Here is a 72,089-nt window from a genome sequence, read left to right as displayed (position 1 = left end):
ATATTAATCCCTTATCAGATGGGTATTGGGTAAATATTCTTTCCCATTCTATTGGCTCTTTCTGTATTTTTGTCACTGTTTCTTTTGAAGTGCAGAAGTTTCTTAGTTTGATGTAGTCCCATTTGCTTATGTTTGCTTCCACTTGGCATGGTCAGTGCTGTTTCGTCCTTAAAGATGCTTTTAGTTTCAATGTCATGGAGAGTTCTCCCTACATTTTCTTCTATGAATCTTATAGATTCATATCTGATATTGAGGTATTTAATCCACTTTGATCTGACTTTTGTGCTTGGCATTAGACAGAGGTCAGAGTTCATTTTTTTGGAGGTAGCTATCCAGTTTTCCCAGCACCACTTGTTGAAGAGGCTTTCCTTGTTCCACTTTGCATTTCTTGCTCCTTTGTCAAAGATTAAGTGGCTATATATTTGACATCTGTACCTATATATTCATTGCAGCACTGTTCACAATAGCCAAAATATGGAAACTACCCGAGTGCCTTAAAACAGATGACTGATTAAAGAAACTTTGGTGCATCTACACAATGGAATACTATGCAGCTGTTAGGAGAAATGAAGTCATGAAATTTGCTTATAAATGGATAAACATGGAAAGTATCATACTAAGTGAAATGAGTCAGAATGAGAGAGGGACAGACATAGATGGACTGCACTCATTTGTGGAGTATAAAATAACATCACATGAGGCTGACACCCAAAGACAATAGATACAAGGGCCTGGGGGATTGCCCCATAGCTGGAAGACTGCTTCATGAGCAGAGGGGAGAATGCAGATGGAATAGAGAAGGGATCACTAAGAAAATGATGGCTGGAGGAACCAGTTGGGATGGGAGATGCATGCCGAAAGTAGATAGTGGACCAAACATGATGACCTCTCAGTGTCTGTGTTGCAAACCATAATACTCAAAAGTAGAGAGAGTATGGGGAATATTGTCTGCCATAGAGGCAGGGGGAGGGTGGGAAAGGGGGGGTATACCGGGGATATTGGTGGTGGGGAATGTGCACTGGTGGAGGGATGGGTGTTTGATCATTGTGAGATTGTAACCCAAACATGTAAGCTTGTAACTATCTCACGGTGATTCAATAAAAAAATAAAAATAAATAAAACAATACTAAGTGGTAGGATTGAGAAAACAGGGGTTAAGGTGGTTGCCTTCCACACAGCTTACCCCAGCTGAATTCCCAACACTGCATATGGTCCTCCAAGCAGCGCTCGTGGTGAAACCCTGAGCATAGCCATGTGTCACCCATTTCAGCCCCACACACACAAAATCCACTGCTGAAATAAATTAAAGAACATACAAATAAATGGAAATACATCTTATGTTCATGAATTAGTAGACAATTTAACACATTCAAACTATTCAAAGTGATTTACAACTTTAGTAAATCGCTATCAAAATCTCAGTAGCCAATAGACAAGATATGGAATCAGCACAAATGCCCCCAAAGAGATGAATGAATCAAGAAGTTGTCATATATATATATATGTGTGTGTGTATATATATATACACATATATATATTGTGTGTGTATATATATATATATACACACACACAATGGAACACTATGTAGTTTGAAGAAAGGACAAATTTATGCACTTTGCAGCAACATGGACAGAACTCAGGTATATGATACTGAGTGAAGTCAGTCAGAAAGAAAGGTAGAGAAGAATGATCTCTCTTGCATTTGGAACTTAAAGATACACAGCAATGTAGAAACAAAGGGCAAAGGCAACAGAAAGAGTCAATTCTTACACGAAGTGGAGTTGGTGAGAGGAGGGGGGAAGGAGTGAGGGGTTGTAAGGGAAGGGCACTAAAACCCTTTAGAGAAGAGAGGAAAGTACTCTGGTGATGGGTGTCATGTTGGGACTATGTGCATGAGAAATCATCATGAATAGTATTGCAAATCATAGAATCTCGGGGCTTTTTTAATCAAAAAAAGAAAAAAGAACAAAAAAAAGTTTCAGTAGTATTTTTGGTGGAAATATGAAAAACTTCATTCCAAAATTTATATGGAACCTCAAAAGTCCCCATATAGCCAGAACAATATTATAAAAGAACAAAGCTAAGACAATACATCCTGCCTTCAAAACATACTACAATTATAGTAATAAGAACAGTGTGATACTGGCGTAAAGACAGACAAGATGTTGGAATACATTAGATAGTCTGAAAATGAGCGCTCACATATATGGTCTAAAGATTTTTCCAGGAAAAGACAATCTCTCTTCTACATATGGTGATTGAACCCCAGATAATCACATGGGGGGCAGAATTAAAATAGGACCAAAAAATGGGAGGTTGGCCTTTATCTTATACCTTATACAAAATTGCCTCAAATTGGATAGATCTTCACATAAAAATGTAAAACTCATTAGACAAAAATATAGGAGGAAAACCATGAATTAAGATTTTGCAATGTTTCTTGGCACAAAAAGCACTGGCAACAAAGCAAACTAGACAAATGCAATTACATCACACTTAAATTCATCCTGCATCAGCAAAGTAAACAGGCAACTTACTGGATGGGATAAACACTTATTAACTATATATCTGAGAAAGGATTGAAATTCAGAATACGGTCATATTGCTTAACTACCTTTTTTTCAATGGTGGACTACACTCACAATTCATAATTATACCATCATATAATGTTCATATGAAGAAATCTCCTAGTATACCCTAGGAACATATATCTACCATTAAGTGGTGTTTAACTGCACATCCAAGAAAATATTATTCAGTCTTATAAAGAAAATATTAACTATGACACAGATGGACCTTAAGGACATAACGCTAGTACTGTCACCAAAAGTCAAATACTGTATAATTCCACTTGTATTTGACATAATCAAATTCACAGAAATCTTTAAAAATTGTGATGGGAGCCAGAGAGATGGTACAATGGGTAGTGCACTTGCAATGCTTTTTCAATCCAGGGTGACCCATATGGTCCCCAGAACATCACTAGGAATAATTACTGAGCACAAAGCCAAGAGTAAGCCCTTAGTACCATCAGATGTGACCCTAAAAGAAAACAAAAAATGGGATGAGGTTCAGGATAAGGAGGAAATAAGGAGTTATATAACAAGCATACGTTTCAAGACAGTTTCAGACTTGTAAGCTGAAGAAAGGTCTGAAGGCATTTCAAATATGAATGTGTTTAACAGTACTGAGCTGTAATCTTAAAAAGTAGTTAAAACAGTCAATTTTATGCTATGTGTATTATTTTTAACCACAACAACCTCAACCCATTACATCTTATGATAACACAAAAGTCAATTCTATACAATTCATGTTCTTACCAGTGAATATAATTCCTAGTATTCAAAAAGTTTTATATACAGTAATTACATAATCTGTGAAGTATATTTTTAGACCATTGATTTTAGGAAATGTGAGAAGAGTGAATGACTCACCCTCAATGTGTACAGTAGAACCACAACAGTCGTGATTGACTATCAGTACCAGCAAAGTAACATTCAAGTTCATTTTCCACATTATTTCAACATCCTTAGAGATGAAATATTTGAAGTATAACACATATTTCTAAGAAAAGGATTTAAAATTTTCACTTTAGATCAGTGATAGAATGTATTTCCTTCCAGGTGTGAGGCCCTGGATTTGATCCCTGGCACTAAAAAAAGCAAAATCTAAACACTGAAGTCTTCCCCACAGATTGGTTTACTTAACACATGATGACAAAAATAATTAAACTTAAAGGACCATTGGTTTCTAAGTCAAATGACTCTCTAGCCAAACTGTCGGTAAATAAAATACTATTCTCCATGACAGTTATCTATTTCACTTTTTTGCTCTTAAGTCACAAATTAGTGTAACCACTTCTTGAGGGATCAGGGTAATTAATATTTCTTTTCTTTTATTGTAACTGGGGGAATAAAATTAACATAAGAACCAATTGTATTGTTATTAAAATAAATATCACTTAGAATTTCACATAACAAACTATGTTCTCTTCTTTTAAGAATATTGCTTTTAAACATGTATCTCACCATTTACCAATGGTAGAGATGTTGGAATCATCCTTTACATTATTTTCCTCGCCCCCAAAGAAATCACTACAATCTGCTCATTTTATGAAATAATGTTAACAAATCGCATTCTTCTTGACTAACAGCTGGTGTTGTGCATGTCAGGAATGTAGACTCTGGAACAACATATCCTTGATTTGTGTCCAAGCTGATCTACCTAACACTGATCTTCATGAAAACTAGTTTCATGCTAGTTTCCAGAAAATAGATATACGAATTCTTGTTGATAGAGTTTGACTGAGAGAAATATTACATTAAAAACTAATACTCTAGTTTCCACAACTAACCGCTAAATAAGTTTTATTTTTTAAATAGTGCAGATTAATTTTAGAGAAATATGAGGGAGAAAGGGAGAAAGAGATATGCTCAAGAAAACACACAGGCTTCTCCAAGGGGGAAAATGCTAAGTGTACATCTCAGGCTAAGATGCAGATGACCCCAGAGCTAGAGAATGTACTAAGTATGCTTTTATCAGAATTGCCTCTATTCCTGTTATCGTAGTTTGAAGTTCTGTTGTCATATCAGTGGAGAGCTATAACTGAACAATGGAATTGAACTGACCTAGTTCAATTTCATTCTCTGAGTAGCCTGTAGAGTGACTAATCTAAAAATAATAATTTGATCATGTAAATCCTTTGCTCATAATACATCCACAGCTTCCGGCCACTGATAAGACAAGATGTCCTAATATGGCAAACAGAATCTTTCATAACTAAATGCCATATTATCTCTTCAACCCTATCTCATGCTACCCAGTCTCTCGAATTAGACTTCAACAGCTGTCAATTAGTAATGGTTCCCAGGGTATGTCATGTTGTAGTGTTTCTTCATACAAGGTTAAACATTCTGTGTCCGTCTGCATTTCTTTAAGAGATTTCTCTGGCCACCAGTGCCCATTTTCTCACTTGTGTCGCAAGCAACAAATGTTGGAGTAACCCCTTCCAGGAGAAACCCTCAATGAATGATGAACAGAATGAACAGGAGCCTATACACAAAAGCTTGCTCCCTCACATTCTAACAGTTCACTTAGGAAACCCTCTAAAGTGTATTTTCACAGAGTCTCTCAGAATTCCTCAGCAGGACCAAATTCAAGTTACCTATAACTATTTGAAAACAAACTTTCTCTTCAGCATCATCCCTTCACCATCTTACTTCCTCTCCAGCGTGCTCTGGTGTTACCTCCCATGTTACCTCTGAAACACTTGAAAACAAATGTTTACTAGTTCTCAAATCTCAGTGTTGGGATCTGTTCATGGGAGATCCCAAACTTAGAAACTTCTATACTAATCTAGGTATTTGACATTATTTACAGTATCACCAGAACATTTCATTAGTAAACACACTCAATTTTGTGACATCTAATAAACACTGGCCAGTTTTTCTCTAATTTCCATCCATGCTGTCCAAGCATGCAAGGCCACGTCAATAAGTAGAGAAGAATGGAAGAAGCACTGGCACTCAACAGCCTAAGAAGTAAGTGCCTTATGCAATTTTCCATTCATTATCCATTGGTCAGACTCCACCATTCAGTCTAACCTGACTCAAAGCATGTTGTAAAATAGAGATTAAATAACTGGTAAGCACTTTTCCTCTCCTACTTAATCTTTCCTTTTTCTACAAGGTTCACAACAGCGTAATACCTCAATCGCATGCTTCTGGATTAGAGATCTTTCCAACGTGATCTTGCAATGCTTCCTTTGAATCTTTACCTATTGTACTACCATCATGCACATTTTTGTTGGTCAGACTGAACTACCACCTAGTGAGAAATTTGCAATTTTGTCAAGGAACTTATACTACCAGATTTTATAAATCATTCTATTTCTTGGTCATCAAATTTCATGTTTAAAAAATATGAATTCATTGATTGCCATAATGGAAATCAAAAACGAGTGAGAAATTAGGGAAGAGAGTTCAGAGATTATGTTCTCTCTCTTTCTCTCTACCTCTCTCTCTCTCTCTCTCTCTCTCACACACACACACAAAAAATATCTGCCCAATTTCTAGTATATCTGGAGAAAGTGGGAAGTGACATCGCATTAAAATAAATATTAAACTGAGTTGTTTGTTCATCTAGTTTCAGAATACCAATTTTGAAAGTACTTTTCCATATTTTATTAGTATAAAATAATATGGATATTTTTCTGGTTCCTAGTAAACTTGGGTGACAATTTATTTTCCTAAAGTTTCTCTAATTTTAACAGTCACAAATTATCAAGACTAACTCTGTTATCATGGTTCTCTTTCTTCATAATACATAGTCTTTTGGGGAAGGGTGAAAGTTAAAACATATAATTTTTGTTTACATTGACCAAACATGTAAAAGAGAAAAATAACAAAGGGAAGATTAGTGTGTGAAATGGTATTTATCTGAAGAGGTCTGGCAAACATCAAACCTTGAATATTACTTCTATTGAAAGCAACAAAACACTGCACAAAACATAAGTATCTTTTTTTATGTTATCACTGATCTGGCAGGATATTAAAAAAAAACATAAATCACAAAAAATAAAACAAAGAAGTAAAATCCAAGGTGTAAGTGCAGACTTTATCCTCAGGCCATCTGTTAGCCTTGGGGACCTTGAGGAGGGCACTTTACACCACAATGTAAGGCACAGGGACAGTAATAGAGCCTAAGGTTTGCCCAAGGCTGGAATGTAATACAAGTCTCAGGTTAAAATCAGGATCTAGAAGGGCAATACCTCCATGTATTGGTAATGAGAAATAAGCCTAGCACACCAAAGGGGCAACAAGAAAGTTTGTGCCTGTCATAATAGTTACTTTGAATGGCTGCGAGGGGACAAAACCTCTTCTGAGAATATTTTAAGCAAAGTAACTCTCCTATATGTTTACAGTCTAAATTTACAGAACGGGAAATTTCAGGAGGAATACATAAGATAAAGACTCCAGACTCCTGATAACTGGCAGAACCAAACAAACCCTTCTTGGCATACAGTTACAAAGAAGTACTATAGATAACCATCTATGGAACATAAAATCAGATAAGACAACTCAGAAACAATTGAGAAACCAGTTACCATAACAAAGAGACAAAGAGATGGAATCTGATGTGCAAAGAATTCCATTGTTGAACAATGGCCACTCAATGCCTCTAGTGGGAACTACAACACCCAAAAGGAAAGAGAGGACAAAATTCCCTGCCAGGGTGGGGGGTGGGGGGATACTGGGATCATTGGTGGTGGAGAATGGGCACTACTACAGGGATGGGTACTTGATCATTGTATGACTAAAACGCAAGTACAAAAGTTTGTAAGTATGTAACTGTACCCCACGGTGATTCACTAATAGAATTTTTTTTTTAAAAAAAAGAATTCCATTGTTGAAACTTTTAGAACCAGAACATGAAACTAGTTAAGGTTTTTATATATGTATATAAACATATATATGTTTATATATGTATATAAACATATGTATAAATACCTATATATAGATTCCAAAACATGAAATAGAGATTTGAAAATTCACACAAAAAATAAGAAACAAGGGGAAGGAACACAGTGCGCAGGGCTTTTTCCATGGGTTCAATTCCTGACACTGCGTATAGGCCTCCAAGCCTTTCCAGGAGAGATCCCTTAGTGTACGCCATGAATAACAGTAGTTGTGCCCCCCCCCCAAATAAAATAAGAAACAAGAGGCTGGTGTGAGAGTACAGCATGTAGGGAACTTGCCTTGAATGCATATAATTTGGGTTTAATCCCTGGTATCCACAATAGTTCCCTGAGTCTGCCAGTAAAGATCCCTGAACACCACCTGGTATGGGCCCAAAAACAAACAAAAGAAATATCATAAAATAAATATAATATACAAATTCAAATAAAAATAATTAAAGTTTGATGGTGGATTAAACAGTAAAATAGAGTGAGGAGAGAAGTAATAAATGAAAGGTGTGTATATAAACTCCTGAGACAAGTATAAATGTATTTATCCTGACAGAAATATACCTTTTATACTGTATATAAACTAAAGCAAAATCTAGCCACATATCATTTACGTGATACCTACCTAATTTGTTTTTAATCACCATGAGATACAGTTACAAAGTTTTCATGTTTGAGTTTCAGTCATACAATGGTCGAACACCCATCCCTCTACCAGTGCACATTTTCCACCATCAATGTCCCCAGTATCCCCCCCCATACCACCACCTGCCGCACCTCTATGGCAGGCAATTTTCCTCTTACTCTCTCTCCACATTTGGGGAATTATGATTTTCAATACAGGTACTGAGAGGCCATCATGTTTGGTCCTTTATCTTCTTTCACACATACCTCTCATCCCGAACTATCCCTCCAACTGTCATTGACTTAGTGATCTCTTCTCTATTCCAGCTGCCTCCTCCCCCAATTCATGAGGCAGTCTGCCAACCATGGAGCAATATTCCTGGCCCTGTCTCTACTGTCCCTGGGTGTCAGTCTTATATTATTCTGTATTCCACATATGAGTGCAGTCATTTTATCTGTCCTTCTCTTTCTGAAACATTTCACTTAGTATGATACTCTCCATGACCATGCACTAACAATCAAATTTCATGAATTCATCTCTCCTAACAGCTGCATAGTAGTCCGCTGTGTAGGTGTACCAAAGTTTCTTTAACCAGTTGAGTGTTTTCGGGCACTTGGGTTGTTTCCAGTTTCTGGCTATTGTGAACAGTGCTGCAATGAACATACAGGTTCAGATGTCATTTTGCCTGTGCTTTTTTGCACCCTCAGGATATATTCCCAGAAGTGGAATTTCGAGGTCATATGGAAGCTCAATTTCTAGATTTTGAAGGAATGTCCATATTGTTTTCCAAAAAGGCTGAAACAGTCGGCATTCCCACCAACAATGGAAGACAGTCCCTTTCTTCCCACATTTGTGCCAGCACTGGTTGTTCTTGTTCTTTTTGATGTGTGCCAGTCTCTGTGGTATGAGATGATATCTCATTGCTGTTTTGATTTGCATCTCTCTGATAATTAGCAATATAGAGCATTTTTTCATGTGCCTTTAGGTCATTTGTATTTTGTTTTTGAGGACGCTTTTGTTCATGTCTCCTTCCCATTTTTTGATGGGGTTGGAGGTTTTTTCCTTGCACAATTCTACTACTGTCTTGTATCACTTGTATCATTTGTCATACCACTGATCTTCTATTTGCTTGAGCGGGCGCCAATAATGTTTTCATTTGTCCTTGTCCAGGTGTAACCCAGTGGCACCTGCTCGCTCCAGGAACACAAAGACCCTCAAATCACTTGTTCAGGGTTTTGAAGAAAAAGTTTGACCATCTCGTAGGTGGGAGGCCACGCGGTCTTTTGACATCCTGTGGAATCCATTCCGTAACAGCTCTAGTCCAGCAGTCATCTCTAAATCACATTACATGTCCAGCCCATCTGATTTTCGACGCTTTAGCAAATGAGACAGTGTCCCTGATTCTTGAGCATCGATGGAGGTCGGAACTCCAGATTCTTTCTCTCACTTGAGTGAAACGTGACACTCCAAGCATAGCTCTTTGGATTCCTCTTTGGGATACCCGAATAGCGTTCTCATCCTGTTTTCGTAGGGCCTAGGTCTCTGAGGCTTATGCTAGTGCAGGAAGAACAGTGGAGTTGAAAAGATGTACCTGGAACCAGAGATTCTTCATCCTCTTAACCACTTATTCGATGCCCTTGAATGCATTCCAAGCCGCTCTCTTCCTCCTGCGCAGCTCAGGTGCCAGGTCGTTTGTCATGTTGAGTTCTCAACCTAAGTACACATAGCTGCTGCATTCAGAGATATTCGTTCCATTGAAATAGAACATCAGGAACTAGTCTGTTTCTCATGAACGTTGTCTTAGTGAGGTTCAGCTGCAGTCCAACCTTTCCACACTCACAGTCGAAGTTGGCCAGCATTTGTGCCGCTGGCTGATAGTTGGTGTTATGAGAACAATGTCATCAGTAAAGCAGTGGTGGTGTAGTTGCCGACCGTCTAATCTTCACTTACATTCCTTCCCATTCCAGTCGTCACATGACATTCTCGAGGGTGGCACTGAAGAGTTTCGGTGAAATGGTGTCTCCCTGCTGGAACCCTCTCTTTGTCAATGATCACTTTCTAGTAGAATGGTGAGATCCTGGTGGTGAATCTGTAACACAGCTCACGGAGGATCCTGATGTATTGAGTTTGAACACCCTGTTTGGCTAGGGCTTCAATGACTGCTTCAGTCACAACAGAATCAAAGGACTTCTTTAAATCAATGAACGTTAGACAGAGCGGCATCTTGAACTTTCGCGAAACCTCAATGAGCTTGGCCACTGTGTGGATATGGTTGATCGTGCTGAATCCTTTTTCGAAACCTGGCTTGCTCACATGGTTGTCCTTCATCTAGTGTTCTGCCAATCCTATTCAGGATGACTCAAGTGAATAACTTGTAGACGATGGACAACAGGCAGATCAGGCAATAGTTGCCGATGTTGTGGATGTCTCCCTTTTTATACAACAGGATGGTCTTGCTGGTTTTCCATTGGGACAGAACCTTGCATTCAGACAGGTAGCGTGTGAAGAGCCAAGCCAGTGTATTGATGAGTACTGGCAGCAGATTCTTCAGGTGTTCGGGTCTGACCTTGTCTAGATCGGGTGCTGTACGCTTCTTAACCAACGAAATGGCGTGTTGGATTTTGGAAGGGAGAACTGCTGCCATGCTCCAGACCACTTTTCTGGACGCTCGGGCCAAGCTCCATGCACGAGTGAAGTTCCACAGAACCAGTGTCTTGTATATCCTGGACATTAATTCCTTATCAGGTGGGTATTGGGTAAATATTCTTTCCTGTTCCTGGGCTCTCTCTGTATTTTGGTCACTATTTCCTTTGAGGCTCAGAAGCTTCTTAGTTTAATGTAGTCCCATTTGTTTATGCTTATTTCCACTTGCTTAGTCAGTGATGTTTCACCCTTAAAGATGCTTTTAGCTTCAATGTCATGGAGGGTTCTGCCTACATTTTCCTCCATGTACCTTATGGATTCAGAGACCTACCGAAATTACCAATATATAGAAATACTGAAAGTTAAATCATAGTAAGATCCATCAGATAAATGCTACTCAAACCAAAGGTGGTAAGGATATGTTTGAGTTAAAGTAAGTCCACTTTGAAAGTTCGCAATTATTTTTAATTAGGGAGCATTGATTTCCAATAGTGTGTTAATATGTTTTAGAATATAATGTTACCACAGCATACCCACCCACAAATGCCAATATTTCTACATCATAGTACAGTAAGGTTCTGCCTATACCCCATCACTCTGGTGATCTCAGTTCTATGGTGAGAATCTAAGAGTTTGTTTCTGTTGAATCCTCTCCATTTGCTTTGTTTCTCTATGTATCATATGAGAGTGAGATCATCCTATATATATTTTTTCCTTATAATTTATTGTGCTGGCATGTCCCCCTTCATCAAATCGAGTAGATTTTAAGACCAATAGACTATTGTTAACAGTCCTACACACTGATAAAAACATTTCAATTTTCCTAAAGATAATAATAATTCTGAACTCATGAGTAATACAGTCTCAAAATGACAGAACTAAATGCCAAATTTCAAAAACTATCAATCTCATAGACTGCATCCATATCTGTTATAACTTGTGGATCAAGCAGGTAAAAACTGAGCAAGAATATTGAAGATGTAAAAGTCACAATGAATCAGTTTTATCAACTGATTGTATATGTAATAAAGAATACACATTTCCTACAAGCACTTAAGGAACATTATAAAAACTAATAACAGTCCAGCAACATAGTAGTGCTATCACGAATCATCACGTCATGAAACCCCGTTGATCATCAATTTCTTGAGCTGCCTCAGTAAACTCTCCATTTGTCCTATCCCTGAGATTTTAGAAGCCTCTCTCCACTCGGCCTTCCCAACGATGCCACACTGGAGGTAGTAGTGCTATAGCACGTATAAAATATATGACATGAGTTTCAATCCCCAGCACCACCTGGCCTCCCAAGCATCATCAGGTATACCCCTGGGACTAGAGCAGCATCATGTCCTTGTGTACCCACACTGAACTTCCAGTTGTCTGAGTATTGCCTGGGTCTCTGAGCACCAGCACCATTTGGGAGACCTCCTCCCAAATTAAACATATTCCAAGCTACAAAGCAACTGGTTATATGTATTTTCTACTCCCCACTGTGCCCATTTGATTTATTTTCAACTGCACAATCAAAGTGATGCTGGGAATGAGTCCTTACTTCTGCATGTATAGGGACGAGTCCTTACTTCTGGATGTATAGGGATCTGGATGAGTCCTTACTTCTGAATCCCCCAGTGACTTCCCATAGCGGAAAGTGAAAACACAAATCGATTAATAATCAGTGCAGCAATCCATAAGTCTTACTCACCCCAGCAACTGGAACTGGTCTATTCAGTCTTGTATCTCCCCTTCTGCCTCCTTTACTCAGTTCCAGGTACACTGCCTTCAACTACTCCTTAGCACAGTAAGTCTAATGTAGTCTCTGAACTTTTCACTTATTGTTTCTTCTCCCGGAAACTCTCCCCAGATATCTGAACCCTCATCTCCTGTAGGTCATTTTACAAATATTTATGTTGTTGCTGAGGTCTTCAACACACTATCTATAACTCAATCTCAAATCCTCTGTTGATACTTCACGTTTCTCCAAATCATTTCACACCATCTAAAACATTACTTACTAGTATCATCTATCTTCCCTCACTGAAATGTACACTCCTGACACCCATAGCTTTTATTATGGCCTATTTACTGTTATATCACTAGTAACTAGAGCAGTTCTGGAACACTATGCAATAAATATTGGTTGAATGTATAACTAAATTAATACGAAAAAATTTAAGTATATTTTTATATAACTCGAGTCAGAAAAATAGTAATGAATTCATAAAATATTCTTAACTAATGGTGATAATCACACATATCAAAATTGTATTAGTATTTGGATGAACTTGTGTAACCTTCAGTGTGAGCATTTGAAAAGAAAACTCATTTCAAAATAATTAACAAGACATCTGAACCAAGAAGGAAGAATATACCATACCTCTCCACAATATTAGAGTAGATAATTAATATTATAAACTAGAACAAACTATGAGGCCAACAAAACTCATCCCACGAAACAAGATTTGAAAAGACTAACTTTAACAAATCTTTCATCCTATAAATAAAGCAGGTTAAGTAAAACAAAATACAGTAATGATACTGATGTTAAGAGTTAAAAATATAACTACAGATATTACAGATATAATCTACTTAAACTACATAAATTAGTTCAATAAAAAAATTAAAATTTACTAAAATAGTTTAAACCTATCTTACCAAAAAAGGATGAACCATTAGAATCAGAAGGCTTTGTAGGGAAGTTCTGTAAAACATGATAAACAAAAAAATTTCCAATAATAAGCCACATTTATCCAGAGGAATACTTAAACTGATCATTTGACAATGACTTAATACCCTTAGTAGTAAAAGTCCAGAAGAACAGAGAATAAAAACGCTGGGTTCCTTAGAAAAAAGGTTTGATTCTAAGACTAGGGCTGAGGATATATACAATGAGCCTGGAGCATATCATAGTGCCAGAAAGAAGCTCTTTGGGGGGAAACAGTGAAATGGTAAAATGTGGGGTATGTCAAAAGAACACAGGAAACAGCAATAATAAAAGTATCATAGTACTGGATTGTCATCCAACACATAAAATATCCATGAGTTTATTTGTATCATGGATATCTATGATACAAATAAATGATTAAATGAACAAATATTTGAGGAGGAAGGAACAAGTCTCCTTTGCAGAGGAATTATAAATAATTTATGCAAATACTTCTTCCCTCAAGGAAGGGAAGCATAAGTCTCTACTCCTTAGCTATGCATTGTGTATAGTACTTCCTTCCAAAGAGCATAGTAGGGAAAGTTAGAGAAACATTCTAACACTACGGATGAACCATTCATAGACTACCTGAATATAATCTTGTTGAGAAAAAAAGAATCATCATTACCAAATGGATATTATTCCAGAAACTGTGTTAATATTAAGCAAAATACTAGTTTAAATCAATATTTTAAAAGATTATAGGAGAATATAAAATTGCATAATCGTATAAAGAGATCAATAAAACATATATGATCAAATTCAGCATCCTTTCCTGAGAATGAATTTCAGAAAATTAGAAACCAAGGGAGTTATTAGCCTCTATTAGTAACTAAGAAAGACAGAACAACAATTGCTGGGGGAGTAGGGTACTGGAGTGGAGTGGGGTTGCTGCAGAGGAACATGAGAGAACTTATTGGGAGTGGAGGGCATATTTTAGTATTTTACATTAAAATAATGATGGAGATTACAGAATCAAATATAATAGCCACAAGTCATTGAATTACACTCTTAAACTTCAAATTTTTACTACACATATATTTTACTTAAGTAAAACTAAAAATAGTAAAATTAAAATAGCGACTTGGACACCTACCAAAAACACAAAAGACTACACGAATTCTAAAACTCTTATGTATCAATCCTATTTTATCCCTGATGCAGCAAATACTTGCCACGTTGTGTTGAATGAGTCTGTTCCAGTTACCTTCAGGGATTCACTCTCACTAGGCTGCATTCTGCATCCTTCCCTTCCCAGAATCCTGCAGGTAACCATGGTGGTAAAGGTTTCCTGCATGAGTCTCTTGGACTCATGCATCTGAAACCTCCAAGTAGAAGGCAATTAACACCGCTTGAGCCCATACTGACCCACTTCTCCCAGGGAGACAGTTCTGAATTGCCTTTTCTAAGACTCCTCAAAAAACCTAAGTGTTCATGAAGGGATAGAACAACAGAAACTTTATTTCATGTTCTGGTAGTGGAAGTATAAGTTGGAAAACAGTTTATAGTATTGTCCAATAAAAGTAAATAAGACCATATTTGATGATTTGTGTGTCACTAGTTAGTACATAACACTTGTCATGTGCATTAAGCCTTTAAAATGTTCTGAGCAGCACTGCTCTTCAAAGGAAAAAATGGAATAAGCTCAAATGTCCCTCCACAGATGCCTTCACTCATCATCATCATCATCATCATCATCATCATCATCATCATCATCATCATCATCATCATCATCATCATTATCATCATCATCATCATCTGTTGATCATCGATTTTCTCGAACGGTCTCAGTAACATCTTCATTTTTCCTAGCCCTGAGATTTTAGAAGCCTCTCTTTACTCATCCTTCCCAAGGGTGCCACACTGGAGGCTCTTCCACAGTCAGGGGAATAAGACCCATCATTGTTACTGGTTTTGGCATATGAATACACCACGGAGAGTCTGCCAGGCTCTCCCAACTCATACTCACACTCATACTCATGTCTTCACTCATACTTGGTTATTATAATAATAATAATTACTGTCACTGTCATTCTGTTGTTCATCAATTTGCTCAAGCTGGCACCAATAGTAACATCTCCATTGTGAGACTTGTTGTTACTATTTTTGGCATATCGAATATGGGTAACTTGCCAGGCTCTGCCGTGCAGGTGGAATACTCTTGGTAGCTTGCTGGGCTCTCCAAGAGGACGGAGGAATCAAAGCTGGGTGGTCTGGCTGCATGAAAGCAAACGCCCTACCCACTGTGCTATTGCTCCAGCCCAATAATAATAATATATAATAATAATACAAAATTTTTGCACAGAGGTATATTGGTGTTCTTTGAGGCTTTTTTAAAAATAAATGTTGTTGAGTCTGAAAGAGTCAGCCTCAAGGTAATAGAAAAGAATAAAAGTAATGCCAGGGGAAGAGAATGGGTAAAAGGGTTAAGTCTATGTGAAGGAATAAAACAGAATGCAATTAGCAACACTTGTCAACTCTTGTTCCCTCTGTAGAACATAGCTTAAGTACCTCTTTAAAAAGAACTTTACTTGTAATAAATGAAGCATTCTTGATGTTCTATCCATTTAAGACAACTTAAGATACAAATCTCAGCTTTTGTACTTGACCTCCTGTCCTTCGGTAAGTAACTCAAACACCATGCAACATGGTTACCACACTTGAAAAGCATAGTTGGCGTGCCTAACTCTGTTTCATTGTATTCACGTATTAAACTAAAAAACTCAGGTGAACCACCTAGGAAATTTCAGTGGTTGAAATGAGCTCAATAATGTATAGTTAATGATGATATCAATAAAATGATACACCATGAAATCTGACTTAACACTACTTAAGTTTATCAAACACTAGTTCATTGGGGATGAAAAGACAGATGGGGGAAAGGCACTTGCCTTACATGCTGCTAACCCTGTTCAGGTCCCAAGCACCACATATGGCCCCCACCCAGCTCTCAGAACCTCCAAGAGTAATCCATGAGTACAGAACCAGAAATAAACACTGAGCCAGGTGTGGCCCCAAACCCCAACAACTCCCCACCACAACCCACCCCCTGCAAAATACTGGGTCATTAATGGCATTAATTCACAGTTCTGATGACAGTTAAGTCTTTGATGGTTGTCACTTATTTATTTGGGCAGAGGCCTGGGGGATATGAGGGTCTTCCAAGCAGTGCTCAACCAATTATGCAGTGGTTCAATGTTGCTCAGATAGCAAAGCACTAGGCATTACACGGGCCACCTCAGTGCTGCTCAGGATTTTGCAAGGCTGCACTTGACAATGCCTTAGAACCATGTGGTGCCTGGGATTGTAGGAACAAAGGTCAGCTGCATGAGAGACAAGCACCATCATTCATGTACCATCTCTTGGTCTCTAGTCGATGACAGCTCCTGAACATTCCTGGAAGGTACTGCAGCACTGTAGCACTGTCATCCCGTTGTTCATCGATTTGCTCGAGCGGGCACCAGTAGCATCTCCATTGTGAGACCTGTTGTTACTGTTTTTGGCATATTGAATATGCCACGGGTAGCTTGCCAGGCTCTGCTGTGCGGGTGGGATCCTCTCAGTAGCCTACCGGGCTTTTGAGAGGGATGGAAGAATCAAACCTAGGTCGGTTCTGTGAAAGGCAAACACCTTACCCTCTGTGCTATCGCTCCATTCCTGGAAGGGACATGCACAATAATCTCCTTCTCCCCAACCTTCTGCTTAAAACCTGACAGCACATGATAACAGAACTCCTCTTACTTCAGATTCAACAGGCCAGATGCCGGAATGGCAGAGTGCGAGTGAGAGAGAGCCCCTTCCGCCCCTTTACCCATGACTGAATTCACAATCATCACACAGTAAAATCAGCTCTATGGCCCTTGAAGCCCTGAGCCTGGCACAAAAAAACATATGGAGAGTTGAAGCAATGCCTCTCAGGGAAAGAGCTGCTTTATTTATCCCACCTGGATCAAACCTGAGCCACAAAGAACTTTTAATGCTAGACACATTTTGGAGTTTTGATTCATATGTTGCAGCTTGAATTCTAATGGCTGTGTTGAGGTTGCAATTTCAATTTAAAGTGAGAATAGGCATGTTTCCTACTGATTACCAGTTCTCATGTTGTTTTCACTGTCTTTGGGTGGAGGGAAGCATTCAACCAGGAGGAGGAGGTGGTGCTGAAAGGTGGTAAAGTGTTATGTATGAAACCTTATCAGCCAACAGTATTATAAACCACGGAGAAATAAACTTATGTTTTAAAAACAGAAAGAAAGAAAGCACCTCTCATTGAAGCAGACTGGTAGGTAGAAGGTCATGGGGCGGTGGAGGGAACTGGTCATGGGTAAAAGGAGCGGTGCTGAAACAATTTATGCTCGAAATCCAATCACTAATAAATCTGTAATTCTACAGTCACTAAATAAAAAATGAAGTTAAAAAATAAAATAAAGTGGTGATAGAGGGAGTGAAGCTAGAGAACTGCTACAGTGAGCAAAGAGCCTGCCTTGCATGCAAGTGACCTGTTTGACCCCCGGCACCATATGGTTCCCTGAGTACCAACAGCAGTGATTCTTGAGTGCACAGCCAAGAGTAATCCCTGAGTACCTCAGGGTGTGGTCCCCAAAACAGATATAAAAAAAAGTACAGTGAGATTAGGATTCTCTGTTAAAGTGAGCCAATGATCTCTATGACAGGTTTCAGCTAGGCAAGAAAGATTACCGTATACCAAAACTGTTCCAAGAGACCTCAAGGGAATGGGAAAAATATAAGCTGGCTTTTCCCCCTTTTAATTCTTTCACTGTGGTAAAATCCCTCTCAGAGAGCCCGGCAAGCTACCGAGAGTATCGCGCCTGCACGGCAGAGACTGGCAAGCTACCTGTGGAGTATTGGATATGCCAAAAACAGTAAAAAATAAGTCTCACAATGATAGACATTACTGGTGCCCGCTCAAACAAATCGATGAGTAACAGGATAACAGTGACAGTGACAGTGGTAAAATACACAGCTCATAGTTTGCCACCTTAACCATTTTGTTTGTTTGGGGGCCATTCCCAGCGATGTTCAAGGGTTACTTCTGGCTCTACATTCAAGAATTACATGCTCAGGGTATTATATAGAATGCTGGGAATCAAACCTAGGTCAATGGCGTGCAAGACAGGAGCCCTACCCCATCACCATAGCCATCTTTAAGTATACTTTTTGGTGGAATTCAATATATTTACAATATTGTGCTGCCATCATCACTGTATGTCTCCAGAAATATTTTCATCTTATAAAACTGAAACCTTATACCATCAAAAAATACTTTATTATTCTCTTATTCCTTCCCACACCCCTGGCCCCGTCACCCTGCCCAGCTTGGCAATCACTATTCTACTTTCTGTAAGTTACCTTTAGAATCCCCATGAATTTTTTTAATAAAGAACCTAATAATCATAAGTGGCACCCATTTTCAATTCATGATTCCTTAGTATCCACATACATTAGTTGATTCCAAATAGGTTTCGAATTATTTTCTATACAATATTTTCCCTCAATTTTTATTTCTTCTGCACTCCTTTCCAAATGAGTTCTTCAAAGTCTAGTGGACTGGAGCGATAGCACAGCAGATAGGGCGTTTGCCCTCTCGGAGAGCCCAGCAAGCTACAGAGGGTATCCCGCCCACATGGCACAGCCTGGCAAGCTTCCATGGCATATTCGATATGCCAAAAACAGTAACAAGTCTCAATGGAAACATTACTGGTGCCCGCTCGAGCAAATAGAGGAACAACGGTATGACAGTGATGACAGTGATACAGTGATCTCCTTTATTTAAAAATGTTTCAAGGCACAGAGATTTCCAAAGTTATTCATGATTGAGTTTCAAGTAAACAATGCCAAACACCAATCCCACCACTAGTGTCAACTTCCCTTCACCAGTATCCCCAGTTTCCTTCCCAGAAGCCCCTCCATCTCTATAACAGGCATTTTTTGGATTCAGATCCTGTGGTTTACAGTAATATCACTGATAGAGTTTTATTCCTGCCACATTTCAGTTCAACACCTGCCCCCAGAGGGACGACTTCATTCTACTGCTGTCTCAGTGTCCCTCTCCCCATCCTATCTCCCCTTCCCTCCCCTGTGATGTGCATTCTATCTAAGTTCTCTGTTTCTGTTGCTTTGGGGCAATTTTTATTCTTCTATTATGCTTTTGCTATAACTTACATATGAGAGCGATCATTCTGTGTTAGCTCCTCTCCTTCTGACTAATTTTACTCATAATGATATTCTCTAAATCCATAACTTTCCTATTTCTAATCTCTTTCCATTTTAAACATCATTGGTTATTGTGTTCAAAACTATCTTCATTTATACATACAATCCACTTTCTTCTACTGCAACTTCTCAGAATGATGGTAGGGGCAAGAAACACATTGCAAGTCTAATTATTGCTGCTTTATTGAATAGGATGACAAACTCAGGCATGGTTGGCAAACCATTTGGTGCAGTGAAGAGAAAATGGAGTGGTGACAATGCCACCAACGTGGTTGGCTTTGACAGTAAAGAAGTCTGACAGAAAAGAGATCAAGGACAGAGGTACCTTTTGTGCTAAATATCTATGGATTCAGCAGTCCCTTGTCCTAGATTTTGCAGGACGCTCTTGATTTTTACTGTATTTTTTCTACTTGTTCCTTTGGAAAACTTAGTTGATCAGATCTTTGTGTTCTCAACGTGGGTTTGTAGTCATGCTGGTTGGCATGGATCTGGCTTGCTAATGGCAAAACTAGTCACTGGTTAAGTAAAATGGAAATAGAACATTATCTCAAAATATTCAGTTTCTAGATCAGTGAAATTGCCCACATCCAAGAGAAATCTGGCAACAATTCATAAAAAAGATTATACATTTTCTCTGGGGAGACAGAAGGCTTTCACAAGGATTTAAGCCATAAATATAATACAGTATTGGCTGCATAAAAGAGGTGTGTGTATGAGTGTGTGTTTTCTGATCATCTTAATCACTATCTTCTTATTCCAATAGAAAAGTTAGAACTTGCATCATCTGAGAGACTAATATAACATGGCACAAAAAAAGATCAAAAATGTTTGAAGTAGCAAATAGCAAATCGTGTATGCATACTTTACATGTGCTTTGTTGCCTGTTTTTAACCTCTGTGTCTCTTTCTCTAACTGGATTTAAGGACTGGGAATCATCATTGCAAACCACTATGAATTTTAAAGGGTGCAATGAATGAAAGAATAATTAGTAAGCATGCAACAGAACATATTTTATATCAGTTCTATCAAAGTCACATTCTTTAAAATAATTTTAATCGTAATTTCACTGAATTCAAAGCACATCTTTAGTACATTCACTTTTCCCTACAGTATTTAATCCTCAACTCAAAAATTTGAGCAAAAATTGAAAATCAGATTTTCCTTTTTGTCCTAAAATCAACCCTGTTTCTAAAGGAGAAATGTATTCCAAGAAAGATATAAGCACTACATCACACAGCACTTTTACAAACAAAAAAGAATGTGATAATAAAATAAGGGACCGAGGAATTGAACTCAGGTCGACCACATGCAAGGCAAATGCCCTACCTGCTGTGCTCCAGCCCATATTCATACATTTTGAGAAATAAATGTAATAGTGAATAGAAGTCTATATTAAAAACACGTATTTCAAAAAATTTAAATAAAATTATTTTTAAAAATAATAAAAACATGTACTTCTCAGAACATGTTTAGGAATCTGCTTTGTCTGCCTTGTTTTATCAAAATTGGTGAGTCCTTGTCAAGAAATAATAAAGGGTTATCAAAAATCACAGCTTTACTTAATTCACTGTAGGGCAATGGTGTCAAAACATATAATGGTGCTGTCAATCACCATGTTTCTAGGCCAACTACGAAAAATTGGTCAGTGTAAGAATTATGAGGCTGTCCTTCAGTCTCAATTATCAATTCTGGTTTTCATAATTTTATCCAATTTCTTTATTTTCTCCTGACCTGTAAACTATTTTTTCTCTATCACACCAAAAACCCTCTATGGATTCTATAACTCACATTCCCTAAATCAACTTTGTTAAGTGCCTTCTTTATCTTACTTGTGCACCACAGGCATGTTTTGTTCTCACAGAGCCCACAGATCCATCGTTCTGTTTGTCCAATCGTCAATTAAGACTGCATATGAGATTCTAAAATCTAGTAACTGGGTTGGCTAAAGATGATAAGGAATTTGAAGCGAGTTCAGAAAGCAAACAGCACAGTTGGAAGAGTTTGAAACCATAACAAGTCTGCTTTATCCTCTTACTTTACCTAGAGCTATCATTTCCAGGCTTTTGACTCCCAGTATTTGATGATATTTATCAGAAGGGATTAGCTGCCCTTCTGTACTTTGTTCCCTGATGTTCTTTCAGATGACCTGGATAACTGAACTTCTGCCTTTTACTTCTAGATCCCTGGTAGTTTAGTGTTGTGAAGCCACATGAAAGTCTCAAAGTTAAGTCAGAAGAAGTCAGGGGTCATTCTTTGGTCCTCAAACCTAAAAGTTGGCTTTAAGGGGTATAACTAGGCTTTCCCCAACAGGTGCGTGGGATCCCCAGCCCCCTCCTCCCCTGTGGAGCTGTGCCACCCCACCGGCACAGCGGTGCCCTGGCAGCCTCTGAGGACCTGGGTTTCTGCCCTAGCTCCTGGGCTTTTCCCAACAGGTGTCTGGGGGTGTGACCTCTACGCCAGGGGGCGTGGCCTCATCAGAAGGGGCGTGGTCTCCTTGGGGCGCAGTTATTTTCCCCCCTTCCTAGCACTGTGGAATTAGGTTACAACCTGTGTAACCTAATTCCGTGAAGAATACCTTGGCCATCTCAATCACAATGGGCCAATAGTTCATTAGCCTATTCCAATTTCACCAAAACTATCAGTGAACACAAAAAGCTTCACAAGCCCATTATAAAAAGAGCATATCCTCCAAAACTTCACTAGAGGCCTCACATTAACCAGGAGGAGTGCCTGAGAGTAAGGAAGTATTCTAGAAGGGGAAAAGGGAGACCATCATCCACTGAGTTCATCCAAAATCCACTATCGCAGCAAGAGATAATAGGGATAGAGAACTGGAAGGTTTCACCTCCATAATTCCACAACAATATGAAGAAACAGCGAAAATCCCCACCATGAGACGATGAAGGAAAGAATACAGAAGCCCCAACAGGGGTTACCTGTTGGATATCAACCCAAAGTGTTTTAGGCTTCACCAATGAATTGCCTCTTTCCTCCTTCCAGAGAAGTTTACCATGCCCTTGCTAAGATCCCTAATTTGGTTAAAGTCTATCTTCCACCTTTCCTTTGTGTTGGTTATTAACCCTAAGTGCTTTAGGCTTCATCAGTCAAATGCCACCTTTCTTCCTCCTTGATAAGTATAACATGCTAGCATCCCTAACTTAGTTAAAGTTTATCTTTAACCTTTCCCTTGTATTTTACTTCTCATTGTCACAATTCCCCAAGTCAGTCTTGATTACTTGTAAGCCAAAACTTTCTGGTAGTTCTGAATTTATATTTGTACTGCTTTGTATCTGACGTGCTGTATATCTGTACCTGCTTTTCTATTTCCCTATAGCCTTTTTATATTTTACTATAGAGCAATGTTCTTTGGTTAAACATAGAAAGACCATTAATGCTATGCTCCTAATATTTGGAAGTTGATTGACTCTGAAATGTATCTGCTCCTGGGCATAATCATTTGGTCATAATTACTTGACTCAGGCTTCAGTTTCTGTAGTTCCTAACACCGCAAAAAGGAGATCCTGCCGTGGGACTGGGATGGACCCGGGATGAGTGGCAAAGCTACCCGGCATTGAAATGGGACATTCTAGTAAGCATAAATGCATGGTTTTGATGCAAACTGTTACAACTTAAGAGACGGGACCCCCATGGGGAAAGACTACCTGAACTGCTCTGGGATTTACGGGAAAAGCCTTGCTTGCTCTCAGAGCCCAGACAACTAAGCGTTAAAGGCCTTGATTGCTCTTAGTCCAGAGAACTAAGTGTTAGAATCTTTGTCTCTTACTATGTTTCTCCAAACAACTCCAAGTATTGATAACTTATACAGTTAGAGGAACACATAAAAGCAATGTATTTGTCCCTGGGAGACAGAGTGTCTTGTTGAATTGATCTCCCCAAGAGAATTTCCTCTGCCAAATGTTTATCTATGTAAATGACCGATCACACCTGCCCTTACCTCAACGCCCCTTCAGATGTTCTATAAGTATACTAGCAACCCTGCATTAAATGGGTCATTTTAACCAAAAGACTGTGGTTCCCAGCCTCCCCGTCTCCCTGTCTCCCTGTGTCTCTGTCGGGGAGCCCTGGGTAGGTGGGTAGGTGGGGAGGCAGCTCAGGGCCACTGAACACAACTTGCATAGTATCGCAGCAGCAGACCCACGGTTTACTTTGCAAATTTACTGTTACCCACAAGTATGATCTCTCAGATAAAGAATTCAGAGATGAAATGTTGAAGATGTTCAATGAGCTCAAAATAATGTTGGAACAGGCATCAAGTAAATTAATGGAAGACATGAAAGAAACAGTGGAACAGTACACCAAGAAAATACAGGAAGAAATGAGAGCAGAAATTTCAAAACTACAAACAAAACTGACACAAATAAAGGAATCAAAGGAATCGGTAGCTGAAATAAAAAACTCAATAGGTGCCCTCAACAGTAGAATGGCTACAGCCAAAGACAAAATCAGTGAGCTTGAAGATGAGCTGCAGAAAGCTTACAGGCAATAACAAACAATGGAAAAAGACCTCAAAATAGCTCTAGGGCGAATCAGAGTCCTAGGGGATGATCTCAAGAGGAACAATGTAAGAATCTTCTGAATACCAGAAGGACAGAGAGGTAACCCCAGTGAAAAAGCGACAGTTAAAGACATCATTGCTGGGGCCAGAGTGATAGCACAGCGGGTAGGGCGTTTGCCTTGCACGCGGCCGACCTGGGTTCGATCCCGGGCATCTCATATGGTCCCCCAAGCACCTCCAGGAGTAATTCCTGAGTGAAAAGCCAGGAGTAACCCCTGTGCATTGCTGGGTGTGACCCAAAAAGAAAAAAAAAAGACATCATTGCTAAGAAGTTCCCAGAGCTAGAGAACGCGGACGTCTAGATCCAAGGAGCCCGAAGGGTGCCAGCTAAAAGAGACCCCAATAAAAAGACTCCAAGACATATCATAGTCAGAATGATGGACGCCACAGATCGAGGCATGATACTGCAAGCAGCAAGGTCAAAGAAGGAAATCACATAGAGAATAGCACCCCTTAGATTTACAGCAAACCTATGAGAGGAAACTCTCCAAGCCCGAAGACAATGGTGGGATATAGTGAAAAAACTCAATGAAATGAATGCTTCACCAAGAATACTTTACCCAGCTAAACTCATACTCAAACTCGAACGAATGATACACTATTTCATGGATAAACAACAGCTCAGAAACTTCGTAGACTCAAAACCAAACTTAAAAGAAGGACTGAAAGAGCTACTATAAGATAAGAAAACCCACTACAAACACAGTAAACCCCTACGGCACTATGGCACAAAACCCCATGACAATAATCTGTCTAAATGTCAATAGTCTAAATGCACCAATTAAGAGACACAGAGTGGCCAAATGGATTCAGAAACTAAACGCAACATTCTGCTGCGTACAAGAAACACATCTGAACAGTCAGAGCAAACACAGACTCAAAGTCAAAGGATGGAAAACAATCCTGTAAGCAAACAACTCCCTCAGAAAATGCCCTGCCACAGAGGCAGGGTGGGGTGAAGGGGACAGGGAGGGTGGTGGGAGGGGTGCTGGGACCACTGGTGGTGGAAAATGGGCACTGGTGGAGGGATGGGTACTTGATCATTGTATGACTGAAACGCAAGCATGAAAATTTGTAAGTCTATAACTTTATCTCATGGTGATTCACTAATAAAAAAATTTAAAAAACAGGCAGAGAGAAATAAATAAATAAATAAATAAATAAATAAATAAGTAAATAAATAAATAATTAAAAAAAACCCCAAGGGTGGCCATACTAGTATCTGACAACATTGATTTCAGGTTGGAAAAGATTAGAAGGGACATCGAAGGCCGTTTTTTACTAATCAAAGGATATGTTCAGCAGGAAGAAATCACACTCCTTAATGTATAGGCACCCAATGAGGGATCAGCTAAATACTTAAAACAACTGCTAACAGAAGCTTCTTAGTTTGAGATAGTCCCATTCATTTATCTCTGTTTTCACTTGCTTGGCCAGTGGCGTGTCAGCTTTGAAGATACCTTTGGCTTCAATGTCGTGGAGGGTTTTGCCGACCTTGTCTTCAATGTACCTTAGAGATTCTGGTCTGATGTTGAGGTCCTTAATCCATTTTGATCTGACTTTTGTACATGGTGATAGGTGGAGGTCTAAGCCCATTTTTTTGCATGTAGCTGTCCAGTTTTGCCAGCACAATTTGTTAAGCATGCTTTCCTTGCTCCACTTCGCCTCTTTTGCTCCCTTATCAAAGATTAGATGGTCATATATTTGGGGGGATGTGTCAGAGTATTCAACCCTGTTCCATTGGTCTGCGGCTCTGCCTTTGTTCCAGTACCAAGCTGTTTTAATGACTACCGCTTTGTAGTAGAGTTGGAAGTTGGGGAGGTTGATTCCTCCTATGTTCATTGCAGCACTGTTTACAATAGCCAGAATCTGGAAAAAACCAGAGTGCCCCCAAACAAATGACTGGTTAAAGAAACTCTGGTACATCTACACAATGGAATATTATGTAGCTGTCAGAAAACATGAAGTCATGAAATTTGCATATAAATGGATCAACATGGAAAGTATCATGTTGAGTGAAATGAGTCAGAAAGAAAGAGACAGACATAGAAAGATTGCACTCATATGTGGAATATAATGTAACTGAGAAGTACAAGTTGGCAACGATGCAACTTCTGGCAGATATCTCTCTGAACTTAGTTACTAAAATACTAAAATACAGAAACCCAAAACCGAGAGGCCGCTAAATGTGGTCACTCGACCTCATACCTCTTCATCCTCAGCAATGGAAAACAAATTATCTAATGCTTCCTTTTCAGCAGGTCTGACTTTAGGGGAGAGACTCTCCAAACAATAATAGTGAGTTTTGTTGAAATATTGTATGCAATCAAAGTGAAAGTAAAGTGGAATTTATTAGTTACACAGGCGGGGGCGGCTAAGAGTGGGGGGGCTCGGGGCGTGGGGGGGTTAGGGGTGTGGGGGGGCGGGGTGGAGCTATACTGGGATTCTTGGTGGTGGAACATGAGCACTGGTGAAGGGATGGGTATTCGAGCATTGTATAACTGAGATTTAAACCTGAAAACTTTGTAACTTTCCACAGGGTGACTCAATAAAAAATTTTAAAAAAAAACTGCTAACAGATTTTAACAAAGACATTGCTTGCAACACAATAGTAGTTGGAGACTTCAACACTGCCCTATCATGTCTAGATAGATCAACAAGGTTAAAACTCAGCAAGGAAACAATGACTTTGAAGGAAGATATAGAAAAGAGAGGCCTAATAGATCTACGCAGGGCTTTACATTCCCCCCCCAAAAAGAATAAACATTTTTTTCCAGTGCACACAGGACATTTTCCAAAATAGACCACATGCTGGGTCACAAAACAAACCTCAATAGAATCAGGAAGATAGAAATTGTATCAACTATCTTTTTGAACCACAAATGCACTGAAGATAAAAGTTAATCACGCACTGACATGGAGAACCAAATAAAACACCTGGAAATTAAACAACTCAATGTTGAACAATGAGTGGGTTAGGAAGGAAATCAAAGAAGAAATCAAAAGATACCTGGAAATAAATGAGAATGAAGACACGAGTTACCAGAACTTATGGGACACAGCTAAAGCCATATAAAGGGGAAAATTTAGAGCCCTGCAAGCATTCCTCAGGAAGGAAGAAAGGGCCTACATAGATAATTTGACTTCACAAATCAAGACCTTAGAAAAGGACCAACAAAAGGAGCCCAAACCAGGCTGAAGTAAAGAAAGAACAAAACTTAGAGCCTAAATTAATATGGAAACCCAAAAGACAATCCGAAAGATCAATGAAACAATGAGCTGGTTCTTGGATAGAATGAACAAGATTGATAAACCACTAGCAAGACTGACAAAGAAAGAGAGAGAAAGAACCAAATCAGAAATGAAAAAGGGGGCATCAACAGAAACTAAAGAAATTCAAAACATCATCAGAGACTACTTTGAAAGTCTATATGCCACGAAACAAGAGAACCTAGAAGAACTGGATAAATTCCTAGATTCCTATAATCTCCCAAGGCTGAATCAAGAAGATCTGGAATACCTGAATAGATCCATTAATATCAAGGAAATTGAAACTGAAATTGAAAGTCTTCCCAAAAAATAAAAGCCCAGATCGAGATGGATTCACTAGCTAATTTTTTTAACATTTAAACACAACCTATTTCCAGTTCTTCTCAAGCTGTTCCAGAAAACTGAAGAAAAAGAAACTCTCCCCCAAACAGTTTCTATGAAGCTCATATCTCCCTAATACCAAAAGCAAACAAAGACCATAAAAAATAAGAAAACTACAGGCCGATATCCCTGTTGAACACGGATGTGAAGATTCTCAACAAAATATTAGCAAATAGAATTCAACAACCATTAAAAAGATCATACACCACGACCAAGTGGGATTCATCCCAGGGATGCAAGGATAGTTTAACATCTGGAAGTCAACCAAAATAATCCATCATATCAACAAAAGAAAAGACAAAAACCATATAGTCATATCGATAGATGCAGAGAAAGCATTTGACAAGATTCAGCACCCATTTATTATGAAAACTCTCGCCAAAATGGGTATAGAAGGAGCTTTCCTCAGCATAGTCAAAGCCATCTACCACAAGCCTATGGCAAGCATCATCCTCAATGGGGAAAAACGAAGAGCCTTCCCTCTAAGATCAGGGACGAGAAAAGGATGCTCACTCTCACCACTTCTGTTCAACATAGTACTGGAAGTACTTGCAATAGGGATTAAGGCAAAAAAAATACTAAGGGTATTCAGGTAGGAAAGGAAGAAATCAAGCTCTTACTATTCACAGATGATATGATACGATATTTAGAGAACCCTAAAGCTTCTACCAAAAAACTCCTAGAAACAATATATTTCTATAGCAAAGTTGCGGGCTATAAAATCAACACACAAAAGTCCATGGCTTTCCTATAAGCAAATAATGAGAGAGAAGAAAGTGATATGAAAAAAGCAATCCCGTTCACAACCATGCATCAGAAAATCAAGTACCTTGGAATCAGCTTAACTGCGGAAGTAAAGAACCTCTACAAAGAAAACTACAAAACGCTACTTCATGAAATAAAAGAGGACACAAGAAAATGGAAAGATATCCCCTGCTCATGGATTGGGAGAATTAACATTGTTAAAATAGCAATATTCCCCAAAGCATTGTAGAGATTCAATATGATCTCTATAAGGATACCCATGACATTCTTCAAAGCAGTGGATCAAATACTCCTGAAATTCATATGGAACAACAAACCTGCACGAATAGCTAAAGCAATTCTGGGGAAAAAGATGGGAGGCATCCGCTTCCCCAACCTCAAACTTTACTTCAAAGCGGTAATAATTAAAACAGCATGGTACTGGAACAAGGCAGAGCTGCAGACCAATGGAACAGGGTTGAATATCCATATAAAAACCCTCAAATATATTATCACCTAATCTTTGATAAGGGAGCAAGAAATGTGAAGTGCAGCATGGAAAGCCTCTTTAATAAATGGTGCTGGCAAAACTAGACAGCTAAATGCAAAAAAAAAAATGGGCTCAGATCTCTACCTAACACCATGTATGAAAATCAGATCAAAATGGATTAATGATCTCAACATCAGACCAGAATGCACAAAATACATGGAAGACAAGGTTGGCAAAACCCTCCACGACACTGAAGCTAAAGGTATCTTCAAAGAGGACATGCCACTGGCCAAGCAAGTGGAAACAGAGATTAACAAATGGGACTATCTTAAACTAAGAAGCTTCTGCACCTCAAAAGAAACAGTGACCAAAATACAAAGACAGTCAACAGAATGGGAAAGTATATTTACCCAATACCCATTGGATAAGGAGTTGATATCAAGGATATACAATGTACTAGTTGAACTCTACAAAAAGAAGACATGAAAAAATTCTCTTCATCACTAATCATCAGGGAGATGCAGATCAAAACAACAATGAGATATTATCTCACACCACAGAGATTGGCACACATCCAAAACTACAAAAGCAACCTGTGTTGGTGAGGATGTAGGGAGAAAGGGACTCTCCTTCACTGCTGGTGGGAATGCCGACTGGCTCAGCCCTTTTGGAAAACAGTATGGACGATTCTCAAACAATTAGAAATTGAGCTCCCATTTGACCCAGCTATACCATTTTTGGGAATATATCCTGGAGAAGCATAATAAGAGTATAGTAAAAATGACATCTGCATTTGTATGTTCATTGCCGCACTGTTTACAATAGCCAAAATCTGGAAAAAACCCGAGTGCCCAAGAACAGATGACTGGTTAAAGAAACTTTGGTACATCTACGCAATGGAATACTATGCACCTGTTAGAAAAGATATATTCCACTCATCTGTGGAATATAAAGTAACAGAATGGGAGACTAACACCCAAGAATAGTAGAGGTAAGGACCAGGAGGTTTACTTCATGGCTTGGAAGTCGGCCTCAAATGCTGGGGAAAAAGGCAGCTCAGACAGAAAAGGGAACACTAAGTAAAGGGTATTTGGAGGACCAGCTCGGGTTGGGAGATGCGAATCGAATGTTGACTATAGATCGAACACAATGGCCACTCAATGCCTCTACTGCAAACTACAACACCCAAATGGAAAGAGAGAACAAAAGGGAATGCCCTGCATAGAGGTGGGATGGGGTCGGGGGAGGAAGTTAGGTGCTGGCAGGGAAACTGGGTTCACCGGTGGTGGAGAATGGGCACTGTTGGAGGAATGTATGACTGAAACGCAAGAATGAGTTTGTAAATCTATAACTTTACCCCACGGTGATTCACTAATAAAATTTTTTAAAAGGGTATACCTAGAGAGATATCATTTATCTTCATCAGTCAACTCACATACTGTCGGACTGTTGCACTCAGAATGATGGCTCTCAAAGGTAAGAGCAAGACAAAGCCATCCAGAAATAATGAGTCAAGAATAAGAATAAGGTCAATAGATATAGCTAATATAGGCCCTTGATTTGCATGTAGCCAAAACCAGTTGATGCCTGGAACCCCATATGAACAACTGAGCACCACCAGGAGCCAGAAGTCAGTCCTGGTCTTTGCCAGGTATAGCCCAAGAACAAAGCAAACAAAACAAAAATAGAAGATACTGATTCCATTTAAAGTAGATAATGTTGACTTTCCTTTGCCAATGGAGCTCAAATCAGTGACAATTAGAGTCTGTTGAGAAGTGGGCAAACTAGTACAAGGAATCTGTACTTTTAGTAAACTCCCAGGTGAGTTCAGTTCTGTTGGCAGGAAATAAACTTCAGGAAGCAAAGATTCAGTGCACTAAGGATAGAATGAAAAGAGACAGATGAGGGAGTTGGTGAGGCAATCTAAATATGGAAGGCTTCACTTTTCAAACAGAAGTCATGCTCCGCCATCACTTCTTAAGCATGTCTGAAAATTTAGTAAATTCAAATATCACGTGCCTTTTGTTTTGTTTTTCCTGGAAATCGGTGGAGGGACTGATATTTTAACATAGGCTAGTTCAAGGGAAAATAGACAGAAAAGCAGATATAGTGAAGAAATAAGGATTAGTGACAGAACTTAAAAATCAGAAAGATAATTACAGCACTGATTCAAAGTTTAAGTAAGGGACAGACTGATAGTACAACATGCAGGTGTTTGCTTTGCATGTGGCTAACCCAGGTCCAATCCCAAGCACCCCATGTGATCCTCTCAATCCTGCCACGAGTGACTCCTGAGAGCAGAGTCAGGAGTAAGACCTTAGCAATACTGAGTGTGGCCAAAAGAACAAAAACAAAACTAAAAATAGCAAGTATACCTACATCTTCCAGGCACCAGAAAGCCTAGCTGACATCTGAATTATAATAATGCAATAATTATAATTCGTGTTTGTCATGCTAGATATTAGAGACCATATAGATGACCTCATTAATCCTTTTTCTCTTGCATTTTTTTTTGGGGGTGGGAGCACTACGTGGTGCTTGGGGCTTACTCCTGGCTCTGTACTTAGGGATCAGTCATAGAGAAGCTCAGGGGACCATATGATTAGGTGCTAAATATAGAACCCAGGTCAAATGCATGCAAGACAAGCACTGTACCCACTGCACTAATCTCTCCATCCCTACCTTGTAAATTAAAATGAGCTAATAATAAAGCTACCGTCCCATCTTAAAAAGGAGAGAACTGAGGTTAGTGATATGCCCAAACCCATATCATCGTAATTTCTTAAGTAAGTTTCTTAATCAATGAAATTCCCATTCCTCAGCCCTGTTTCCTCAGGACCACTAAGCTAGAAAAAAGAAAGGACAAATATGTGAAATTGGTAGGTGAGCGAAAGCTGAAAAAAAAAAAACAACACAAAAAGTGACAATAACACTGATCTTCATATTGTTCTGATATTTCCACCTATATTTGTTTGGACCTGAATGAGCTGACATTTTGAATTTTTTTTCAGACTGCTGAAAAATCATGTGGCACTACTTACTCACTTTACAGACAAATTTTAAAAGGTGAACTCTAGAGGGGAAAGCTATACTGAAATATAATTCCTAAGAGGATCTTTTTTTCCACTAGCTTCAATCCCCTGGCACTGCTGACATTTAAGACCATCTTTTGGAAATTCCAGAGAGAAATAACTTAGCTGCATTCTTCAACTTGGGAGCATGAATATAAATGGCTTTAGATACCCTTTTTATTTAATTTGTTTTTAAAATTTTTGTCTCTCCTTCAATTAACTTTCAACCATCACTACACTTGGAATTTGGAGCTCATTTTTCCCCCTTGGTAAATGTGAGTTCTTCAGACCTCAAAAAGAAAAAATGGATTCATACTTTCTAATATGTGAACTTTCTTACACAAAAGACAAAATCCATATCTGGAGAACAATGGGAAAGAAAACTCAGCTATAATTTTGAACTTACTGTATTACAAAAACAAAATCATGGGAGATAATACAACAGCATCAATCATCAACATTAATAATTCTTTTTATGATAAAAATACAGTTGCACTCAAATTTAGGATGAGGGGTGTTTCTGGGTAGATATTTCTTAGAATTTTTTTTAACTAATTACAAGTGAATTTATTCAAAAGTCAGAGGGTTACGGCTCCCTACAAATATCTATCAGAAAGCTTACAGAGATGACTTTGGACTAAAATCTAAATATTCAGAGGAAACTTAACTCAAAAGTTCCAAAAAGTATAGTGGAAAGGATGAATGATTTCCCAGGATGATTTCTGATTCCCCCTTCTGTCTCAATTTCAATGTCCTTTGGTCTGTTTACAGCAATCCTTAAACCATGATTCAACACAAATTCTCTTTAAACCCCATCAAGCATAAGCTAAACTTGTTTATCTTACCCAAGTATTAAACTATTCAGAGTAACTATTTCTGAAGTTTCCAGAGTTCCCTGTTCAATTTAGTCCTCAAGCATGAAGTACATCAGAAGAAATACAGGGATGGCATAGCATACTGATGGTGATAAAGGATGACCCAAATTCCAGCACAATAAGAATATGTCGGTAGGGGCTGGAGCAATAGCACAGCGGGTAAGGTGTTTGCCTTTTACGAGGCAGACCCAGGTTCGATTCCCAGCATCCCATATGGTCCCCCGAGCACCGCCAGGAGTAATTCCTGAGTACATGAGCCAGGGGTAACCCCTGTGCATCGCTGGGTGTGACCCCAAAAGCTAAAAACAAAAAAAATTAATAAAAGAATATGTCAGTAATATGTCAATATGTAATTGTAAAAACAAAATAAGAAAGGGATTAAGTACTCAGATGCTCAAGATATGGAGGATCAGGCTCAGTATGAGAGCACCTGCCTTATGTGAGGAGTTCAATCCCAAGCACTACCTCACATTGTCAAGTATGATTCCTGGCACTTCCCTTATGATCCCTGGAGTTACAATAAATATGACATCCATCGTGAAAGCCACTTCCTCACCCTCAATCCCCCAAACATCTAAGCAGTAGCACCAAGAGAGAAGGAAAGGGGTGAAGTGGGGGAATGCAGGCATAAGAAGCTTGAAAGTTTAACACTTCCATTCATTTCTTTAAAAAGCTATATGCGAATACAATCTGGAGTAAAGTCCAATAGGTGATTGTTGTTAAGAAAATGAAAGTTGGGGGATGGAAAAGCCGTTTAGAATTAGTCCCACTGAAAATATTCTAATTTCCAACACACACTCCTACCTGATTCGCCTGTTAATTTTAAAACTAAATATCTTTTCATTCCAGTGGCCTCTTGTGATTTCAGTCCCATGATTTATTTTCTTTCCTGGTAGGAAAAGATATTGTGGCAATAGCTCTTATTACAAAATAACAACCAACCTAAAATTAAAACATCAACACATAATGTAAATAGTAAAGATAGTATTATCTCCATTGTAACGAATTCAACACTAAACTATAATTTCTAATGGCAAAGTCAGAAAATAATGAAATTTCATTTTTAGACGTAAAATTCCTCATATTTTATCAATGTTCTTTCAAAAAAAACAAACGGGCATGACAATGATTAGTCATAATTATTTCTAACTTTAAATCAAGAATTTTGCCACAACTCAACAAGAAATCTCAGTAATGCAACATATAATGTATCAAAACCTTAAACTCTCTTGTAGCTCATTAGATATTATAAATAGCAGGCAGGCCTCATTAAATCATGGCTTCATTTGCTTCAGAATGTGTTCATTACAGAACTTAAGAATGGAATTACAGTTAAGGGAGTAAAAATCTGAAATACCTTCAGTGTTTCTATTTTCTAAAGTATTTTTCAAACATTATTGTAAGTTACACTTGAAAAACAGTTGGTGGATATTTCTAATTTTTTAATGATTGCTTCATCATTTCCCCCTACATTCTATTCTCTTCCTCTCTGAGTTCAAACAGGTTTAACCATGTACATCTGGATGTGCTCACACTGATGAAAAGCCATGGCGTAGATCTTTCCAGAACATGGGAGGAGAAGCATGATTAAAAGAGCACAGGCCCTAGGCCTGAAGGAGGGAGGCTACTTTAAACGGATGTTACCCTGGATTCAGAAAATTGGAGACCACAACAGCGCACTCACAACTACCACCTCAAGAAGGGGTTCAGGATTGACTATGACAGTTATATCAGTGACCTGATCAACGTATATTTGCCAGGCACATTTACAAAATAAATAAACCAGTTTTCCCTTTTTTTCCCCCAACTGGTTTAGACCCTCTGGTTTATCCCAGGGTCTATCTTAGTAGTGGCACATTCCAACCACCAAGAGAATATAAATCACGGTGCCCTTGCTGACAATGTGCTGACAGCTCCTCTTTTTTCTAAGATACATCTACCAGGGCTGGAGCGGTAGCACTGCAGGTAGGGTGTTTGCCTTGCATGCATCTGACCTGGGTTCGAGAGTATCCTGCCCGCACGGCAGAGCCTGGCAAGCTATCCATGGCATATTCGATATGCCAAAAACAGTAAACAACCAGTCTCACATTTTTTTTTTTTTTTTGCTTTTTGGGTCACACCTGGCAATGCACAGGGGACACTCCTGGCTCTGCACTCAGGAATTACCCCTGGCAGTAATCAGGGGACCATATGGGATGCTGGAAATTGAACCCGGGTCTGCAGCATGCAAGGCAAACGCCCTACCTGCTGTGCTATCACTCCAGCCCACAACCAGTCTCACAATGGAGACGTTAATGGTGCCCGATCGAGCAAATCGATGAAGAACAGGACGACAGTGCTACAGTATAGTGCTACATCTACCAGCTCTTCACATGCTTTATGCTTTACCTTCTACCATGACACTTTTACATTCCTGATCAGTTTCCCAGTCCCTTCCATAAGACCTCGTTTCTCATAATGAGGCTGCTTTCCTGGTCCTACTGATTCGAGTCTGAGGCTGATGCCTTCACTTACTTTAGAGAATATCCAACTTTCTGTGTTTCTCTGGCATCACAACTCCCTTAGAGGCATCCATCATAGCTCTGTGACTCTGAGTTGTTGATTCTCCTGACTGACTTTTTTCATTGCTAAATGTAGAACTATATCATTTCTCCCACTCCACTTCTAGCTAGGGGCCTTATATTTTGGGGTAGGGTTTTATTTATTTATTTTTTTTTTTGCTTTTTGGGTCACACCCTTACTCCTGGCTCTGCACTCAAGAATCAACCCTAGTGGTGCTCAGGGGACCATATGGGATGCTGGGAATTGAACCCGAGTCGGCCATGTGCAAGGCAAACTCCCTACTCGCTGTGCTATCGCTCCAGCACCTCAATGTTTATTAATTGTTCCAGTGTCTTACCTTATTTTTTCATGTTTAGTGTAAAAGCACATCTATTCCTTATATGAAACAGTTGGGACTTGATGTGTTGAGAAATTCAGACTGCTTCAGGTTTTGAAAGATACTATTTTGCACACACTGCAAATTATACCAATAATACCGTCACATCAGTTAGAAATTTGTTTTTCCCTGGAAAAGTTTGTTGCAGATTTGTGAAAAAAATTATCTTGGAGAGCTTTTCATATTTGAAAAATAAGGATTAAGGGTGGTTGATCAGTTGAGAAGATTCTAGAAAATAATTGTCATTATGAAATTATCTGCTGTTCCACTGTGTGAATTCCAGAAATGACAAACAGAGGTATGCAGCATTTGAGACATATTTGGCATTTTTGGTTGTTAAAAATGGCTTATTTCTCCAACCTTAGAGACAATATGAAGAGAATTTTATTGACAGTACAATGAAGGGTAGAGTCAGTCAAATAAGCAGTTGAGAACAAGCCAGAAAAAGGAAGCAAATCAAATGTGGGTGTAGTGGGGGCTTACTTGGAGGTAGACGAGGAAAAAAGAGTCTAAATTAGAGGCAAAAATATAATGAAAAACATTAGCTAACTGGAAGTGGTACATTTCTAGAGAAAACGTGTTAAAACTTGGGGGTAAAATATTTCTTTATTACTTTAACAGCATAAAACTTTTAATAGTCAAGACATTTATTATTTTCAAATGTGCATTATAAATCCACAAAAATAAATGCAGGTCAAAGAAAAATATCACACAAGTCTGATCATCCTATTAATCATCGTGAATTTTTGTTTTTAATGTTCTATTCTGAACTATTTTCAAAGAGAAGCATTTAAACTTATTTTTCCTTGGGTGGCTGAATGGTGAGAATATCTTTATAGTTAGTCTAAGAAGCTTTGGAATGCTTCGATCATTCTTTGCTAAGGATGTTGTAGTAAATATCATGATTGAGAGATAGTGGACATTGGCTAGTTCCCAGGTTTCCAAATATATGAAAAACATGAGATTTTATTTCAATTTGTATTAGTTCTATTCTCACGACCTTTCTCAATAACTCCATTGTTGCCTAAATTCAAAATGCTGCTCAGTCCAAATATACTCAAGCCTATAGAAAGATGCAGAAAGAAAAATTGAGAAGAAAGGAAATTATTGTATCACAAAGAATAAAATATCTTGGAATCAATTTATCTCAGGTGGCTAATACACAGAACAGTGTAAGATACTGATGAAAGAAATTGAATAAAACACAAATAAATATGATATGCTCAGAATTAATATTATATGCCTAAAACAATCTACATAGTTAACGCAATTCCTGTTAAAATCTCAACAGAACTTTTTAAGAAACAGAATAAAAAGTTCTAGCATTCATATGAAATTACAAAGAACCCAACATAGTGAAAACAATATTAACGAAGGAAAACAAAGTTGAGGTATCACACTTCCAAACTTCAAAACATATTACAAAAGCTACAATAATAAAAGCAGCACAGGAATGGCAGGAAAACAGACCTGAGAATCTAGGTAACAGAGTGAAAAAGTACAAGCATAAACCTACACATATACGATCAATTAATATATGACATAGGAGCCAAGAATATGTACTAGTGAATGGACAATCTGTCAATAAATGGAACTAGACACCACTTTCAGTCACTTGCAAAGAATGAAAACTGAACCACTATCTTATACCACATACAAAAATTAACTCAAAATGCTTTAACTATTGGAATGCAAAACCTGAAACTATGAAAGTCCTAAAAGAAAACAGAGAATAAGCACCTTGATATCAGTTTTGGCAGACAGACAGACAGACAGACAGACACACACACACACATATCTGACCTCAAAAGCAAAGGGAACAAAAACAAAAATAAACACATAAACACATGGAACAACATCAAACTAAAAACTGATTTTAATTATATTAACCCAATAATTTTCACCATAAAATTGCATTAAATATTAAAAAAAATAAATTTAATGATCATTTATTTTTGCTTTTTTGGGTCACACCTGGCAATGCACAGGGGTTACTCCTGGCTCTGCACTCAGGAATTACTCCTGGCAGTGCACAGGGGACCATATGGGATGCTGGGAATCGAACCCGGGTCGGCCGCATTCAAGAAAATGCCCTGCCTACTGTGCTATTGCCCAGCCCCAATTGCATTAAATATTAATATTTATATGCTTAATAGCTATCATAGTGCACCACAGTGTGGTCCCCCAAATTAGGTAAAAGTGAAAACTTTTAGTTTTACTACATAAAACTAAAAGCGCATAGGCTCAGGAGCTGGTTCAAAAGGCTGGAGTGTATGCTTTGCATGCAGGAGGCCGGGGCACAGAAAAAAAAAGATCAACAAAATAAAAAGGCAATCTATGGAATGAGAGAAACTACTTCCAAACCACATATCTGATAAAGGATCACTTTCCAAAATATGTGAAGAGCTCTTATAGCTCAGTGGGTAAAACAAACTGCAAAGCCCAATTTAATTTAAAATGGACAAAAGATTTTGAATAGATGTTTCCCAAAGAAAACATGTTGATGGCTAACGAGTACGTGAAAAAAAATACTCAGCATCATTAACCATCAGGGAAGTGCAACTCAAAAGCACAATAAGGTCCATTTTTTCTCCTGTTAGATGGTGAATATCAATATGACAAGAAATAATAAATGTTGTTAAAGATGTAGAGATAAGGGGACTATGGTACCTTGTTGGTGCATCCCCTGTGGAAGAGTATAGGGATATCTGAAAAAAGCAAAACAAAACTGGAGGACCAGAGATATAATACACTGGGTGGGGCACTTGCCTTGTATGCAACTGACCTGGATTCAATCCCTAGGATCCCAAATGTTCCCCAAAGCACCACCCAGAGTGATCCTTTAGCGCAGAGAGAGGAGTAAGCGCTGAGCACTGCTGAGTGTGGTCCAAAATCAAACAAAAAAAAAAAACAAAGCTCGAAACCAGAGAACCAATTCATCTGGCTGGGCTCATGTTTTGCATACAAGACACCTCGGTTTGATCTTCAGCACCCAAAGGTCCTCTGAGCACCACCAGGCATGACTTCCAAGTAGAGCCAGGAGTAAGTTTGGAGCACTACCAGTTATGCCCTCCCCCTAAAAAATTAAAATGGGAAATACCAGGGGCCCTAGGGGATGGTTTATGGATGAAAAATGACTGCCTTGCAAGCATGAGATCACAAGTTTAATCCCTTGGTGCTACCCATATGCACCAAGCTTGGTCTTGGCAGCTCTGCTGACTATGATCCTTGGCACTAAGCTAGAGTGTACCATCTTCGGCTCACAGTCAAGTGTATGGCAACACTACAAATAAATTGTACAACACTGGTGAGCAGTTCAACTGAAAAGAGCACAACACCCAGGAGTGTGATGCCCTGTGAACACAGATGTGAACACTGCAGCATGCCCTAGTGAGAAGGGCATCAAGAATGTACTTGAATTCCAAAATTAAAGGCAAATGATTCCTGGTGCAGATAACAATCAAATGTGCAAGCACCACAACCAGGCAGGTACAATCACAACAACAAGAAGGGGCGAAAAACCACCAGCCCACCCAGCAACTCCACCTGGGAAAAATTATTTGAAAACAAAACAAAGAAACAAAACACTAACTCAAAAATGTAGACGGATTCCAATGTTGACTGCAGCATGATCTGTAACAAACAAGATAGGAAGTAACACAAATGCCCAGAGATGTACTGATAGAGAAAGAAAATGTGATGTATGGGGCCAAGAGGCAGTACAGTGGATAGGAAACTTGTCGCCAATGTAGCTGACTCAGGTTCAATCCCTGGCACGACTTATAGCCCCTGCAAAGGTTATGACTGAGCACAGAGCCAACAGTAAGTTTTGAGCCCCGAGACTGCCAGGTATGGTCCAAAACCAAGCAAATAATAACTGTCACTGTATCACTGTCATCCCATTGATGGTCGATTTACTCGAGCGGGCCCAGTAACATCTCTGTTCGTCCTAGCCCTGAGATTGTAGCAGCCTCTCTTTACTCGTCCTTCCCAATGGTGCCACATTAGAGGCTCTTCAGGGTCAGGGGAATGAGACCCATCATTGTTACTGTTTTTGGCATATGAATACGCCACGGGGAGCTTGCCAGGCTCTCCCGAACCCAGAAATCAACCTGCTGAAAATGCAGGTATGTAGGTTTTTGTGACAGATATCGATAGGCTTTCTCTGCGTCTATCTTCCCCTATCACCCTGTACTTCCGAAATCCTGGCAGTGACATCCACACTCCCAAAGCCGCTGCCCAGTCGAAAATTTAACTCCAACTGTACCATCCAGTTAAAAATTCTGGACTGGGGCTGGAACAATAGCACAGCGGGTAGGGCATTTGCCTTGCACGTGGCTGACCCGGGTTCGATTCCCAGCATCTCATATGGTCCTCTGAGCACTGCTAGGGGTGATTCCTGAGTGCAGAGCCAGGAGTAACCCCTGTGCATCACCAGGTGTGACCCAAAAAGAAAAAAAAAATTCTGGACTGCCTGGAGCAACATTTCCAAACTCTACAATAGTGATAATCCAGTAGTAGCCCACCAGATTGGATCTTGACAACAGCAAAAGAAAATGTGATATAACATCCACAGTGGAATATTATTCAGCCTTAACAAGAATAAAATCTTGCCACTTTGACAACATAGAACAGAAGCACATTAAGCTACATGAAACAAATCAGAGAAAGGGAAATACATCCATATCACCTCTATGTGGAATCTTAAAAAAAAAAAAACAAAATTAAGCTGGGAGATACGGAGCACAGACTGATGCCCAATGGGCAAAATGGGTAAAAGGGATTCAAACGTGCAAACTTCCTTTTATAAAAGAAGTAAACCGGGGCAGAGAGATATGTCAGAGGGATAGGCACATGCCTTGCAAACTGCTGACCCCAGTTCTGACACCTCATCCGGTTCCCTAATTCTGCTGTGGCCGAGAGTGATGCCTAAGCACAGAGACAGGAGGAATCCCTGAGCACCCAGAGGTGTGCTCCAAATCTGTCAAATAAGTAAATAATGGGGATGTAATTAATAGCATGGCAGCTAGAGCTAATGATACGTATGTATTGTTTCATAAGACAGTTCTCACAAGTAAACAATTTTGTGCCATGTATGCGTGGTGATGGAAGGTACCTAGACTTCTTGTGATCATTCTGCAATACAAACAAGATATTATAATCTACACCTAAAACCAGTATAATGTTATGTGCCAATTATACCTCAAATCCAGGGAAAGAAATTGTTACCAAAACAAAGTATCAAATCTGGCAGCATCAAGTGCAATGTTTCACTAAAGGCGAGAAGGCAATTTTTTTTTCCATTCCCCAGATCTTAACAACTATTTTGATTTTCTCGCCAAATTCCACAGATGGTGACGGATCTGGGCACACCCACAACGACGGAGAAAGAAACGAGAGATCGATCGAGATCCCTAATCGGACAATCAGGGGCTCAACTAGTCAATTATCGAGGTGCAATGGCATTTTCAAGAGCTAGCTGTGCCTCACACATGGAGGGAGGGGAGGGGTTTCAGAATCTCCTAAGCACCAGGAGAAGCCTGCACACAGATGTCCGCATTTGTAGGTGCCCGTGTGTGTGCGTGTGTGTGTGTGTGTGTGTGTAGCTTGATTAAATACGCCACTTCCAAATATGCCCACTTTCCTAAGCTATAGGCCCAGGTTTCCGTCTTGCAGGGTCCAAGGTCGGCTGGGAATTCAGCTCCAACTTAGTGCAAAGGTGAATAAATACAGGTTTTCGCCAACCGGCTGAGAGCAGCAGCGGGGGAAGGCAGGCCGGCTCACTTCACACAGTGCGGGCGCCCTGGGTCCCATTTTGGGCTGCTCAGGGCTCGCGGGCCCCGGGCGGTGGGGCCAGGCAGGCAGCCCCGAGAATACGAGTGGCCGCAGGCTGGAGTGGGGGGGAGGGGGCGGCGGGCGAGGAAAAGTTCGAAAATCGGGGAAAACTCGGCTTTCCCGAGTAGCACGCCAGGTGTGGGGCGGCTTCGAGAAGAAAGGACCAAGTCCCTATTGTCACTTTCTTCCCCTCCTTCTTCCCGATGCTCCGGGACGAGGACCTGGCGGGCTCCGGGAGGCTTACATCACCGCGCCGCACCGAGAGCCGCGCGGGGCTCCGAGCACAGCGCAGGAAACCCAGGCATCCACGGCCGACGCCTTCGAGAAAAAAAAATCCCCCCCGTCCCCCCAAAACGCCCCGCTCCGGCGAGCAAAGGAAATCCACGTGATTGCAGGGGGGGTTGTGGGGGGGGGAAGGATCGGGGGGCGGGAAAGTCGACGACCCCCCCCCCACCAACACACACACACACACACACACACACACACACACACACTCACACACACCCCGGGAGGGGAGCGGGCCGGCGGGCGGGGCCGGCAGGCTGCCCGGAGGCGGGGGCCGGGGCCGGGGGCTGGGAGCGGGGCGGCGCGGGGGAGGAGGCGCGGGCCGCCGCCCGGGTGCGGCGCCGCCTCCCGCAGCCCGGGGCGGGGCCGGGGCGGAGCCAGCCGGGCCGGGCCGGGGCGGAGCGGGCGCTCGGCAGAGCGCGGCGCTGGGCTCGGAGGCGACGGTCCGCGCTGGGCTCCCGGAGGCTGCGGCTGCGGACGCCCCCAGCTCCCCGGGTTTGGGATCGGCCGCCGCAGCGGAGCCCCCCGCGCCCCTCACCCCTTCCACTCACACACTCAGTCACTGCGCCCGGCCCCGGGTGCGCCGATCCCCGAGGGGAGCGAGTTCCCGCGCGGGCGGCGACCCCCCAGAAGAAGAAGAGCTCCGCTGCCGGAGCCGCCTGGCGTCCTGGTGGTCCGGGGCATGGCTTCGGCGGGCAGCGGCATGGAGGAGGTGCGCGTGTCGGTGCTGACCCCGCTCAAGCTCGTCGGGCTCGTGTGCATCTTCCTGGCGCTGTGTCTCGACCTGGGCGCCGTGCTCAGTCCCGCCTGGGTCACGGCCGACCACCAGTACTACCTGTCCCTGTGGGAGTCCTGCCGCAAGCCGGCCAGCCTGGACATCTGGCACTGCGAGTCCACGCTCAGCAGCGGTGAGGGCCCGGCGCGACCCCTGCCCACCCCCCCACCCCACCCCACCCCACCCCACCCCACCCCCGGCGCCCGATCCCCTTGCCCGGCCCCCCGCGGTCCTGGCCCCTGGGCGGGATCCTCGCTGGTCTCCATCCCTCTCCTCTTCCCAAGCCTCCGCCCCGCGCCTAGGCGCTGTCCCACGCCTTCTCACCTCCTTCGGTGGCCTTTGCTTGGGCGCTGGAGTAACACGTAAGCTATTTTGGGGGAACTGTTACCATTTAAGGGGAGAACCATGTGGGTCTGTTAAAAAAAAATGCAACACCTTCCACTCCTTGTTTGAAAAGCAGCCAGCAAGAACGCCCCCAACTCCGGGGAGACGCCGCGGCACTTTGCTCTGTCTTCACTCCAGCGTCCTCCCCTCTGCCTTCTCTCTCCCGGGGGAATTGGCCCGAGTTGATCTCAAAAGTCCCCACTTTTCTTTCTTCTCCCTGTTCGACTCCACCTTCTCGCGGTTTCGCCAATAAGTTCGGGTTTAGGTTCGCTTTCCTAAAATGTTTGAGGAATATGCAGAGTTGGGAGAGGGACAGACTTTAATTTCCGTTTTTCTTTTCTCTGTGACTCTCTCATTGATGGTGAGCTGCCCTTTGCCGTGCCAAAATACCGATTCTCCCGACCTTTTTTTTTTTTTAAATTTAATCAGTGTGCCACTCTCAGATGCTGGAAAGTCCGGTTTTATTCAGCTTGCCCTGGAAGGTTGTAGAAGGTAGTTCCCCCGGGCTACAAGCCCCACGGGGCTGGTGGGGGGAGCTTTTATTGCTAGACTCTCTCCTAGACCCTCGGTTGCTTCCCACCGCGCCCCAGTTATGCTCATAACAGCAGTGTGGCAACTTCCAGTTTCATGCTGCGAACGCTGTCCCCGTTATCCTCATTCTTCAGCTTCTGGCGTCGGTGCAGAGAAAGGAATTGCCCGTGATTTTTGCGCGCACACGCGCTCCCCTAAGAAACTCATTAAATTCCTTCGTGACAGTTTCATGTCTTCTCTGGGACTATTTATAAAGCTTTGCTGGAAACGTTTCAAGTTTCAACAAAGTTGAAACGGCACAAAACCCCCACAAAAATCTGATTTACTTTTTCCTTTGGTTTCTTGCCATAGGCGAGATTGATACTTGCTTAAGTTGCTTCCATAAACCTAATTTTCTGCTTACAAGAGGCTTGTGCTTTGATTTAACCTCAGAATTCCCATTGAAGGGATTCCTCTTTGTTGCTTAATTCACTGTGGAGGCGGCTGGTTGGCAGCGGGAGGTCAACATTTAGGTCTTTTAATTCTTTCAGGGTTGGTTGTTTACAACTAAAGATAAAATAAATCGGGAAAATGCCTTTCTTCTGTAACCCGGGAATCCAAATAAACTTTGGAGAAAATATCCCCCCCCTCCATAGAAATGTAAATTTATGTAGGAATGCCAGCTTCTGCAGGTCTCCTTAGTAACGTGAATCTTTTTGCCCCTTTCTCTCTCTCCTGAAATAATAGCCCCCTGCTTGCATGAAGACTTTTCGGATACGCTCGGGAAACGCACTACAACTCCCATTTTCTTTCCAGCCCCATATTCGGTTCTCTTGGCCAGGAATGTAGTGACGGAGAAGCAGGTCGAGAGTTTGTAGTGCGGTCTGCAGTGTTTGCGAATCTTCCCTTCCTTGCCTCCGCGTCCTTTTATCTCGACTCCCCCCCCCCCACCTTCAGAGCAGAAAACGGGGCGGCGTGGGGGGGTGTGGCGGGAGGGGGCACGGACCCCAGCTTAGCGCAAATATAGCGGTGGTAATAGGATTCTGAAAGGTGAAGCTCAAGAGGCGGGCACAGTTTCTGTCTGAGGTTTTTTGGTTTTTTTTTCCCCTCCCCAGTCCCGTTAGGTTATCCTGTGGCGCCAACCCAAACCCCAACATTTATTTCTCTCCGGGTGCCTGGAGATCAGCTTGGTTTGCAAAATAGTTTTTGCCAAATGCCCCTTTCCCCCGCCCAGAGCAGTGTGTAAGCGGAGCCCGGAGTCGAGTGGGGATTGTGGGAGGCTCTCAGGAACTAGTTCTGGACTTTGTTTCCATTAAGGTGTAGCAGTTCCTTTCCCTCCTTCTCTCCCAGGTGGTGGTGTTTTTTTTTTTGGGGGGGGGGGGTTGTTATGGGAGGATGTTTCCTCTCCTCACTTTGCAAAATGTGCTTTTGGAAAAGGTGCCTGGGACTTAGAGCCGCGACACCACCCCCACCCCCCGCCTTCCCCTACCAGTGTTTGGAAATGAAGCGGGGAAGGGGGAGGGGACGCCTGAATTGAAACCAGCAATGCCTTTTCTTGCCTGTTTCAAAGGGCTGGCAGCCGTTCTCAGTCTGTTTGCTTTGTGGAGTAGCAGAAAGCGGGGAGGGAAATGTCTACTCTGAAGATCTGAAAAGGGAAAGATCCACTTCATTGTCTCTTGAAATGAATTAACTCGGGAGGAACCACCAAGGACAGTTTTAGTGAAGGCCCTTCACCAGGACCTTCCGGGGCTTAATTAAAAACCGTTTTCTTAATTAGAATTAAAAGTGCCGTGAAGAGGCAAGCTTGCATGTGCAGAGGGAAATTTCAGGAATGTTTCTGTTGACAATATGTCCTACTTAGGCCCAGTTCCTCCTGGAACTTTCCCGTCAGCCAGGATTTTTAAAGCAGCTCTTTCTTTGTGGTCCCAAGGATGCATCGTTTGCTGCTTAGAACCTGTTTTATGGGTTCTCACCGAAAACAGAACCATGCCTTTTGTGTCCTGCTGTATTGAAGGTTGCGTCAGCACTTCTAGTAGGAACCAGTGACTGAGTCAACCAAAAACGCTTTGCTCCTGAGTCCCAATTCAGTGCATGGGCAACACAGTCCAGGCATTCATCCTGAGCTCTAACTTTTGCAAAAGACAAAGGAGAAAACGGCTAATTAGCGGTCCCTCTCAGTGGAAGGGGAGGTGGGGGGAAAACGTTTAGTCAAGTGTGCTTGTTAAGAAGTTTAGCATACTCGCACCCATTGTCTGTTGGCCAGGGAATATCTTTCTAAGGAGTTTTCTTCAGAACAGATTTTGGCAGTCTTTTAAATTAGTCATAAACCTTATAAATGATAGTGATAGTCTTTCGCTTAGTCACATTCAGTTCGCATAACTTTTTTGAGAATATAGTTGTCTGGGTTTCACAGCCAAAGCAATTACAGATGATTCCTTATGCAGATGAGGTTACAAGTGGCCAGAGATTGCTGAGAGGCCAAATTTGGCATCGTGGGGTGATTTGGCTGTGGGGTGATTTCCCATTTCTTCTGTAAAATGTATACATAGGCAGTTATTTTATATAAAGTACATTTCTTTTTTCATGTGTGTGATTTATTGACTAAGCAAAAAAGCAAGAATGTGCAGATGGTCAAATGAACACATTTCACTGAGAGTGATTGCAATGAGGATACATAAACAGCCCATTTCCCCGTTGTTCCAGTCATAGAATTTATCCATCTTTTCTATCCACAAATCATTCTATCAGATGCTTAGTGCTTTTTTTTCAAGGAATATTGTTAACATCATTTTTGCACTATTCTAAAAATAACTGCATTTGTAACATGAGTCCCTGGCAGTTTTGAAGTGGTACTGCACTGTAGTCTAATTCTAGGTGAAAGATATTATTTTCAGTTGACAAGAGGTTCTTTTAAGAGTGCCTTCTATGTGATGTGTAACTTCCTTTAAACTGTAATATAAAAATACACTCTAAAAGGTGTTACCAAAAAAATCTGTTTTGGGTGGTTCTTGAAGATAAACTGAACTATGGAACATTGACAACTCATAAAGATTTTGAGAGTGATTTTGCCTTTAAAAGTGTGTCATTCGTACATGTTTTGAATCTAGATCTTAATTGGGAAGTGGGGTGTCATTGCTTTAGGGAAGATTTCAGCTTGTTGCTTGAAAATGAGTTGTTATTGATGGGTGTTTACGAAAAGCTCAGTACACCTGAAAGTCTCTATAGTTATACCCTGTCTTCCTGCAAAAGAGCACAAGGAGAACAAATGCAGTCCCCCCCCCCCCCCCCCCCCGCCCCATACAGCATAGATATTTGGAATGTGAACAAAGAATAGCATTTAGCACTAAAACTTCCTTAATTAACACATCAGAGAAAACCAAGTGTAACTTGTTTCAAGATCTTTGTGCTCATTTTCTTTTAACATCTCCTAAGTTTTTTCAGCTTCCCTATGTTGATTTTTACAAAGGGCATTTTCATTTCTGTGCAAATATATTTCCCCTTTTCCTCACAATTATAAAAGATTTTTACTTGCTGAGGGACCTTGTAGATCAAGTTTGGGGTTTGGGTTTTTTTTGGGGGGAGGGGGTCAGTTGTGGAACTTGATGGGCGTGTGAAAATCTTTCATAAAATGATTTTAAAAAATAAAAAACAGAAGTATATCTTGGGCAATAAATTTGCATGCTTTCAGGAATGTATCTTGGGAGTTCCCTTTAAGTTTCTGTTTAATAGTGACACCGCTTTGAGAGACCATAGAACCATCCAGTGCCATTGGATATATTTAAGAAAAAGACGTCTTAGCTTCAAAATGTGAGTAAGCCACCACAGACTTAGTTATGAGCTATGGGAAATTATAATAAAATCCTTCCTGGAGGGAGGGCAAGGTAGTGATGTGGACAGTTCTGAGGCTTTGGATTCTCCCTGAATTTGACCAGTAATGTCACTTCATACAACACATATCTCTGATAGTTTGTCAGAATCACTAAGAATATGGAAATACCTGTTTATTAGCATTGTATTTCTTCTTTTGCTATGCATTCAGAAGACAAATCCAAAGTGATGTTTCTCAGTAATTGAGACTTTCCTCCCTTAAGTATTACACTTTTTTGTGTGTTGAATAATGACGTATTAGGTTATAGCTTGCAAATTTCAATTTTAGGTGCATCACCTAGTATTTACCAATGCTTTTGGTAGATTGTACAAAACTGTTAACTACCTCTTATTTAGTACTATTATAGACCATGTATTTCGACTGTGCCCTGTGTGTATAAACCCACAAGTTTCTAATATTATGCATTCAGACTAGTAAATTTAAAACCAGTGATTTTCCTAAATTTCCCAAGTTCTCATTCTGTAATAGAGATGCGTTTTTAACCAACAGTGTTTCGGTTACTAATGCAGGCTGTGGCACCAAAGATTTTCATTAAAAGAACTTCGGGCCAGAGAGATGGTACCAGGGTCGAGGCACTTGCCATGCATGTGACCAGCCCTGATTTCATCCCCAGGACCGCATATGATCCCTGAGAACAGAGCCAAGAATGAGCCCTGAGCACTGATGGGTGTGGCCCTTCCCCTCCCCCAGACCCAAGTAACAAAACACTATGGAACTAGAGGCATCCGTAGTTCCCAAAACATAAGAAAAAATGTAGATTATTTTTGTTACATCTACCACCTTTGTAACTGTTCTGAGATTTTGGTAGATTAATGATCCACATCCCACAGAAATAACATAGGTATTAAGATTAACTTTTCAAAATATATGTTTGTCAAGGAAAAACGACGTTGCAAAAAAATAGAATCCAGAACCGCAATGTCATGCATTCTCCCACAAAAGAACTCAAATGTTCAATCAAGGATTTATTAATGTTTCTTTTCTTTTTTTTTTTTTGCTTTTTTTGGGTCACACCCAGCGTTGCACAGGGGTTACTCCTGGCTCTGCACTCAGGAATTACTCCTGGCGGTGCTCAGGGGACCATATGGGATGCTGGGAATCGAACCCGGGTCGACCGCATTCAAGCAAATGCCCTACCCACTGTGCTATCGCTCCAGCCCCAGATTTATTAATCTTTCTGTCTGTTTGTTTGTTTTGGCTTCGGGGCCAACCCTGGGGTGCTCAGGGCTTAGTCCTGGATCTGCACTCAGAAATCAGTCCTGGCAGGGCTCAAGAGACTACATGTGGTGCCAAGGATGGAACTCTGGTCAGCTGTATGCCAGGCAAGGACTCGACTTGCTGGACTGTCTCTGCAGCCCCACAGGGAGTTTACTGCTGTGTGGGATCAGTTGCAAGTTGCTCATCCACATGCTGCCATGGTGTTACGTGAATGAAGCCTCGAGTCTGTTTGCAGCATTACTGGATGGGTGACTGAGAGAGAGAGACCTCTGTCCACGCTTTTGTGTCTTTGCGCACATACCCAAGGAATTCATTTCATTGACGCGTAGTCATTGATTTCCTAGAAGGGATCCCATCTAAAAATGCTTGCTCACAGGTATCTGGCAGGCGCGCTAGCTTGCCAATTCTGTCCCTCCATGTTTACTACGGGGGTGTCTTAATTCTACTCGTGGGTGCGCTCTTGGCATGCTTCTGGCTATTCTCGGGTTATTATTAGTTATTATTATTAAAGCTGTTGGCACAATGCAACAGCTTTTTCAATGGCTAAAGGGCAGTCACCCATATCTAGTCCTGGCATGGGTTTTCTTTTTCCTTTCTTTATAAACAAGTTAATCTTAATACCTGTAATATTCTTATTTACCAAATTATAGCCTTTGATTTCTTCCAAAAACTGAATAAGGAACAGTGCTTAAATAAGCCGTACTCATCTCAGCCTTATAGAAATACTATAGAACAATACCAGTGGCCCTTAGGTAATACCGCCAAATGCTAATGAAAGCGTTTTAAATAGTACACTATAAGAAACTGCAGTCTTTAGCAGTGATGGTTTCTTTCTTTTAGTCTAAATACCAAAGTAATACTTTCATAATAGGGCGCTTTGCTAAACGCTGTGTACATTGGGAGGTGATAACATATTGTGGTGTTTAGATGATAAATTGCATCGCCACCAGATTTTCTAAGATTATGTTGGAGGAGCTAAAATATCCACTTTATTTGTTTTAAAAAAACAACAACACAGTTTTCTAACATTAAAACAAAACAACTCAAAAGAACAAAATTGCCTTGGACTGAAAATTATTAATCCTTCTGGCACTTTTGGACAACTAGAGCTTCCCAAACATGTAGCAAAATTAACCTGCACTTCGGCCCTTAGAATTGCATCACTTTCTTGGATGTTTATCTGTGATTTATCAGGGTATCATTGTACTTTCATTAGTGGGTCTAAAGAGTCTAGGGACCGAGCCAGTGAAATAACTCAATGATTTGAGTGCATACTTTACATGAAGAAGGCCTAGGTTTGGGGCTGGAGCAATAGCACAGCGGGTAGGGCGTTTGCCTTGCACAGGGTCGACCTGGGTTCGATTCCCAGCATTCCATATGGTCCCCCGAGCACTGCCAGGATTAATTCCTGAGTGCATGAGCCAGGAGTAACCTCTGTGCATCGTCGGGTGACCCCAAACAGAGCCCCCAAAAAGAAGACCTGGGTTTGATCTCCTGCACCACATGGCCCAAGGCACTGATCTCAGAGCAATCCCTGAGCACCAAACCAGGAGTAGATCCTGAGCCCAACTGGGGGGTGGCCCTAGAATAAAAAAAAATTTAGCTCTCTAAAATTTAATGTTATCAGCTTGTTTAAAATGGGTGTCTATATTGAAAAAGTGTAAAACTGTAATCCTAAAACATACAGTATTATAAATCAGTGATACCTCCATATTTTTTTAAAAAAGACATTCCATATCCTACCTCAAATCAAATACGGTAGGTGCTTTCTTAATGATCCACATTGTGTAGCACAGTACACATGTTTTCCATATTTTTGTTCCTTTTAAAAAGACACAGAGTTGGCTTTCACTATTTGCACATGAAGAATGTTAGTTTAGATATTAATTATTTGGGAAAAGGTGGTCATTTTTAAGTATGGGAATTAGAATCTGAATTCTTTTGGCTGTCTTTATTTGTGTCTCTGTCTCATGGAGTAGTGGAAAATGAATGCCACACTGACGGATTTGGGTCAGAATGCAACTTAGCCAAGAAAACAAAGTTTAAATTCCCTCAGTAATGGTTTCAGTTTTCCACTTCATTTGCCACATGCAGACTAACTTGAAAAAGTTAAGTATGTCATTTGAGAGCTGAAGAGATGGTTCTGCAGGGCTGGAGTACAGGCTTTGCATGCAGGAGTCCCAAGTTTGATCCCCTCAGCACTGCATGGTTCCCTGAGCATCACCAACTGTGCCCCATTCTCCCCCCCCATAGCAAAGCTAAATCGCTTTTGAAGATAAAGCATCCAATATTTAAGGAAATATCTTATTGCTTAAGTCTATAGTTACTTTCTTTGTATGCCCACCATTAATAATATAAAACAGCAGCACCGTTTTGATTCACTATCACTGTCCTCCCGTTGCTCATCGATTTGCTTGAGTGGGCACCAGTAACGTCTCCATTGTGAGATTTCTTGTTACTGTTTTTGGCATATCCAATACGCACGGGTAGCTTGCCAGGCTCTGCCTTGTGGGCGAGATACTCTTGGTAGCTTACCGGGCTCTCTGAAAGGGGCGGAGGAATCGAACCTGGGTTGGCCGCATGCAAGGCAAACACCCTACCTGCTGTGCTAGCGCTCCAGCCCCATTTTGATTCATTCTTCATATATGAAGATAACAGCCTTTCATCTGGACCGAGATGTATGCAGCTGTAATCTCAGTTGAAATTCTTAAATTACACTTGATGGAAAAAATTAAATGCCATAATCTCTGTCAACCCGGGTTCGATTTCTCCGCCCCTCTCAGAGAGCCCGGTAATCTACCGAGAGTATCGAACCCACGAGGCAGAGCCTGGCAAGCTACCTGTGGCATGTTGGATATGCCAAAAACACTAACAACAAATCTCACAATGGAGATGTTACTGGTGCCCACTAGAGCAAATCGATGAGCAACGGGATGACAGTGACAGTGAATCTCTGTCAGTGTGAGCTAGCTGGGGAAGAGACATAGGTCTTCTATGAAGAGATGAATATTTAAGGGAATGTGAGTTTGAGACGTGACTGGAACTGAGCGCTCTCCCTCCTTACATATGATTCACCCCAATATTTCCAATTCCCAGTGACTGAATCACCTAGTTAGCATTCTGGGTTCTCATCAATGTAACGAAAACAAAGTTAAACATGTTGCTATAGATTTGTTCCACGTGTGAATAAATGTATTTGAAAAAACTGAATGTTTTGGGAAATAAAACTCAGGGATGACTCTAAGAGGAGCTGCATGCATCAAGTTAAGTAAAAAAGTACTCTTTGAGGTTGAATAGTGATTTTCCTTGATTGATCCTCTAAAATTTACATCAAAATAGCATCCCAAGGTAGAAATATCAGTACTTTAATTTTTGAGAGCATTGTAGAAAATTAAGACTTGTGCATTCAAGACATTAAAATATATCTAGGGCAATACTATGCACCCAAACGATGGGGGTTGAATTTATGAAGTTAAAAATCTGTTTCTTCATATTTTTTGCGTCATATAGAACTTCTCGTTCTTAAGAGGGACAATTGTTTACTCGGGGATTTGCACATACAGTAGAAATAATCTCAGTATATAAACAGTATGTACAGAGACGAAGAAGTTAACCAGTGTTTGACAAGCAAAAGATTTTGCAATAAGATGGATAGAGGAAACTCATACTAACCTTGGCTCAAAGGTGTGGAAAATGAATCATCATTAATATTTTTTTCCTTTCCTGAAAATTGGGAATAGAATCTGACCATGAAGTCTCTAAGGAAATGTGAATCCTTCGGTTTGGCAGTTAGAATATGGCCCATAATGCACTGGCAATTTCAGACTAGTCTCATAGTTAAGACTGCTAACGTAACTCAGTCCAGTTCTGCAGAATACTAAAGCATTTATCGGCAGGAGAACCTCACACCAGCTAATAAAAATACTTTGAAAGAGAACTGGAATTTAGTTCCTGAGTTGCATATTAATGTTGAACTTAATGTTATACCTAAGTTCTGCCCAATTTTTATTCTGTAACTGCAAAGGAAATATATAACATTATACGTATATGTATGTTTTTCTGCTTTTCTTAGTCGGAAAGACTAGTAGCACCTCACTTATTGCAAGCCCTGGGTACAGTTCCGATGCCTCTTGCGTGTGTACTTGGGTCAGTTTTGCCAAAATACTTTTGTAAGTGGAAACTGACACATCACATGGCAGCGGATTTCAGGTTTGATTTCCCGATTGAAAACGTTCCTCTCAGCCTATTGGAGTCTTCAGTGGTTTGGGGTCCACAAATGTACATTATTTTTTTCAGATCTTTTCATAGATCTTAGAAGCTTATTAACAGCTTTCAAATCAGCAGGCTTGGCATTGAACAATAATCAGTTTTAATTTTGTAGGGCATTGCTGTTAGTCGAATAGCCCCATGGCCAGATGCTTTATGTTCACAACCCCACCAGAGTGTCAGTGTGATCATTTATAGAAATGTGTAAAACTAATACCAAGTAATAAATCTCCCAGGCCTCTTAACACCTCATCTGACTAAGTACCGCAGAGGGCTCTAATTGAAGAATTAAGATTGACACTGAAATTAACTGATTATGCAAACTTAAGTATAGTTGCTTTTTAAAAACAACAACAACAACAAAAGAATTGCAACTGAAAATTGAGAATTACTTAGCAGTTTAATTTTTTAGACACTGACTATGGCAAGTGTTAGCATAAAAAGCTTCTAAGAGAAAAATGATCAGTGTAGAGACATATGACTATAAAATTGTCTGAGTCCTATAGGGTCAAGCAAAACGTGGTATGTGAATATATATTCTTGTAAAATTCACATTTGATAGAGAAGTAAGATCTGAATGAACATGGAGCCTCACCCATCATTAAGGAACATTTGTAGATATAGAATACCTATAACAGTGCTTTTTTTTTACCTTTTATGATTTCCCATATGCTAATGTTCCTCAGTAAGAAAGCAGAGAATAGTTAACAGCCCAAGAGATCTGCGTTGCCCCAGACTAGGGCGCACCTCTTAGGCAGGCCCTAAAATTTGAACCAAGGCGTCTCTCTGTCTCTGAAAGACACAGTGCCTGAAGCACTGTCATCAACTGCAAGACATCTGGTGCTAAAACTTGAAAAGTGTTCCGGGTCTCCTTGGCTGTGCTAGCCTTGTGGAGCCACTCTTTCAGCTTCCTGATTGAAGTCCGACTGGTCAGTGAGTTCAAACTTTGATCCTGGGCAGCCTGCCTGAGTGAATCATTCCAAATGGATATAATGGTGCTTCCAAAAGTTGGCACCATCCACCAAAGATAGAGTCTCAGTACTTGAGTGAAGCCCCAGCTTCCTGTGAGGACAATGACCAACGTGGCCCACTTCTTGGCTCTGCTGGGAAACAAAATGGTTTGTCTCTTGGAGCAACAGAACAATCATTCGGCATTTGCTATTTGAGCAGGCTTTTGGTTACGGACCAAAGGGAAGGGTAGCAGTGGCACAGCTGTGGTGATGTTGGCACCTTGCCTCTTTTGAGGTTAGATCCAGAATGAGACTTCCATTAGCCACAGCCTCAGTACTAAAAATAAATACAGGACGTTTAGAAGGAAATCAGAATTGGTTATGTTCATCCACTTTACAGAACGATTTCCTGTGCTATAAAAGTTTCCCTTCCTACTTAATTTCTAGTCCCTTTTAGTATCTTACTCTCCTGGTGGCTTCTCTTGCATTTTATTGCAAGGAAAAATTTAACATTACAAGAGTTTAAGATTGTGTGCAGTTTTCTTTTGTGATATTGGATAGGCACCAGTTTATGCTTCTATAGTATTCACTTACCAAAGCAAACATCATCATAAAATAGTTATTGTTTAAGGCTTTTATCCAGAAAAAAATTAATTCAACATTTGAAACTGGCATGCAAAATATAGACCAGAGTCAGCAAACCTGACATGGTGTTATAGGATCAAAAACAGCCAGCCACCTGTTGGTATAGATAAACAATTAAGGGGACACAGCCATGCTCATTCATTGACATTGTCAATGAATACTGACGTACTGAATAAGACAATATTGAATACTGATAGTTGCTATGGCAGTTTTCATATACATAACGTTGAGGGACCTGAGGCATAATACAGCATGTAGGGCACTTGTATTGCATGCAGTCGACCATAGCATGCACCATATATGGTGCCAAGTCCACCAGAAGTAATATGAGCCCAGAGCCGGGAATAAAGCCTGAGCATCGTTGGGTGTAGCCCCCAAACCAGATCAACCAACCAACAAACAACATAAGAGTTGGATACTGTGGCAGAGACTGTGACCCACCCACGGAGATGAAACTATTTGCTATGAGGTCCTTCATAGGGAAAGTTTGCCCTTTATTTCCATGTTAGTCTAACCTTACAAAATGTAAGCGAACATATACTGTTGTTTGGGGTTTAAAATACAAAATGTTGAATGTGTGGCATCTTGTACCTATTTGACTATCTGAAAGAGCATATTCAAACAATAGCAGTCTATTGTACTATTAAGGTTTTTTTGTTGTTGTTAATGAGTGGCTAACGTGTTGATTTAAATAATGCCAATACTTTGATGTTTTCTTTTTCATTAAAAATCATTTGGAGGAAGTTGCTAAAATAATAGTCATTTCAGAGTCCAACTAGAAAGTATCCAGCATAAGCTCTTGTAAATGCTCCTGGAATTGGATGAATAATTGGGTTTTATTATTTTCTTTGGATCCCAAACAATAAATATATGGTCATTCAGAAATTTCCGTTTTTCAGTAGATTTCTCTTGTATTCAAGTTCTGTAAAATTGTGCTATGTATAAACTTTTTCAAAGAAATGCAGAGACTTTCAAATGTAAGGATTATTCTTTCAGTTTTTTTAAAATTCAGAACTCCATGCTGTTATGAAATGAAAAGCTATAGTATGGCTATTCATAAAAAACTCTTGTTGAAAGCTAGATGTGCCTTAGTTTAATATGTTTAAGGCTTTGTTACAAAGAAAATGGCATTAAAAATGTCCTCCAGTGTCTTATGATTCATCTTTACATTTTAAAGATGTTCTATTTTCCCTTGTTTGTTTGCTCATGGTGTAAGTCCTTGTTAAGTTCTCATTATGTAGCCAGAATTTATTAGAAGTACTGGGTGCAGAAGAGAATACTTGAGGCAGGGATATACAAGTATAAATGAAAGAAGAAAATATTAGGGTATTGTAGGATCTCCACTCATCCTTTATCCTATGGTGGCAAAGAGTATGCTTTGGAAGCTTTCCGGAGGGATAATTTCAGAGTGCTGCATCAAAATGTGATGAGTTCTTGACTCTGAACAGAATCCATTGCAATTTAACCGTAGATTAAAAACTCTTTTCACTTCTTGCACATGCATTAAAGTGAGGTCCAGGAGAGGCAGCATGGGACTTGCAAACAACAAACCACCAAAGAATATTTTCCACAGCATTTTCTCTGAATGGTGCTCTCATCCATTCCGTTTACTTCCTTAGCAAGAGTATTTTGCTCTTCAGATTCTTCACGTGGGCTAGTTTTCTTTCCTAAGCAATGATAAACACATTCCAGTGAGCTTCGCATTTCCCTAAGGCATGGAAGAACTTAAGAAAAGGGCTATAGTGATGAGAAGGGCAAAAAGCAAATAAAAACTCGGAGGATTAAGACAGCCCTCAAAGGAATGTATTGCTTCTACACACAACAACTTGGATGAGTATCAGAGACATTGAAACCAGACTAAAAGTGTCTATCCCTAGCTTACGAACCAGACACAAAAGGGTTCCTGCAACTTGTTTATAAAATATAAGACCAGAGATACTTTTATATTGATTTTTTTTTATTGATTGATGGTCAGTGTCCTTCAGTAGCCTGGGTGGATGGGTGATTATTATTTTTTATTAAATCACCATGAGCTACACTTAAAAAGCTTTCATGTTTAACTTTCACTTATACAATGATCAAACACCCATCCCTCTACTAGTGTGCATTTTCCACCACCAATGTCCCCAGTATCCCTCCGCACATCTTGTCTCACCCTTCTCCCTGCCTCTATGGCAGACAATTTCCCTCTTTTTCTCTCTCTACTTATGGGCATTTTAGTTTGCAATGCATATAATGAGAGGCCATATGTTTGGTCATTTATATACTTTCAGCACACATATCCCATCCCAAGCAATCCCTCCAACCATCATTAACTTAGTGATCCTTTCTCTACCCCAGCTGCCTCCTCCCACAGCTCATAAGGCAGGCTTCCAACCATGGAGGAATCTTCCTGGCCCTTGTGTCTACTATTCTTGGGTAATAGTCTCATATTATATTTTATATTCCACAAATGAGTTCAGACTCTCATTCATATGAGAAAGAACAACACACAGACAACAACTCAGGAACTTCATAGACTCAAAACCGTGCTTACAAGAACAACTAAACAGGCTACTTGAATGCAAGATAAGCCCGTCGTCTACATCAAACTTTGGCAGAAAGATGGGACAAAACCCCTTAACAATAATCTCTCAACGTCGATGGGTGATTCTTGACCAGTAAAGGGCACTAGGGAACCTTCTGGGTGTTAGAACCTTTGTTGCTCTCACTCTGGATGGGGCTATCTGGGTTCTTAGCTATATAAAAAAATTCATCACCATACTGGAGATAGAGCTCAGTGGACTTAAGTGGTCCAAAGTTCATTCCCTGGCAATGCATGGTGCCCTTAACATCACTGGGTACAGTCCTAGAGGCCCTCAAGTCCGTGGGCCTGGGCAGTATCTTTTCACCAGCCCTTCAGACCCACATAGCTGGACTGAGAACCACTGGGCATTGCCTCTGAGTCCCCTAAACACTGCTTGGAGGAAAGCTTCTGCACCCCAAATTCATGCTTTATAATTCAGTAGAATCACTGTATCACTGTCATCCCATTGCTCATCGATTTGCTCAAGCGAGCACCAGTAACGTCTCCATCGTGAGATTTGTTGTTACTGTTTGGGGCATATCAAATATCTTGTTGTTACTGTTTTGGGCATATCGAGTACGCCACGGGTAGCTTGCTAGGCTCTGCCGTGCGGGCGGGATACTCTCCGTAGCTTGCCGGGCTCTCCGAGAGGGCCGGAGGAAAACTTAACAGAATGTTAAATAATAATGATAGTGGGGCATGGGAAGGGCCCCTCATTTAAAATGAAAACTTAAGAGAGTCGTGGTGTGGAAAGCACGGCACACTGGTCGAAAATCACTGCTAACCTTAGCATGGAAGGCTTTTCTGAATGACATGTATAGTCATTTTTGTGGTAAAACATTTCAAATCCCAAAGGATGCTCAGCATGCAATAAAATCATATCTGTTTAGTGGCACCAAGGTGAAGGAAGGCTGCTCAGGGTAGTTCTGGGGGTTCCTTGCGGACGTCTCGTTTAAAAGCAACGCCTTTCATTTTTCTTTACAGATTGGCAGATTGCGACTCTGGCTTTACTCTTGGGCGGTGCGGCCATCATTCTCATTGCGTTCCTGGTGGGTTTGATTTCTATCTGCGTAGGATCTCGAAGGCGCTTCTACAGACCTGTTGCTGTCATGCTTTTTGCCGCAGGTAAATACGCTCCTGGCTTTGAAAGCCGCATTGAAGTTTCAGGAATCACATCCTCCTTTATCATGTGGAAGCAGTGTGCAGTCGCTGCAGTCCATACAAATTGAGAAGCACTTGTTATATTTTAAGGTGACTTGGCTACAGGTTGATCACATTACTAGTTTTCAGCGTGGGAAGCATTTCACAGAGCACGGCGGGAATTTATACGCTTCAAACTAAAACACAAATAAAAAATAGTTCTCGACAGGGCTGTCGCCTCTGGAATTTCAGTAAATGTATTTTCCAACAGTCGTGTTCACATTCCTTACTGCCCCGCTTCTTTTACTGCCCCCTTGGTGACCTTAAGGCAACATTATGATTTTTTTTCCTGACATGAAACCTGCGGGGGGGGGGTGTGTGGAAATTTCCAGTGGATGTTCCCTTATAGGCATAAATCTTTTTTGTAAACAAACACGGTTATATTGAAAAATCATAATGTATAACTTGAGCCAGCAGTCGGTTCCATCAGATGGGGTCAATTGCATACTCGTTAATTTAACAACCACCATTCTTTGAAAGCACGGCTTGAATTAAATATCAACCAAGATTGTAAACGGAGTTTCTACCAGACGTTGGGGAGCTGTTTTGAAAAGGGCCTTCTAAGACTCAAAGCCCAATACAATATTTGCTGTGAATTGTAATTTTCGTTTATAAGAATATCCTTAAATACATTATTCTTTTCGACTCAAAACTGAAATATTCTTATGGTGCCTCCCATTTACCCTGTCAGTCATATCTGATTTGAAGACTGCAAAATAAGCCCCTGTGACAATAATGAAGACACTGACAGAACCATCTAGACTATTAGATAGATTTTTTTTTTAAAGCTGTTTAAAGACAGGGATAGATGAAATTTCTCAGCATTTTGAAGGGTAGTTGGAGCCCACAAGAAAAAATCCGAAGTGTTCTGCTGCCCCCTGCTGTTGGAATTGATCTTATCCCCTTGAAAACTGGTTGTGTTATGGAACAGAGGTTCAAAAGGCTGAAGAAATCTAGACGTGCTTCTAATTCAAATGTCTTATGTGACTTGCTTGAGATGATATAGTAGTTTTGGGCATTCCTGAGACTGAGAGACTGCTGAATTTTAAACTAGTGGTTCGTGTGCAGCTGACTCCCTCCTGAGTGCTTATTATGGATTGAATATTGCGTTAACACAGCTATAACACTGACTGAATAAGTAGCTTCGTGGATATTTGATAATAAGATAGAAAACACTATTGTAAAGTACTTTTATTATAAAGTATTTTGAGGTCTTAGACAGTTACAGAGCATCATTTTTGTTGTGTCAGAGATCAAATCCAGGTCCTAAAACCTATAATAAGATAAACTCCTTCTGAGCTATATTGCTGGAGGACTTGACTTCATGTAAATAATCTCATGTCAATAGTATGACATGTATTGTGTCATAATATTGACATATATTACATACAATAATCATGTATTGTGACATGAACGTTCACCCAAACATGACATACCACTGTTCGTTCATTCCCTGTTTTGCTTCATAGATTAGTAAAGGATCTTTTTCTATTTTTAAAAAATAATAATTAAGATGTTTTAATTGTAGCATAAGCATATCTTTGCAGCTAACATTTGCTAACATGAGATTAGATCATTAATAATTTGTGATAAATTGTTCTCAAATGACACACCATTCTTTAAAATTGGAATAACATTTTGAATAAATTCTAGAATATTCAGATGTTTCCGATATTGAAAGGAATTGAGATGTTTCTAGACAGTTCACTTCTAAATATTCTGTATTGTGCTGTGCCCAGTTACTATCACATTTGGCTTTTAACTCACCATAATATAGCATATGGAGACTCTCTATAAAGAATTCCACTTATGACAACCATTTTAAACTTGCTTAGAAAAACAATTGGAAGTTTTCCCCTTTCTCTTAAAAGATGTGTGCTTTTCCGACTTAAGCATCAATTTATGGAAATACGGAAATAAGTACTGATTGTAACAGAAAACACTGTGAATGAGCATAAGTAACAGGTAATGGATTTGGATAAAATAAAGATTTTGATTTAGTTCTAGCTACCACAAGTATTGGAAAATTATAAAATAATGAAAAGAATCCCTACAGCAATATTCATATGTTGTTATTCTATCTGCTGAGGCCTAAAATCATTATTATGCTGCTACAATTTAAAAATGTGCTTGTGCTGAGATTTAATTTCCTTCATTCTCTTTTGATGCTGTGTTTTACGAAAGCTTTTCTGGAATAACCATTAGTTTAGTTTTCGCTCTACGTATAAGGGAAGTAAAATCTAATTGGTTATTTGAAACATTTCACAAAAAGGTTTCTCTTTTGCCTCCAAAGCCATTAATGAAATGATTCCTGTAGCTTATTTCTGAAAAGATATTCACGACACATAATAATACATTATTGAGTTGGGCATAACATTATCAAAGTTGGAAAATTAGTCTTCTCAAAACAATGCTAGCTAAAGTTATGATATTTTTTATGGATTTGTGTGTGTGTTTGTATGTTTTTCTTAGTAAGCATACATTTTACTGGTTGTTTTCTCTCACTTATAATACAGTTTAATGATACTTTGTAACTGTGATTTGGGGTTACCTCCCCCTTTTTAGTTATCTTGGGCAGCTTTGTAAATTGTCTACATTGATTCTTTTTTCAAAATGTTTCTTCACCAAATAATTTCATGATATTAATCTCAACGAAGAAATATTTGGGACTCCGACTTGTAGTACCTAAAATCTAAGCAGAAGTGACAGGAGCACTTAGAAGGCTCTCTACACAAGACTTTATTCAGTACCGGGTACTGAGTTGTACCAGTACTGAGTTTTCCCTGGTACTAAGGTGTAATAGTAATAGTTGATTGATGGGTTAATTTAAGTTACCTGCTTAAATTGTGCTTAGAAGAGCCAAGAGCGAGCCGTTATTGCAGCCCCTTTTAAAACGTTGGTTTGTATTCCACAACAGTCTCCCTCTCTGATTTTACAAGTCTATACTCCAGAATAAAATGCTTATAAAATAGCAAGACAATGATAATGTTGAGCACAGTCATTAACTAAGCACCTGTGAGATGTCACACTGCTAAACACTTAGCCTATGCTGTCTCGGACATAACAATCCTGAAATTAGGGCTCTATTTTCCTCATGTTATCAGTGAAGAAAGAGCCTCACTAAGGTTGAAGGAATATTTCCGGCTTGTTCAACTAGTATGGTCCAGACTATACTATACAGGGTTTACATTCAGGGCCTCTAGAAGACTTGAAAAGAAAACCCAAGGGACGATCTGTGAGTCCATCTAGCCTTGAGTATGTGAAACAGGTAGAAAAACAAGATCAGTAAAGATGAAGGAAAACAGGCATCTGGAACTACTAATTCCCTTGCTAAACTTGCGAAACTATAGTGGGAGTTTATGCTGTACCTGCAGTTAGTCTTCCTCTTACAAGGAGCGCTTGAAGGAAATCAGCACTTTGAGAGGGGAAGACCCCAAACTGATGGGTGTATGCAGCACCGCTAAACCTTCATTCCAGGGAGATGTGAATGTTTCCAGTACCACGGAGCACACGTGTCTTTTGTCTGTAGCTGACAACGGTAGTCAGTACATCATGAGATCCTGATCAGTACTAGCTAGTTCTTACTTCGGACTTAGTGAAATCAGAGGGCTTGTCTCTTTCTGGATCTATTTTATTATGGTCTGCTTTTACAGATCTTTTATGCCATGTCGGAACGTAATGTTTGTTTATTTGAGAAGCCAAAGCCTTTAATACAAATTGCAGAAAATTCTTCATCTTTTATGACTCAGATTTTGAATCACAGAATCCTCGGAAATTGTATTATTGGGGATGTTTGTTTTCTGTTTCGGACGTTTGTTTTCTATTTTATCTGCAAAAACAGTCTTCTGTAAATGATTGCTTGGAAAGATGAATGTTCTTTTAGGGTCCTGCAATTGCTTTCCACCTCTCGGCTCCCTTTGATGGGGGAATTATGGTTGTTTTTTGCAGCCCTTCTCACCACAGGAGATGGTTAGAGGTATTTTGAGTCTAGATTTTCACCAAAAACTAATACCCTGCTTTGGTTTCAAACTGAAGAGGTGGTATTGTCTTCACTGGTCTTAAGATGCCAGCACTTACTCCCCATGTATCAATATCAACCCACCACCTGGGGCGAAAAATTTAGTCTGACTGCCAACAATTAATTTCAGGTGTACTGCTACACTTTTAGAGGTTACAATTTTTAAAAAATGGCTTTGGTGACACACCCAGCATGCTCAGGGATTACTCCTGACTGTGCACTATAGTAATGATTCCTGGCAGGTTTAGGGGACCATATGGAATGTTGGGGGTTGAACCCAGGTCAGCTGCATGCAAGGCAAGCACCTTGTCCATTGTACTATCTCTCTAGCCCCTATTGCTTTTTGTTTTTATTTGATCTTTACATTTCCTGGAGAGCTCGTTTGGAGGTTTTGGAGCAATAGCACAATGGGTAGGGCACTTGCCATGCACGCGGCCGACCCGGGTTCGATTCCTGCGTCCCTCTCGGAGAGCCCGGCAAGCTACCGAGAGTATCCCACTCGCACGGCAGAGCCTGGCAAGCTACCTGTAGCGTATTCCATATGCCAAAAACAGTAACAAGTCTCACAATGGAGACGTTACTGGTGCCCACTCGAGCAAATCGATGAATGACTACAGTGCTACATTCTCTGACCTTTCTCTTGATTGATCTCCCCTTTTTTCATCACTATGCACAGGTTTCCGTGCTTTAACTCCATCCGTCCTCTACACTTCTCCCCATTTCATCTACCTAGCAAGCCACATCTAGGGCAATGGTTCTAAAATACAAATTGGGTTTTGTCCCTTATCTCTTTCGTTTCCCCAAGTCGGGCGGGCATCTGAGATTTGGAATCAAGTGCAGGTACTGAAGCTGGGAGATAAAAGAGGGATCTGGAAAGAGAGGTGGGACAAAAGCAAGGCTGCCGGCCAGTGGAGTAGATGCACTAGCAGGCCAATTGTCACAGTAAACAGCTGGAATTTCATCTTTCTGGAAACCAGTGTAGAGCACACACCTCAGAGTTATCTCTCTGGAAGCACAGGAGAACTGGGGTGTTCATAAACCAGACCCTAAGGGTCACTAGAAGGGCTGCTGGTGATGAGGGCAAGAGAGCAAGCAGTGTTCATTGGTCCATATGCCAATGCTGCCCAACAGCAGTTCTCGCTCAGCAGGTTTAGTGGACCGGAGAAAAGGCACGGAAAGAAATGCAAGGGCTGACAGGGAAAAGGCAGGCCAACAGGTACCAGGGTGTAAGGTGATAAGGAGCAGAGGATTTGGATTAGACGACAACAACAGCTACAAGTAAAAGAACCTCTAAGGTGTCTCCCTATGGCAACCAAACTGTATCATTTTTATAACAACTAAGCCTTTCCATATAGGCGGACACATCTCTCCATGCCTGTGCCCTTTAGTCTGCTCATGTCAACTATCTATGGCAAACCTCTCTTACTGAGCTGTATCCCTGGTGCTCACCTTTGTTCTCCAACTAAATCCTAGCCAGCCTTCAAGAATCATTTTATAGGGTATTGTCTCTGAAATAATCCCTTTTCCTCCAGGTAGAATTGGCGCTTGGATTCTCACCGGGCTCAATCAGTGTGTGTGGGATGGACTATGAGCAAGCCTCTATTATTGCTGCTGAACACATTCAATTATCAGTGTGTCTGTCCCCACCGTTGAGCATGAAACACCCAAGGGCATTGGTTTACCCCTTTACACCAAAGACTGAATGTTTATTGAAATATTGAAATACCCCCTTAAAAATGTTTGAGTGTTCAACTATTTAAAGGTTTTTGTCAATTTTAATATTGAGAACAGGGGAGGATATTCCACAGCTAACCTTAGAAATCGGGTCAGAATGACAGCTTAACAAGCTGAGCACAAGCTTTGCAGGAGGTTAGGATTTATGCCCCAGCAACTCATGGTCCTCTGAGCACTATCGGGAACAATTCCTGAGCACTCCTGGGTGTGACTCTTTTCCCCACAAAAAGAAACCTAGGACCAACACAGGAACGGCACCACTGAGTCCTTGTTATACTTCAATCTACACAATTCAATGGTTGGCAGCTATATTGCCTCTTCTTAACAATAAGCTCCAGATCCCCCTTCAAATTCTAAAATGCTACACTGCTTCACGCATGATGCTTCTGAGGTAAAGCACAGAGATAAACCATGACTCATGCCTATTATGTTTCACTGATTACACCAAATTAAAAGTATAATAGTATTTGCATGCGTTCTCAACTCCTTTGCCCTGTTTTTCATTTTGCTTTTTTGTCCATTTTGTTTGTTTCATCTACAAAAGGCCAGGCATTATTTTACTTGCAAGTGTATATTTCTTAAGTGGAGAAAATTATTTACAAAACTAGGGTTATGTCTTTTTCACAGTTTTACCATTGCATGCATTTTTCTCCATGATTGCGAGGAAAGTAAATTAATCCAGAGACATTAAATTGTTTTAGGGTAATTTTCATCTGGCTGAAACACAAGGTTATAGTTCCAAATGCTATTCAGGAGAGTAGAGGCCCAGTGACACCTATCGGAGTTATATTTCCAATTTTCCAGTAGAGCAAAATGATCCTTTGTATTATACTTGTGTGACAGAGGCCAAATCTTCGCTAAATTAAAAAACTTTGAAATGAATAGTAAATGCGTGCAAGGTAAACACTTCACATCAGGAACTAGCTGACTCCCCAAAGAAACATTGAGAGGGTAATTCCCATGAGTTCCTTTGCCCAAACTTTCCTAGCCACTGTCCATCAGGCTGACTATATCCAGACCCTTCACCATGGGTCCAGGGCCACGCAGAGACAGGGCTCTGACTCTGCAAAGGTGCCCTTTCTTGCTCTCTTAACGACAGCTCCACTTTTGCATTACTTTTACCTGCCCCCGCCCCCAAACCATAGTGATCTCTCTCCCCTCTCTTGACCCTCCCGGAAGTCTCAAGTCTGTGCTCAAACACTTCCCCGGTCCAGAGACCTTGTCCTCCAATCTGAAGAGCAGTTAGCATCCCTAGCTTGTTCTCTTGCATGCTTGTACTTTGCTGCCCTTAGCAAATCCTGCCATGTTCTAAATTTTGTAATAGCTCACCTACCCCTGGAAGTAGCACTTTTATTACCAAAGCCTTAAACTGTGCTGCTTTAGACAGTGAATGAATTCATTTGTAAATGAGGAAATGAATTACTATTCCTAATTTGCATTCTTGCTTCAGACATCTCCCAGCAGGATGGCGGGTGATTTGATTAGTGACCAGATTCTAGAAACCTGAAAGAGAAATACCTCTCCCATTTTAGGAGGAGAGTATCAGGGGCTGGGAATCCAACCCAGGGCTTCATCTGTGAGGCATGTGCTCTATCACTGAGCCACATTCCTAAGAAATCACTTTTTTAAATAAAAAGAAAGAGTAATTTGCAGTATTTTCCCCTATAGTTCATGGTTGGTATTAATTGACACTAGTTCCAAGATGCTCAAGGCAGGAAAGTATCCTTTCCCCAAAAAGGTGCAGAACCAGCTGAAAGTTTTTCATTTTTAAATAATATGTATTTAGCACTCATTGGCTGGAAGTGGATGGTGTGGTTCTACAGTATGCCATCAAGTTGTCCTAAAAGCACTTAATACTTTCTCTGAGGTTTTTGAGTTATGAAAAAGGTCTGGTTTCTATTTTGAATGTCAAGAGTCTACTTTTATATGGCACTATTCATCCATCCTCTTAGTAGTAATACAGAAGACTGATAGATCCGAGCTGCCCCAGGGCAGTGTTGAGTTCTGAGGCAAAGGAAGAAATATTTGGAATTCTGTCTAGTTTCAGACAGGTCACTTGACCCTTCGGACCTTAGAGAAGTGATGATTTTGAGAATTTGTACTCTTGCAGATTTTTGTATAGTTCAGCAGCTTTATGCCAGAGATAGATGACTATTATGTAGATTTTTCTAAAAACATTAATCATATGAGTAATAATGATCCCTTACACATACCAAGAATAAATGAGACTAGATTTTTAAAGCACAAAATTTTAGTTTAATGAAATACAGCATCCATTTCATAGCTCTTTTGAAAAAAGTGTAACTTATTCTCTGTGTGTGTGTCTCTTTCTGTCTCTGTCTCTGTCTGTCTGTCTGTCTCTCTCTCCCTCTCTCTGTTTTGGGGCCATACTCAGCAGTGCTCAGCACTCAAGGGTCACTCCACTCCTGACAGGGCTCATGGGACCTTATTGGGTGCCAGGGATAGAACCCCAGGTCAACCTCTTGCAAGGCAAGTGCCCTGACCGCTAGGCTATCTTGCCTGTCCCAATAAAGTCTTTTTTACTATGAAGTTTATTTTTGATCTCTTTAACTCTTATATTTTAATTGTTTACATTGTTGTTGCACTTCTGGAATTTAGGATTCGGGTTAAATAATTTTCTCCAAAAACTTGCTTTATTTATCACCGATAACCAAACTTTTCATGAAAAGACAGATAGTAATACTTAGGACTTTTGGGGTAGTTTAATTCTGTTGCAGCCACTCTTCTCTGTCACTGTAGGGTGGACAGTTAATAAGTGAATAAGTCTAGTTATGAGCCAGTAAAAATGTAGTTTTCCGGTCTCTGTCTGTCACATTGTACTGTATCCTTAATTCTCAGTGAGAAAATCACCTACTTCTTAAGGTAGAAACTATCATATAGTTGAGAACGAGTCAGAGACGTCCCATAAATTCTCATTAGATTGATTTAAACTAAGTAGAAATTATGTAATTGTTGACTCAGTGGGAAGATACTATTTTGAATGGAAGATATCATTTCTTATGTAATCCAGCTTTTCCCACATAAATATGCCCACAGGATAAATAGCCACCTTAATTTTCAGTATTAAAAACAGTGGTCCCCTTCCTGAATGATTTACTTCATTAGGTGTGACTCACCACCTCTCCGCTTTAATCCTGACTGAGAACTAAGAGTGAACCAAGAATGAAGAGCTAAGTTAGTAGCCACCATTAGCTTATGTTATCGGGTACCATTATCTTCCATGCCTTCAACTTAATTCTTTGATGAAAACCGATGTTATCTATTACAGCTAAACTAAAGGGTATAATTCGGCATGGCTTCTTAAAGACAATGCCTTTCGATATCATTTTGAAAGATGAGATGGAAGGAATGTGAGAGGAAAGGAATGAAAATAAGTTTGGATCAGACAATTATAAGCAAAGATATCAAGTAGGACTTCAAGACTATCAGGCTGAATTAAGAGGGATAGAGCGTGTTAAAGTGGTTGACACTGCCGCCTCCCCCCCTCCACCAATCCAGAGGGGTAGTAGTAGAAACCTGGGTGCAATTGGAGGACACTTTCTGTTTTTTCACTTAAAGTAGACTTCTGGGGTGGGGGTGGGAGTGCTATTTTTATTTTCTTCTGAAAAGAGGGCAGTAGGCCAAATAAGTTGGGGAACTTTTGATTTAGAGAAAGAATAGCAACAAAAACATGTCATAATTCAGTTTCTTAGGAGAAATGAATTGGAAATCTTAGTTCGACAAGAATATAAATAAATAACACAGGTTTCAGCTAGTATTGGAATAGCTAACCTATAAACCTGTAGTAATTCATAGGTTTAGTGTAGTGGAACAGTTTAACTTAATAAGTATTTCTTGCTATAATATACATGTGTTTGTAAAGTGTGGATCACTGGTTGATCTGTTTGTATAGATTATTGTATTCTAATTATTCCATCAAACTATTGAAACAGTGCCAATTATTGAGGATAATTCTTAGTATATTGTGAAATAGTGTAAATGGGAAAACACTAATATTTCTAAGTAAATCATCTAGATAATGATTTGGATTTTATGATGAAAAAATCATTTTCATGTATATGTGTGTATATATTTCATCTTATTTCCTATAAATGACATTGTTCTAATTTTGATTTGCTTTTCTTCCAGTTGTTTTGCAGGTTTGCAGCCTGGTCCTGTACCCAATCAAGTTCATTGAAACTGTGACCTTGAAAATTTACCATGAGTTCAATTGGGGTTATGGCCTGGCCTGGGGGGCAACCATATTTTCTTTTGGGGGTGCCATCCTTTATTGCCTGAACCCTAAGAACTACGAAGACTACTACTAGAACCAGTTGTCTACAATTTTAAAAATCAGCATCACCATCCAAAAGAAGAGTTCTGTCTGCATCTTTTCTATCTCACTATTTTCTAAAACACTTGTGGAACATCAGGCAGTTTGTTCAGTTGATTTAAGATCTTTTGCCTTTTGGCTGTAAACATCATAACCAGCTTTTACATCCATTTTAGGGACCTGCACAAATTAAGAGAGCTGATTAGACATAGGCAAATGCTGCAAACTTCCAATATGCTGGTGTCATTTTTCTTGACAAGTGAAGGGTCTATATGACAGCAACTGTTATGAGAAACTAGTTGGAATGAGAAATGCCTGAATCTCCTATTGCCTGCAGGGGAGCAGCTGGCATAAGCAACATTTAGAAGTTTCTTTGCACTGACATGGATTCCACTGTTAGGAATCCTTATTGCCTGCTTATCCCACCCAATGACTGCATTGGCTGTTGGTTATTTGCTTGAGTATTCTCTTGGAAAGTGAACTGCCTTTAAGCATCTAATGGGAGTTCTGAATGTAAGTGGTTAATGGTACACATTCCACCTTCAAGAATACTCTATTATGTGGGAGATTCTGCTCTGGCAATCAACATCTCCCTGGGAAGGGAGCCACATGTGCTTTTCATTACATGGTTAGAATTTGTGCCTCAGCCATATCTAGAATGAGGAAAATTTGAGTCTCTCTTTTGCCTGAGGCAACTAAAACCAACTGTGCATGAGTTGCTTTTGTCCTGAGTACCCTTTAAATCATTTACCAAACATTGCAGCAAACAACTGTGCATATGTAACAAGCTTCAATATTTTTATGGATGGTAAACATTTTAGTATAACTGGTGATAAGTTGTTTCCTAGCCTTCCACATGCATTTGCCTATTACATGTAAAATTAATATTTGCTCTAGTGAAGTGATTTGAACACTAACCTTGTACACATTGTTAAGAGGCTTAGATTGGTATTTACACTTATTTACCAAACTGAAGTACATATATCGTAAAACTTTTGCTCTATGTTCTCTACTGTTTCCCTGGAAAGTTTTAATAGAATTATGTAAGAAAAATTGAAATGGTGTTAATCTGAAAATTAATGATTCTGTAAGCACTGTAGTACAAAAGAGAGTAGTAATTAGGATGATAATTTTGTTGAAAACTCATTAAAATAGAAGGCTGCTTTTTTTCAAGTACTTTAAATGTCTTCATTAAAAATAAAGGAATTTAGTGATAGATTTCTATAGACGTCTAAATGTCTCAGTAGAGAAGTAGAATTCATCTGATTATCATCTGGTCCTCTGAAGTTAACTAATGGGCTAACTGATTTGTGCACACAGTTATGAGGGATTTACGTTCTGTGAATCATTTTTGTTGACTGTTCAAATGGAAGGAAATATCAACAATAAGGAATAAGTTTGATTCTGCAAACTGGTGTGTTGAAATCCTGTTTAATATACAAATTTGGATAGTTTAATTGAAAACATATTTTTATATCAAATATACAGTTCTAATATAAAAGTTATAAATAATTATTTTTGTTAGCAAAGACACTAAAACAGTATGTCCTGGTTTTAGCCCTCTTACAGAAAGAAGCAGTAGAAAAATTATTTGAAGTGTACCTGTGTTCTATCATTGAAAATCTGTTAAGAGCCAGGACCATGTCAATAGTTTTTAATAATTTGTTTTACCTCCCTAAGCAGAGCTCTGCTTCCAGCTTGTATTAAGACTTGTTGCCAAAACAACCAACCAAACAAAAACTATTTTATTACTCAGATACTTTAAAAGAAAAAAAAACTCTTGTGGCTTTTCTATAGAATTGAGAAGTAAATATAAAGAACCAGGTTTATTCTTATTTTAGTAATGACAGCAAAAGTGACAAAATGAATCCTAGAGAGTGACCTCTATTAAAGTATAGATTCTATATGGAACCATTGACATACTATGAATTTTTTTCAGAAAGATATATTAGTATTGTAGAACCTTGAAGCAGCTTTCTTGAGGAAGAGTAAAATTTGGGCCAGGCTATCTTACAGTTAATTACATATTGTCAGAGCAGCATGAGAAATATATTTGTTGGAGAGGGATTTTGGCTCCTAAACTCTCTTGTGAGAGACTCTCTTTATTCCTGAATAATAGGAAAACCATACTTTCGTGCTGATTTCACTGAGGCACTTTTCTTAGTGGAGGATGCAGTGTGCTATTAAACGAGGGTCACATCTTGAGTCTTACCACGGTTTGAGTCTCTGTGGGTATGACAAGCGGGAAAGTGACAGAATTTGTTAAAGGCTAAGGCACACATATCTGCAGTTTATTGAAAAGTAAATTTCTTAATATAATTTCCCCCATTTCTACCATATCTCAGAGTTAGTTTCATTACTAACAAGTTCAGCAAATAAAAATTATGGCATTCCAATGAAACAGTGTTTTGTCAATCAGAATAAAACACAAGTGAGTTTTTCACCTACTGTAACTTTATCTTGGCACCTTTCCGTTTGTTTGATGTTTTCCTATAAGCAAAGCTGTTAACTACAGACCCATTGTTTATCTTGGAGAGAGAGAAAGAGGGAGAGAGCGAGTAAGATAGATACACATACATATAGCATAAAGTACTCAGCAGGGCTAGTTATTTGGATTTCTTGCACAACTCTTTAGCGTTTTGTATGTTCAGCGTGTACATAAATACATAAAAACATAAATATAGAGAGACCTATGTGTTTGAAATATAAATGATATATATGGACTAGCATGTACCTGTATATTGTTAAACATGCAATGAACTGATTGGTAAGTGATGTCTAATTGTATGGCTAGCAATGTAATTTATTCAGACTGTATTTTTGTACAGAGCAGCGCACACTAACCTATGCCTCTGTGTCCTCTTTAATGCCTAAAACTGTGCCTAGAATTTTCATCTGTCTTAAAAAATAAAATATACTTCATGCTGTTCATGCTATTAGTTTATCTATTGCTGTTCAGTATTTATTATTTTTAAGTATATGACATGTTTACTACTTAAATATGAATTCATGGTATTCCAGTTACTTTTTTAAACAGTGTTCTGGGAGAAAGCTGTTGATCACTCCAATGGTTTTGAGTTTGCAGTTCACAATTGGTTCTTTATTTCTTGATTTTTGTAGTTGACATGAAGTTATCTGTGTAAAACGAAAACAAAAATAAAAGTGACTTCTCGAATGTGGCTTGACTTTGTGTCTTCTCTGTAGATGGTCACTACCGAAAAAATGTCTTCATTTTTTTCTAGTAGCTTTTATTAGAAAACACAGCTTACTATAACATGTTTGCTTTGTATTCAAATTTTTGTAGCCATGTTTCATTTCAACTTTCCTCCCAAAACCCTTCCTCTCCTCTACAGCTGAATTATGTGAACAGTATAAGAAAGAATGTTAAGGTCTTTCTAAAGTTTTTAAATGCACAGAAAGGTACATTTCCTGTTCCGTCACCTGGATCTCAACCTAACGTGAAATTCCCTT

The 72,089-nt window shown here is 40.0% G+C and overlaps 1 protein-coding gene across 1 annotated transcript; it reads left to right on the top strand.

The window, feature by feature from the left end:
• The first annotated feature begins 42,505 nt into the window (after window positions 1-42,505).
• Window positions 42,506-71,797, top strand: TMEM47 (transmembrane protein 47). The gene is made up of 3 exons (XM_004612431.2): window positions 42,506-43,038; window positions 58,318-58,458; window positions 68,435-71,797. The coding sequence occupies exons 1-3, from the start codon at window positions 42,813-42,815 to the stop codon at window positions 68,611-68,613; spliced, it is 546 nt and encodes a 181-aa protein (XP_004612488.1). The 5' UTR covers window positions 42,506-42,812; the 3' UTR covers window positions 68,614-71,797.
• The last annotated feature ends 292 nt before the right edge of the window (window positions 71,798-72,089 follow it).

The sequence above is a fragment of the Sorex araneus genome, chromosome X (assembly GCF_027595985.1).
Source record: "Sorex araneus isolate mSorAra2 chromosome X, mSorAra2.pri, whole genome shotgun sequence".
NCBI lineage: Eukaryota > Metazoa > Chordata > Mammalia > Eulipotyphla > Soricidae > Sorex > Sorex araneus.
This window is presented reverse-complemented; position numbering and strand designations above follow the sequence as displayed.

Excerpts from the sequence above, each read along its gene's own strand:
- TMEM47 (XM_004612431.2), top strand. The coding sequence starts at position 42,813 with ATGGCTTCGGCGGGCAGCGGCATGGAGGAGGTGCGCGTGTCGGTGCTG. Across the intron at positions 43,039-58,317 it reads CGAGTCCACGCTCAGCAGCG|ATTGGCAGATTGCGACTCTG; the intron begins GTGAGGGCCCGG and ends TTTTCTTTACAG. Across the intron at positions 58,459-68,434 it reads TGTCATGCTTTTTGCCGCAG|TTGTTTTGCAGGTTTGCAGC; the intron begins GTAAATACGCTC and ends CTTTTCTTCCAG.